Consider the following 68,303-nt stretch of genomic DNA (forward strand, 5'->3'; position numbering starts at 1 on the left):
TGGGGGATTTGGGGATGGTGCAGGGGATGGGGATGTGCGAGGGACTGGGGGGGTGGGGGGAGGCTGAGGAGATGGGACGTGGTTTGGGGATGCTTGTTCCTGCCCACTCGTTCCTCTGCTCTTCAACTTTTGCTGAGCTTCGCGTGACGATGCAAGAAATCCCTTTGGCGGAGCAGCGCCATGCGGCTATGAGAGGTTTCCAGGCTCGGTTTGCTGTGTTCTAAGCTGCAGATGGTCTCATCCTGCACCACCTGCCGCTGCCAGAGTTCTCTTGGTCCACAGGAACCCCCCGGGCTGTGCATTCCTTCCCATTGCACCCCCAAAGCGTCCGCTTCCTGCAACGTTGAGAGGCAGTGCAGCACCCAGCGCCGTGCCCATCCCAGTGAGGGCACAAGCTGTGATAGGAACCACATCTTTTTCTCACAAAACCCACTTCTCCCCGCTGTGTAACACATAGGGATTGCTCTGGGAGCTCCCACTGTGCACCCCATCGCCTCCACCCCCGGCCTTCTCCTCCTGCTCCTCTCCCCAGCACCTGAGTCCATTCTGCGTTCCGCTGTCTTTTTGGAGAAGGCTCCGAACCCTCCATCCCAGCACCAGAAAGCAGAGCAGCACCATTTTGCTTTCCCCTGTGTTTCTCTCCGTTTCTTTTTTTTTATTATTCCGGTTTTGGTTTTTATTTTTAGAGGTGAGAGGGGGAAAAAGGAACTGATATCCATGCTCACCTGAGCACCACGGGTGTGGATGCGCCAAGTGCCTCCCCGAGATAGGGCGCTCCTCTGTGCTGCGGACTCAGATAACTCTATCACCTCACCCTGCAGCTGCTGACGTTTCTTCTTTCTGATGGGGAAACTGAGGCAGGAAGCGAAATGACAGCTGAGAAACAAACAAAAAAAAATCAAAAAAAAATCCCCGAAGAATTTAAGGGAGCGGGAACCGAATCTGAGAGCTCAGGCCCCAGAAGCACCAGCTGCCTGCGGCACAGCCCACAGCCCAACCTGACCCTGCGTGGGGTGGGGGTCCCGCTGCCCCACACCCTATATCCCGGTGCGGGGGCTGCTCGTCCAGCCCCCCTCCGTGTCATTTCCTGCCTCCGAGCCGCGGCTCTGGGACGTCTTGAGGAACTGAGCAGTGCAGAGCAGCGTCTGAGGGCTACGCCGGGACCCATAGGATGATGAACTTTGTATGGGCGTCACTCTTCCTTCTTCACTTTGCATTGGGTAAAATGAGCTTCTTCTTTTTTTTTTTTTCCCCCTTCTATTTGCTGCCTTGCAGCTCGGGGCGGTGGTGCTGCTAAGGGGCTGTGTGGGGCTGAAGGGTTTTGGGGTTTTTGCTCGGCCATCGGGGAGCAAAAGCAACGTGAGCAAAGCCGGGAGCTCTGTGTCACAGCAAAGCGCGCGCTCAAAGTCTGACAATTCCTGATGCTTTCCGCTTTGCACTCAAATTAATTCTCCATGTACAGCTGCGAGCTGTTAGAAAGGTGCGAAAGGGTGAGGGAAGAACAAGGATTTCTCCAGTTTTGCTGTGGGAAGGCAGAATTGGAGCTGAATGGGGCAGGGACAGCGCCTGGAGCTGCTCCCGCTTCCCAGGGAGCAAAGGAAGGGAGCTGAGCCTGCAAAGGGTTAAATGGGATTTTTGGATGAAAGCTCCTCGCTGCGACTCCCATATTATTTCCCGTATTATTCTTAGCGTGGCTCCAGCGTAAATACAGGGAATAGCTCTCTCAGAAAGCGTGGGGAGAGCGCGCTGGGAGTTTATCCAACCGGAGCCAAAAAGAGCGGAGCTTTTCCCATGGCCATGTGAGAAGGATGGCGGCTGGGCGGGTACAAGCTGAGCCGTGGTGACACGGGGCTCCGGGTTTGGCTCCGAATTTCTCCAAAAACTGGAGAGCGGTGGGACATGAGCGGCTGCTAAAGGCAGAGAAACGGGCTCCAGCGACCTCACGCTCCTGAACTGTGGGGTGTGATGCTGAGAGGCATTGGGTCCAAGCTGGGGAAGCTCAGGGCACGCTGTGATCCGTGGGGCAGGGAAGGGCACCCATGGGTGCCACCAGCCCCGACGCGACCCGGTGCGTCCTTCAGGTGATAAGAGTCCAATTGGCCATTCCCAATTGGTTCTCTCTATACCAAAGTCCCGTTTGGAGAAGGGAAACGAGCAGGGCTCGCTGTGGCTTGGATCAAGCCGTGCGGTGAGTACATCTATTTATAGAGGCTTGGCACGGAGGAAATGCCAGCTGAGCGCTCACAGCTCCCCGAGGGGACCCAGGATGGATGCGGGCAGCGGGGACGCGCTCTGCAGCCCCATTGCTCCGCTCCTCTTCTGCAAATCCATTCCTAAAATACAGGAAAACGTGATGCGGCGGCGAGCTCTGGTCCAGCCTGTAACATGATACCTTTTGTTCTATGTCCTTGATTTAATTATGGGCCAGATTGGGAATCCGTTACTCCCACGGGGGAGCAACTTTGGCGCAAAGTGCCAATAAATCAGTGAAACTATTCCCACAAAACCACATCCCATAGAGCTCTGTGCGAAGCTCCACACAAGGGGAAGACAAACGGTTTCTTTTTTTGGTTTTTAGGAAACGCTGAGAGAGGAGAAGAGGAAATAACAAAGTTTTTATACGACTACGCATCTCACTTCGGTAAGAAATCTTTGTTTTGGGCTAATTTTGTGCAAATTGTGTGACAAAAGAGAGGTGGGGTGGGGGTCTCCAGTAGAAAAGAGGATTAAAAGCACAATTCAGAGATGTTCTGCTGGAGCTGCTCTGTCCCCAGCTGTTCTCATTAACATCTGCTAATAGGGCTATACTGAACGTGGACACAAAATGGGCTCATGGGACGCTGCTTTCATTCCAGGTGATTACTTATATGCAACTGAAGAATACTATACTGAAAACACCACGTTAATACCCACAATGTACACAGTGTATACATATTACGAAGGTGAGGTGAGTCGGACTTTCTCTTCCTACTTCTTCATGCAGCGATAAACGGATTTAAAACGTCAACTTGAAACTGTTGAACAACAGAAATGTGTTTGGGCAAAGGGCATCCATGCCCCAGCTGTGATATGCTGTCACAATGCAGAGCATTCTTTTTCCTGAACACCCATTTGGGCACCATCTTGCTTTGGGGAAGGGATTTGCAAAAGACTGCGTTGTTACTCCCCCAGATTCTAAGCAAACTGAAGGTCTTTGCTTTGCGAAGCTCCTGACAGGGATGCTCCCCATAGAGATGTTTCCAATAGGGATTGTCCCAACTGGGATGCTCCCAATGGAAATCATCCCAACCGGGATGTTCCCAATGGAAATTATCCAACCAAGATGCTCCCAATGGGGATGTTCCCAACTGGGATGCTCCAAATAGGGTCACTCCCAACAGGGATTATCCCAACTGGGATGTCCCCAATGGGGATTGTCCCAAACCAGGATGCTCCCAATGGAAATTATCCCAAATGGGATGTTCCCAACAGGGATTATCCCAACCAAGATGCTCCCAATAGGGATTATCCCATGTGGGATGCTCTCAATGGGGACACTCCCAACAAGGATGCTCCTGGGCACGTTTATTTCCCCCCAAGGCCTAAGCATGGGGACAGAATGAAGGCAGGGGAGATGGGCAGAACATGAATTCTGCGACTGCTTTTAGTGCTCCAGACCACTCTGTTTTTGACCCATTTCTTTTCACTGACTTCCCAGGACTATCCGTACTCGGTGGGATTGTCCCCCCAGTGCCACGTGCCTCTGCTCCTCCTCCTCAGCCTCCTGCACCTCCTGCTATGATGCTCCAAACCCTCTGCTGAAGGTACAAAGCCACGCAGCGTTCAAGCACTTACTCCAAGCATTCCTTTAAGCCAGCAAAATGCAATTCTTCCCAAAGCAGCAGCACTCTGAAGCACCTCCCCACAATAATTAGACCTCTGGGCATCCAGCTCTGTGCTAACGACAGCCAAAGAAGCACAAATCACCAGAAGAACTGTGAAAAGAAGGGGATTTTAAGGTGTTTTCGCAAGCACCCACCCATCCACATCCCTGCTTGCAGCCTCCAGCATGGGGAACTCCACGCTCCCGGAGCCCAAACCCCGCTGGCACCCAGGTGTGCTCCGAATTCCCACACGGCCTCAAGTCCATCCAACACACAATGGGAGGACATGGGAATCACTTCCTAACCTCTTCCCCTCTTTGCAGACACGATGGCTGAGATGAAGAAAAGAATACCGTCACCACATTGGAAGTTACATCCTCTGCACGAAGCAGTCATCTCTGTTTTTAGTACGGCTGTGATTTTATACACAGATTTTTCAACAGATGGATGATGCCAGCCCAAGCCATAAAAGCTGTGCAAACACTGAGGAGCTTTGTAATGACTAGGTTCTTTCCTACTTCCTATTATTCTATTGTAAATATGAACTCCTGCCAATAAAGTGACTAACAATTGACTTTCTGTCTCAGTGGTGTGTGACAGCGTGAAAGCACAGAGCCGACTGCAATGCCTGCATGGAAAGCACAGCATTGTCATCCCCATGGGGTGAAACTGCCCGGCCCCACTTCTCTCTCTGAGCAGCAAAGACTCAGCAGCTTTTGCTTTTTCCTACCTCTGTAGATCTTCATCTTAATGGAGATGCCTTGGTACAAAGGACAGTTGTCCTGGGATGCCAACAGTCAACGCTGTGAGGCTTCACAGAAATTACAGAAATCACAGAAATTACAGAAATCAAAGCTCAGCTTGGAGGGGACCTCAGAGGTCATCTGGTCCAACCTATTGCAATAAAATCACATCCTATAGCAGAGTATCCAACACCATATGTAACCAAACCTTAAATTCTCAAGTATTAGAGTTTCCACTGTGTCCCTGGGGACTTGTTGCTGCATTTAAGTGTTATCATAGTAGCAAAATTGTCCTCTTGGGTCCAACTGGAACCTCCTCCACTGCCACTGGTGCCCATTTTGGGAGAGTGGAGGGACAGGGTGAGGGGGAATGGCTTCAAATGAAAAGAGGGGAGATTTAGGACAGATGTGAGGAGGAAAATTCATTACCCAGAGGGCAGCGAGGCCCTGGCACTGCTGCCCAGAGGAGAGTGGGTGCCCCATCCCTGGAGATAACCCCAGGAATACTGGGGAGGTCCTGGAGGGCCTCCAGGGGTCCCCAGAGCACAGCTGCACACGTAGGGCGGCCTGGAGGACCATTGACCATAGAGAGCGGCAGCGCAGAGCGGCTCCAACAGGAAGAACCTGACTTCCGGGTTGTCGGGAGTGGGCGTGGTAAGGAGGCGGAGCTATGCAAATATAACGAGGCGCTGCACCAATCAGATGCAGCGGGAGCACGAAAAGGCCGCTGGGAGGTGGCAATGGGCACGTTCTCAACTCAGTGCAGAGGGCAACACGGGTCAAAAAAGTTCCGAAGTGATGGGAGAAAAGAGTGCGTTTCAGCAGCAATACAAGAGAACGGGGATCCTGATTAGACACCCTTGGAGGGGCAATGCCCTCAAGCTCAGCCTTTCTGAAGGGTTAATTTACACTATGGGTTGCACATGATGTCCTGTTTGTTCTTCTCTAGGTGGGACAGTTTCCCACTATGGGGTATGGAGGAGGGGTTTGCCCTCATGGTCTTTAGGGGTGCTGCGGGTGCAGTGGGGCCTGATAACCTCCATGCTCAGCAGCGCTTTATTGGACAACACATGTGGTAAACCCACAGCAACGTCTGTCTGTCCCAACATGGGCAGGGCAGGTTGGGGGAAGGATGTGGGGTCACATGTTCTGCTCACTTCCTGGGTGCCCTTGCAGAGGAAGCAGTGGGTTTAAGGTGCCTCCTAAACATCCTCTCCTGCAGTGCAGCTGATGCGTGTGCAGATGGTTCCACGGGCAGTGCCAGTCGCCGTTTCATTCCTTTTGGCTTTTTGCTCCCTGCGGTGAGGACATGGGCAGCAACCAGCCCCAGCAGCAGGGTCCCCAGTGCTGCCAGCAGCAGCGGTGCTCTGATATGGATGCAGAGGAGTGAAGAGACACCTGGGAAACAAGCACACGCTGAGGGGAAGCACGACGTGAAAGTGGGGGGACTTCAGAGCACCGCATGCTGCCCAGCTCCTGCACACAGCAGCTCAGATTCTGCCTTTTTCCCAGCGGCTGCCACCAGGACATTGCCAGGCTGATGCAGGCCTGGGCCACAGCACTGCAAGGATACAGGAAGAGGTCTAAGATCTGAGCAAAAAAATGTAGGGTATGGATGAACCACCATTCCCAAACCTGCATCCAGCTCCTGGCCATTGCACGGCCACGTGGAGGTGGTGCCAACCTACACGGAGCAGCTCGAGTTGAAGCTTTCTCCAGCTGTTAATGCCAGCTTAGCCAACAACAGGAGCTGGTGCACAGCCACGGGCCTTCACGTGTTCAACAAATAAATGCCCTTCTGGCAGCTCTGATGCCCACCCTACTACAGGAGGCCCTGCAAAACCCCTGTTTCTGTAGCCATCCCATTTTGCGGTGCCCTTTGGGGATCCTGTGGGTCTCCCCCTACCCCAGCAGCACCAGGACAGCCCCAATGTCCCCTCAATGCCAGCCCTGCAGTGCCAATGCCCATCTGAGCCCAGACCATGCCATACCACTCACCCACTACAGTGACCCGCACCCGCAAGCTCTGGGCCAGGCTGTCCCCGTTGGAGGCCATGCAGTAATACTGCCCGCTGTCACTCTGTTGGGTTGATGGGATCTCATAGCGGCTGTCCCATCCCAGGACTTCTTCAGAGCCCTCTCGGTGCCAGGAGAAGGAGATGGAGCCGGTGCCCGTGGCCACGGAGCAGTGCAATACCAGGCGCTGTCCCTCCACCACCCGTCCCTCTTGGGGCCAAACCTCCAGGGACACCCCCGAGATGGGGACTCCTGCGAGATGCGGGGGGAGGAAACAGCCTGGTTTCCAGAGCAGACATTCCCAGTGAAACATCCATTTTTCCCAAACAGTGAATGAATGGGGACACGATGGATGTCAGGAAGGAAGTGGTGGTAGAGAGGTGGGCATGGATGGAACCACCCTGTGCATCTCTGGGTCACACAGGTGGCAGACCCCCCCCAGCACCCCAAACACTCACGCCTGATGGTGATGGGGACCTGGGGACTCCACTTCTGGATGCTGGAGCTCTCTGTCCGCACCTCACAGGAGTAGGATCCCGAGTCTGCCAGCCCCACTATTGGCACCTGATACTCGGAGGAGGTCATGGGACCTTGAAGGACCGTGCTGTTTCCATAGAAGAGGTACCAGAGGACAGTGTGGGGTCTGTAGGGGCTGAGGTGTGTGATGCAGCTCAGGTTGAGGGGGCTTCCTTCAAGGGGCTCTGCTGAGCTGGCTATGCTCAGCACTGGGGAGGTGAAGAGCTCTGAAAAGAAGATTGGGTTTTTCTTCTTTATTTTGATTTGAAGGTGTACACACGTTCCCCAGAAGCTGTCAGGGCACATCTCCCTTGGAGGAGCCTTCCGCTCTGCCAGCAAGGAGCCGAGCGTGCACAAGAAGCAGAACCAGGACAGCTGACCCAACCGACCTCAACCCACAACTTTCACCTTCCTCCCCCCCCACCCCCCCCAGTTCTCTCCCCAGTCCCATTGTGGGGGAAATGAGCAATGGGCTGCAGGGTGCTGAGCTGAACCCTCACCCTTTGTCCTGCAGCTCCCACCTGGGGAAGACGGAAAGCCCAAAGACTCATGGGAATGTCTTACCTTTGACAGAAACATATAAACGCTGAGATTCCCTTTTCTTTAATGAAGAGTAGGAGTACATGTCTGCACTGCAGTGATATCTACCGCTGTGTTGGGTCTTGGCCTGGGGGATGGAGAGCTGCTTGGCTGAGGCATAGAGTCTGGTAATGTCAGCTCCATCCCTGTAATACCGCACCGCAGCCAAGCTCCCTGCCTTCCATCCCCGGCACTGCATGTGCAGCGGCTCCCCCTCAAACACCGCGTGCGATGGGACCTGGAGGATCAGCAGGTCTGCAAGAGAGCCCGAGGGCCAATGCTGAAGGTCCTGCACTTGGCTTGGGGGTCATCCCAAACCTCAGCACAGACCAGGGGATGAATGCTGCCCTGCAGGAAAAGGCTCCAGGGTAGCAGTGATGGATGAAAAATTTGGCATGAGCCAGCAGAGTGATGGCAGCCCTGAAAGCCAACCATATCCTGGGCTGCCCAGGAGAAGCTGTGGATGCTCCATCCTTAAGGGTGTTCAGGGCCAGGCTGGGTGGGCCTTTGGGCAACCCGACCTAGTTGAAAGCATCCCTGCCCACAGCAGTTGTTGGAACAAGGTGGCCTTTAAGGTCTATTCCAACCCAACCCACTCCAGCAAAGAGGGATGCATTTCGCAGAGATGTGGAAGAAGCCCCCCCCCAAAAGCTCAGCCCACAGCACCCCAAAGCCAGCACCACTGCTTTCTTTATGCACAGGCTGTGGCTGTCCCAGGGCAGGTCCAGAGCAGCACAGAGCAGTTCTCAGCACTCACCATAGGAGACGCTCAGGGTAACAGGGTTGCTGGATGTGGAGCCGGGGCACTGGCACTCGTATCTGCCGTTCTGTTTATTCTTGGCATTCTGGATCCTGTACGTGTTGGTGTCCGTGTGCTCCAGGAGCTTGCCGTTGTGGTACCAGGCTGTGGGCTGCTGCCCGTGCACACGGGGTCCCTGGCACCGCAGGGTGACACTTTCCCCTTGGAATATCATGCTCCAGGGGGGGTCCATGGTCAGCAAGGCCATCTCTGCAACTGGGCAGGAGGGGACATCGGGGCAGGGCAGGGATGAGCACGTGGCAGTGTGCAGCCCAAAGCATTGGGATGGGGGAAGAAGAAGGAAGATGCTGGAGGGGATGGCCCAGCACACTTCCTCACACATCATCAAGCTGCAAGCACAGAGACTCACCAGCAAGGCCAAAGGTTTGAGCTGCAAGGAGGAGGAAAAGATGGGATGAGCAGCCCTGGGCAGCACCCCCAGGTCTTCTGCAGTTCCCTGCCCTTGGATGTGAACCATCCTTGGGGCAGGGGGGAGCTTGGTGAGGTCTGCCAGGTCCCCAGACACCTCCTAGCACCCCAAACCACCCCACGGCACAGCATCCCCACCCTCACCGTGCTCATGCCCACCAGCCTGGCTGGACCCCAGTTTCCTTCCTGCCCAGCAATGCCTGGGACCACCCCACAGAGGAAGCCCTGTGTCCGTAGTGCGATGGGGTGACCACTGCTCCATCCCAATCCCCTCAACCACACAGGATAAATGAACATCTCTCCTTCCCCAAACAGAGCTAATTCCTCTCCAAACGTATCCCAAAGCAGTGCAAGGAGCAAGTGTCCACAGCCCCTATGCTGGAGATGGAATCTCCTTGGCCCTCCTTCCATCTCCCAGAAACTCAGTGGGGCTTTTTGGGGCCCCCTGCTCGCTCCTCGCACCCATGGCTGCACTCACCCAGGAGGAGCAGGGCTCCGCTCATCGCCATCCCGAACCACACGTGTAGCTCTAGATGTCCCTGCACTGAGGTGATGGCCCCTGCCTGGAGGTGCTCTTCTGAGAACAAAGGAAGGAAATGGGGTTTGGTTCAGTAATATTTCACGAAGACTAACCGGAAACCTTTGTGCTACCCTAATGACCATGCCCAAGGGCACCTTCCCCCCCCCCATTTCACTTTATAGCAGATGTCCCCCAAACCCACAGCCTCTGCCTCCTACAACCCCCCCTAAGATGTCTCCTCTGTTCTAGGGAGACTCAATCTCTCATGGGTTGCTCTTGGCACTTGTTGCCTTTTTTTTTTCCCCTCCATCCAGAGGAAAGGGATCGCGATGGAACCTCCTCACATAAGGCTTTTGCTGCCCTCCTTCCCCACTGTTTTGGGCTCCATCTACAAGTCAGCCCCTTATAGTGGTAGGACCTCGATTCTGAGGTCACGCATATGATTTCCTTGCGCTTTCTTTCAGTCTTCCCATAAAAAAAAATAATTCTGTGCTGACAGCAATGGAAAGAAACCCACTTCTTAAGTGGAGAAAAGTCTTCAAAGGTCACAGAGTGGGAAGCAGCTCTACTGTGGGGCAGGGCTCTTTTTCTTTCATCGATGTTTACTACTTACGAAGACGAACCTCCATGGGGATATGGAGATGGCTGCCAACAAACACGCATCTTCGACACGAAAACATGAAGAACAAGAACATTTGCTGAGGATTTCTATAAGGTAAGAATTCAGAGTAGAGATCTACTGTTGTCTTATCTTTGCCCGTGTATTTGAAAGACGAGCCGTACTTATCAAAGGAAATACCAACACAAGGCTCTAAACCACTGCCCCAAGGAAATATCAACACTAAACCACTGCTCGACCACTGGCTTTCTCCTGGAAACACGGCAGTTTTCTTAAAGCATCAGACAGGTCCCACAAGCAGTACTGGGGGAACAAATAGGGTTAAAACATCGAAGCATCCAGGAGCTACCAAAAGGAACGAGGGAAGGGGAATGCGATGCAAGAAACACACCTGGGATGGGGAGCACGCAACCATTACGAGCATCAGCAGTGGAGACAATGCCGGGAAAAGTCATCACCTCCCACGTCGAGCCTTCTGGGGTGTGATAAAGGCTTCGGATTGGGATTTATGGAGGAATACGCATAAAATAAAAGAGACACCTGCCTGGAGATCATCTCTGCCGGGACTCGAACCCGGAACCTCTGGATTAGAAGTCCAGCGCGCTCGTCCATTGCGCCACAGAGACCTCACCATGAGCACAGCATCGGCACCAGAACTGAAAAATCCCGCACCCCCGCATCACTGGGGGGGTCTCAACACCCCACTCCCACCGCACGGCACCGAGACGGCTCGAAAACCCGGCGCCCAGATCCATCTCCCTTGCAACCCGACATCTCTCTCGGCATCCCTTCCCTCCACTCGGATGGGCGATAATCCTGGGTATGATCCATATCTCGCTCAGCAGCGGGGATGCAGCAAAAACCTGGAGGTAGGATTGTGCCTGCATCCCTGGCAACCTCTCCGCAGCATCTCTGGCTCAACCGAGGGCAGAGCTAAATCCTGGAGCAGAGTGAATCGCTGCGTCTCTCAGAGCACCATGGCAGCATCCTCATCGTGGAAGATGAAAGAGGATTTAGCTTACGACGCTAAACAGTGGCAATAAGGAAGAAAGCTCTGTTTGTCGCGATGAAGAACAAAGAAACCTGTGGTTTAACCAGGGAAATAAAAGACAATGCAGCCATTGCGTTTTATTTTAAGCAAGCTGTCAACCAAGGGTTCAATTCTTCTCTAAGGGCATCTTCTGTCGGAAGAAATTTAGGTGTCAAAACGACAGGAAACCCTTTTGCATCCTCCGAGCTACTAAACAACAGATGAAGCTCAGCATCTGCTTCCTCCTCGCCATGACGACCCACATCCCGCGTTTCTAAACCCTGCAATTTCTGGAGCAACGTTTACTCCCAAACGGGCTCTTAGACAGGGAGAAATTGGGCTGTGAGGTGACGCGGTGCACGAGCAGAGACACAGCACCCATGGCCTCAACGCGTCCCAGGTCAAACCAAAGCGTTGGGTTCCACCCTCAGTGATTTTTAGGAGGGTTTTCAGTTGTCTTGACACATGTTTTTCAATGGGCAAATGGATTTTTAATGGGTGCTGAGGGTTTGTGCTCTGACGGGCAACGCTGCAGAGCATTGGTAGGACAGGTGGGAAATTGGAACCAGAGTTTTTCCTCCCTCTTTGCTCTGCTTGTCCTTGGAAGAAGGCTGCAAAGAGTGGGGAGAAAGGCAGGGCTTGAACTTCCATCAGAGAAAACCCTTTCTGCTGCAAGAGATGCCTGGTAAATCAACAGTCCTTGAGATAAATCACTCTGTGAACCAACTTTCTCAACCCACACCTTGAGAAAACATTAAGAAAACGCCTACCAGCAGGGTGGATAAGGGCTGAGCTTAAAGAATGCCATCTAATAAATCTTCCGCGAAGAAACAAAGCGCTGAGGTAGAACAGAAGAGAGGAAACAAATTTCACACAGCCCACGACTGCACTGCGTGCTTCCCATGGGAAGAAAGGGCACCAACCAACTTTGGGAGGTGATACCACCCCGGGTTGGAGGGTGGATGGGATTAGGGAGGAATCTTTGACCCTTCCAGCCTTCCCCAAGCTGCTGACTCTCCCCCTGTTACCCCCAAATGCAACAAACTTGAAAAGAAGAGACTGGAGCAGCCAGCACACATGCAGGTAAACCATTTTTGATGCCGCCAACGCCAACAGAGCCTTTTGTGGGAGAAGATGACAATGAGATTATTCAGTCAGCGGGGTGGTGTTGAGACCAAAGCAACATCTCCATTTAGACAAAGAGATTAGGTTGTCTAACACGAGTTATAATGTTGTCAAGTGTTCACAACATGTCCCCAGCACATAAAAACGTTATGGGGATGAAAGAGCTGCAGAAGCAGCCAAGCAAGGTGCAAGTCATCCCCCAGCTCAGCCCCAGTTGTCGCCCAGCACTGGTTTCCTGTAGATGTGAAGAACGCACGCTATGCACAACGATGCAGGGGAACCAAAATAACTGACCACCTTATAGACAGCTCTAAATGTCTCCAAATCCTTCCAACTTGCTTCTTATTTACTTTTTCTTAATGCTTTTTCTCCTCCCCTCTCTCACCAGTCGCTATGCTTAAACACCCCAACCACAGCCCCTTGCACTTGGTTCGACCACCACACACACATCCTCAAAACTGCAATGTCTTTGTGGCTTTGCATGCAGCACCGTCCAGACTCATCTAAAAGACGCTCATCAGCAACACCTGCATTTGGCTCCCCTTTGTAATTAACATCTCATTATGAGACAGAACCAAAAGTCAAGAAGGTGGTGATAGGAAAGACCCCCAGTAGACACCCCCAAATCCAATCCCCGTTGCCTGTGGAGCACTGATTTCAAAGCAGTGCTCTCCAACCCCCCCTCGAGCCTACTGTCCAAGGAGCAGAGCAGTGGCAGGATGCTGGAAGCGTTACTGGGGTGTCCCACGGCACGTCACCACCCCCAGCAGCACAACTTGGGAACCAGGGACAGCTCCTTGAGGACAACGCGGGTCCAGTTGGCACCATCCCTACCACCTTGGCATATCTGAGGGAAAAAAATAAAACAAACCTCATTTCAGCTCTCACCACGGCACTGGGTGGGACAGCACAGAGCTCAGCAGGTATTGGAGATGGGGACCAAGCTGGGCAAAAAATACGCTTTCCTCCACGGCTTGGTGGTACTGCAGACCATGAGCTGAGGAGCTGCGACCTTCCAGACCTCAGGGCTGGGAACACAAGCAGCAAGGATAAAACTCATCCCTTCTCTCCCACACAAGGGCTTTCCAAAGTTTAATGTTATGCCCTGAGTGACAACAACGTCAACAAGGCGCTGCTCGAGCGCGTGTTTGGGGCTCACAGCATCCTCCCCGCACGTGTTCCTCAGCCTGCACGACTGCCCACGCTAACAAAGTCCACCAGAGCACAGATTTAGATGTGTCCCACCATTGCCTATCTGTACAGTTGTACAGTTCCAGGCACATCCACGGATTTCCCATGCAATCCTCATGAGCAAGACTGTGTTCCTGGGCACCCCGTGCTTCACAACCCACTGCAACGCCACTTTGCTTTGAAGCACCCAGAGAGCACAAAGTCCCTCTGCCTTTGCTCCTTGCAGAAGAGCTACATCAGCAATCTCCGCATGCCACCGGCGCTGCGAGATTCAAAAAAGCCTCTACCAACGGTGGAGATTGATGCCTCCAGGAAGACGGAGCCATTTACGATTCATAAATTCAGGGCACATTTTTTTTAAGGCGGGTGAAGGGAGCTGGGATCTCTCTTCCAAGGAATACCGATCAGTCCGAGCACGTTTTATCATACTTTCCCCCCCCCTCCCCACCTCGTGCTCAGCCCCACGTGGAGCAGGGAGGGCTGTGCCTCAGTTTCCCAGCCCACTTGGTTGTGTGGGCTCAGCCTGCCCCCCCAAGTGTCCCCGCTGCCCCCAACCCATCCTGGTGGTGCCTCCCTCAGGGCTCCAGCTCTTCCCAGAGGGTCTCCCCATCACTTACTCGCTCTCAGCTCCGTCGTCTCCTTTTCCTTGCACCACTTCGGGACTTCCTCCCACGTTTCAGGAAAATAAAAGTTAAAAAATACACTTTTTTTTTTTCTCCACCTCGGGGCACGCATGAAGCCCCAGCGCTCCCCAAACCCTTTCCCCATCCTCTCCCCTTCCCCCTCCAACTTTCGCCCCATTTCTCCCCCCATCTCTTTCCTCCCTTTCTTTGGGATCCGGCCCCGCTCTCCCTCTCCTCCCTCGCTCCGTCCCATCTCCCTTTGTCCCCTCTTGTCCTGCCCTTTCCGCCCGGGGAGGGGGGGGTGGCCCCGGAGTTTCCATGGGGATGGAGGCGGCGGTTGCAGGAAAAGCACAAAGAGAAGCGGGGGGCGGGGAGGGGGCAGCGGGGTCGTGGCACAAAGAGCCGCGCGGACTCGGGGGGGAACCGTGCTCCCACCACCGCAACCCCACTTTTTGTTTTAATTCATGCTTCTGGCCTCGTGCTCGTATTCTTTCCGGAGGAATATTAATGGGCCGTATAGGAAAGGGAAAGAGAAAGTTGTTAAAAGTAACCAGAAATAGGCGGCTGTTCCGGCTCTGCTCCTCCACACTTATGCCAGAGGTTGGGGAGGGTGAGAGATGTGGTTTTGGGCACACAGAGCAAGCAAAGAGCATTGAAATAGTGCCTGACCTCATGGGCATCTCCATCAGCACATCCAGATCATCCCTTGGGAAATAAAGGGGGACACCCAATGGGATGTTACCCAACGGGGCATTGCCACCACCCAACAGGACACCATCGTCACCCAACGTGATGCCACTGTTGAATCACAGGATCTTTTGAGTTGCAAGGGACCCTCAAAGGGTCCAACCCCTCTGCAACCAACAGGGACACCCACAGCTCCACCAGGTGCTCAGAGCCCCGTCCAGCCCGACCTTGGGTGCCTCCAGGGATGGGGCACCACCACCAACTCCCTGGGGAACCTGCGCCAGTGCCTCACCGCCCTTATTGTAATCAACTTTTTCCATCTATCCAGTCTAAATCTCCCTCTTTTAGCTTGAAACCATTTCCCCTTGACCTATCGCACACGCACTGCTAAAGAGTCTGTCCCCTTCTTCATTATAGCCCCAACAAGTCAGTACCACCACCACCCAACGGGGACACTGGTGTGATTCAAGTGTCACCAACTCCTGAAGCAAAGAGGAAAGTTTGGTTGAAGCCAATGTTTCTGGAAGTGAGTATGATTCATAGCCACAGCCTATCCTCATCACACCTCCCTCATGCATATTAACTATTTTATCTCTTAATGGTCATCAGTTTTATCAAGCTGCGTGTTTGTAAAGGTGATTAGCTCTAGTTTCCCCTCACCTTTTTGCAGTCTGCTCATCCCATCTGTGTTCCATCCCTGCCTGTAGCAGCTTTGGTTCCTGCCCTGTTCCTTTGGCTCTCCACTCACACACCTGGCAGGGAGGCACTGCTGTGGGAGGTGGATCTGAGTTACAGTCTGCAAGGTTACAGGCTGTAACAGAAGGGCTTCTAATCAGGAAAGGCACAAGATTCATGTCAGGACACCAGGATGCATTAAAACCATTAAAAATGAAACAAGTTGTAATTATAAGAAGACAATCATTGATTTTACACTTAATTCTAACAGCATGTCACAGTTGTTAGCTTTAATCTGTTAGGATTTCACTTCTCTATTAATTAGCCAAACAAAACTAGGCTAACTGCTTATAAGGCTCATGGAGAGCACAGAGGCTGGATCCCTCTCCCTTCTCACCTTCTTTCCACCCCAAGGTCTTACCTCACTTCAGCTCACATTATCTGTTACACCAGCATTACACTATGCTGCTGTAGGAGAGCTCATGAGTAGAGCAGAACTCTACTGGTAGAACTCTACTGGTAGAACTTCACAGGAGCTTGAATGGAAGAAGCTCTTCTGAACTGGAGAATTTTGCTGTTTCAATGCACCTAGTTAAAAGCCACAAAAAGGGTACCTACTTCAGTGGGGTTGAACCAAATGATTCCACAGAGTAAGGCAGGCTACATGATGGTGCTACAGAAGGACAGACCCCCTCCCTCCCTTCCCAGGAAATAGCTCAAAGAAGAAGGGCCTGCAAACTTTATATGGGCTTCACCTGTGAAATGGGTCTCCACATGTGAAGCTCATTGCTACAGGGTGGGTTCTAAAGACCTTTAGGAAGTGGATCCCAGCTCTGGGTATTTATCTGGGGAATGGAAACAGATGTGGTCTTTGTCATGCTGTCTGGAAGCAAAAAAAGAGAGGGGAAAGCCCTGTAGCTGAGATTCCAGCACTGATGAGGGAAATAGCTCTGGAGGAATGCTGATTGTAGGAGAAAAATGATGCACTTAAATACTGAGGTCATAAAGACCTGAAGGAGAGCACTTCCAGGTCTCTAAAGGCTCCTTCCCAACAACCTGCAACGTGCAGGTTCAGCTGCTGTGTTCCTATGGATTCCCACTTGGTGCCAGTGTTGTTCTGTATTTGTTCCCAGTAGCAGAGCAGCAGATGGGAGAGCCGTGAGGGGCAGGAGGAAAGGGCCAGGGTAAGGCAAAGATAGTTCAGCAAAGTAAAACAGGGCTGGAGTCCATTACTGCAGAGATTTCCTGCAGCAAGGCCCTTTTTCTTGCAGTGGAGATTCAAGCAGGGACTCATTGCCATGGTTGAGCAGAAACGGGGGATCCTGAGCCCATGGGGAGGTGATGTGGGGTTAGGGCCCTGCTGAGGCTGTAAGGCTCTTAGTGCCTTTTTTTTTCCCCATCGACAAGTTTGAACATATTTCTAAATTTCCCATTCTTATTCAGAGGCTCCCCAGCTACCCGGTGCATGGTGCTACATACAGATGTGGTTTGATTTTGTCCCCAGAACATTCTGAAATTTTGCTCGTCCCCGCTGATTGGTTGGCTTAGCAGAGAAGGAGCCAAGGTTCAGGTGTGTGATGCATTAATCAGGAGGAACCAGTGAGCCCCTGCAGCCAGGAGAGCTTCGGTGGGCATGGTGGTGATGGGCTGATGGCTGGACGTGGTGGTCTGTAGTGGTCTTCTCCAACCTCAATGGTCTGTGATTGTCCCAGGGGTTGCTGGAAGCACAGCGCTGATGGCCCCATCCTGCTCTCCTCTCCATCTGCTCAGGATGAAAGCTCATAACTGGAAAATATGGGTGCGAATGTGGAGGCCCCTTCGGTGACTTATGGCGTCAATAAGTCCTGAAAGAAGTTTGCACGTAGAGCGTGTCATCAGAGCTGCCTTTATCAGGCAGACAAGCACCGTCTCATAACAGCACGTAGAGCTGAACTCGCAATTGTATCACTGTCATAACGAGGTGCTGGATATTAGCTGATGGCTTTTTGGCGTCCGGCCCAGTGAATGTTACAACAGAACAAATAGAGCCATCAGAACAGGGTGAGCGAACGCGAACGATGATCTCCCCCCGCAGCCCTCCTAAACCACAGCCCGGGCTTTGTATGCTTCCTGCTTTACAGGGAATGGAAGATTTCTTTACCCTGCTTCCTCCTAAAGGGATGGTTTCAACCCTCTAAGATTTTCTAGATCTTCACCGGCAGTTTAAGCATCTGCAGCCAATGAGATATGCAATGCCACTGTGAGGATTCCTTTTCTTTTTGATATATCTCTCTGTATAAAACCCATTCACACCGCTAGCGCTGCTCGGCTGTAGAGCTTCTCATTGATATTTGAGCTTCCCAAACAGCAGCCCATCCTTCACAGCTTATTAATAGCCACCGCAGCCAACTTCTCCCATGAATTTTGGTTCTCCTGCAAGCCAGTCCTATGGCTTGTGCGGCAGTTCTCCCGAACCGAGCTCATTAAACGTTGTGACAGTTTTCATTATCTACACACAGCTTATCAATCTGGCTTTTAATTGTTACGAGCTGTCTCCATCACTGTGAGTTACAGAGATTTGTGGAAGGTCAGGACGAGGCAGGCGTGGACCGCTCGGTGATGAAGGGTTGGATGAAGGTCTTTGAGGTCCCTTCCAACCTATGCCGTTCCATGATTCTATTGAAGACCCACCAGTTGGGTTAGGACAACGCTAGTGCCCGAATTAACGGAGGTTTCCAAAGGTGACCGCAAGCAGTCACACCTGTTGACCTCCATGTGCCAACCCAATATATGCTCCATGTCTGCAAACTCCCCGAGTTTGGGGAGCAATTGGGGGACGGCGTGCAGTGGATATGATAATCAAGCCGCAACGACAGCTCAATTTATCACCGGGCGAGCTCCCGCGTTCTGACTTCGGAGAACATTCCCCCTTGTCATGGCTTGCTTTTTACTCTCAATGAAAAATCTCCGACGAGATTCCCGGTGACGGCTCTCTTTGCATTCCTGGCGCACGCTCAGCTAGCCAAGCAAGTCTGTAAATAATTGAGCACCCGGCGTTCCCTTCGCGGTTCCCACCAGAACCGGCTCAGTTTGCTCTCGACAGCAAATATTTAGCGAGGTAATCAATCCCCCCGAAATCTTCATTTGGGTAAGAAAACAAAATGCTTCTCGCAGATCTGGTATCTGATTATTGTTGGCATCCGTCCTGCCTTTCTTAGAGAGCCGTTCTCGGGGTGCCGTACCAGGAGATAATTATGGAGGATCACAGAAGCAGTTCAATTAGCTGCAGCTAATGCTTCCTATTAGCATTTTGCTGGAGCTTTTGGAGTTTTTTCAGCTGAAACAGATAAACAAGCTCAAACATTCGCATGCAAAAGCTGAGGCAGAAACAGAAACAAAGAGTGGGGAAGGCAACAGGAAAACCGCAGAGCAGGAAGCATGCAGCGGGGGCTGCCTGCGGATGTGGGCAACGCTGTGGTTCAGCCCTTGAGGCACGGGTGCAACTCTTGGGACCTTCAGTGCCCCAACACTGAAAATGCAAACCCCTCTGGAGCAGCGGATGGGGACCTTGTGTTGCCCTCTGTGATCTATCTGCCCTCCAGGTGACTCCATGCTGCCTTGTACAAGGTTCGTGCCTCCTTGGGAGCCATGAGCTCGGGTGAGGATGCTCCACTGTGGATCCCCACCTCCCACCCATTGCGTTGAGTCGTTGTCTGCCGCAGGCTCCACATCAAATAATTCATTTCATGAACCTGTCAGCCTTTACCTTCACATCAGCCTTGTCCCCTGTGCTCACTGCCTGTGAGAAGCCACTTTGGAGCATCCTACTTCTCATACCAGGAAAGTAAATTCAATTTCCAGCATCAATGAGCCCTGACTGCTCTGTATGAGGTCCACATTTGTGAGCGTTGTCCTCTGGCTCAAGCACCTTCCTTTGATGCTTCCACCCCCATTTCTTTTGAGGAAGCGATCGGACACTGTTATGCCCTCCAGTATGTGAGATCAAATGCACCAAATGCTTTTACACCTTTTCTCCAGGACTGGCTGTCCCTGTGCATTCGGCCCTGCAGCTCCTTCTTTGCTAATTGCTGCGATCATTGCACACTTGGGCTTTCTTGGATCTCATACCCATCTCCCTCTCTCCCTTTCTTCATCTTCATCCTCATCTAAATTCCCTTCCAGTCCTTTCCCACTCTCCTTTCTTTCTTTCTCGGAGGCCCTTTTCTTCCATCCTTCAAAAACCAATGTTTGAATGGACCTTATGAAATAAACCAGCTGCGTTATCGCTCAGAGTGGAAAGCCAACAGCTATCAACCATCTGCAAACATCTGAGGTGAAATCATGAGCTGCAGGGGGGCTGCAATGTTGATTAAAGACAGCGTTTTCCAAAATCAAATAATTAGAAAAGCAGACAACACATCTGGGAGCTCTCAGCGCGCCGTAGGGACAAGAGTGGCCTTTCCTATCACCTCCGCTGTTGAGATGGAGATGTTCTTCTGGGGTTTGGCTCTCCAGCATTGACACTGCTGCTGGTGGCTGATCACAAGGTTCCCCCCATTTTGCAGTGCTTGGTCCCAGTTCCAAGAACCCGCTGTTTTTCATGACATCTCGAGGCTGGATGTTGAAGCGGTGCAGAAGTTGAAGCTGCCTGTTGGGGTGGGATGCGCACGGCTCTCCCAGCATCTTCATCATTCCCTTTGGTGCATTCTGGTTTTATTGACCCTTGATGTTTGTCCTCATTTCCGTTGCATGCAGAGCTGGGCTTTGCATCCTGAAGCAGCAGGGCTTGGCTGTTCAAGGCAGAGGTCAGCACCTCCTTCTCCACCATCATGGAGGTAGATGAACCTCACAATCCCTGCAGTGGGCTCCTCTTCTTCAGTAGGAATATCAGAGCATCCTCCAGCAAGGCTCCCAGCCTCCTCCCTCCAACATCCCATTTTTCTTCGGCAGTGCATGACTGAGAACCTTTGCCAAGCCCTTAATGATGGCATTAAGACAAAATAATGTCCTGCTGCCGTGTAGAAGGACTTTGCTCAGGAAATGAGGGAGCAGCTGTGAGGGGAAGCACTAAGGCGGAATGAGATACCAAGTGCCATCTGTGAGCTGCACGGCGAAAGCCTGTCCTGCCCTGGGAGATGGGAGCGAGAGGAGAAAAAAGGGCTCACATCAGGCTCTGCCGTGCCCAGAGCGCACGCATCCAACAGGTTCCTGCCTTGTTAAAAATAATAAGCCACATAAATTAACTCTTCTAGTGCCCACAATCCTCAGATGAGGCATAGAGCAGCTTGATGCCGGGCTGTCAACGCATCACTGAGCACAACCCTGACAGAAATAGCGCTTTCTGCCGCATCCCTTCCACTCTAATCCCTGCGTGCTTAATCCACAGTGGTACAGAGGTGCTGGCACCGTTGCGGGCTACTCAGTGTTGTAAATCAGTGCAGAATCAGTGAATTCCTATGAAATCACCCAAAGGAACCAAACACCGAGACCTGCCCACGTGCCATAGGCGCAGGTCCTGCGATGGTTGATTGCTGCTCTGGCTCCTGAGGAATCAATCTCTTAGCCAGGCAAAGGGCTGCTGTCAGCGGGTGATGCAGAGCTGTGCAGCCTGGCAGGGGACTGCAGAACTTTATTATAAATGATGGGCATGGAGTATCCTGATGGGAATTTGCTCTTAGAGGCGAGGAAAAAAAAAAATCCAAACAAATCCAGTACTGCTCCAGAGAGGAGCAGTAACCTCATTAAAGAAGGCATTTTGTAGTAATAAAGACCCAGGGATGGCATCAGTCAGGTGCAAAACAGACCAAGGGAGGGCACAGGCCAAAAATCCTCATTGTGCTTTGCACAGATTCCATCATGTAATGGCAAAATGCCAGTGAGCAGAGGGCGAGAACAGCCCGAGCTGAGCACAGCATGTCAAATCAGCACCGGGGGGATTGATCAACCCCATAATAACGGGCAAATTAGGGAGCACTTTGAATAATTACGATATACCATGGGAGAGGCAAGTGGCTTCGGAGGAGAATGCCATAGCTCAGAGCTGAGGCAACGTTATCAGCAGGGGGGTATTGTGGGCAGCAAGGCTTGTTTGGGCTGTGGAACTAAAGCACGGGGATGATCTGGTCTCCTGGGATCCTCCTTGACTTCGTATGTTGACAAAAACCCATCTCAGACCGATCTATAGCGTGAGCAACTCTGGGCTCACCGCCTGCTCTGGGGTCCTGCAAGCTGCGCTGAACACATGCAGTGCACCCAGAGCATTAACAGCACCGCACTTGATGGGGTCTCTCAGGGTAGGTTGATGTTCTCCATGTCTTCGAGGTGACATCAGCCTCAGGAATGTCAGTGCTGAGCTCCACCGCTGCTTACACCCCTCTTTCCCATTACTTTTGGGGCATTAGGGAACCAGGACCTCAGATACACTTGGGAAAGAACACTGCAGTGAGCCTGAGCTGGAGCTGTGTGGTCCATGGGAGATGTGAGCAACCACAGATCCCATGGGCTCCTCACTGAGCCCATCGCTGCAGGATGTCTTATCACGTGGAGAATGCCAATGGGTTACTACTGATGCAGAGCATACATGGGCTCCCATGATGTGGGAGCTCTGAAAGAGCCAGCTGGTGCAACTGGACTTCAGGTGGCATGGGTTGGGCATCCTCTTAAGGTGGCAAGAAATCTGAGGAGGGGAAAGACCAACAGGTCGATGAGATCAGTCATTACAATCACAGCTGTGATTCTTGCATTTCTGCGCTATCCGAACCCCAGTTTTTGCTGAGCACTGGCTGTTCCGGGCTGGAATTTGAAGGATGCCAGGTGCTCCCAGCAATGAATATTTACGCTGCCTGCAGAGATGGCTTCTGACACCAAACCAGCTCCATAGCCAGACACAAGTGCTACTCAACGCATTGGGAATTCGGATCCGAACCACCTGGTGCAGGGGGATTAATTTCTCTCGAAGAGGGCTGCCCAAGCCAGGAGCCTTTTCCTCTTCAACTACATGCAGGGTGACTGGCTGAGACATTCAGCCTTGCAGTAGAGTGAGACATTATTAATTCTACCCTGGGATCATTTGGCAATGCGCGGTAATGATGGGAATGATTTGCGTCTCTGATGAGTTTGACCTTGACATGGATTTAACTTGGACTGCCACCACCGAGCTTTAAACCCTTTAAAAACACATTTGCCTTCGGATGGGAAAGGGATTTGTAATCCCAATTATTGACACACCCAGAGAGAATTCGTCTTCCACAGGATGTTTGTCAATGGGGATTGGATGTAGGTCAGCCGCGTGCTTTGTAAATTGGAGCACAGCCTACACCGGCGGTGCAGAGCACCCTGTGCTACTTTGGTGTTTCGGAAGAGTTCGTCTTCGTGCCCTTTAATGGAGAAGCAATGTTCAAAAGGGTGAGCCCCACAGCAGTTTGCAGCACGCAATCAGATTTGGCTGAGCCATAAACTACGTGAACACTCCCCGAGCTCCGGGCCGTGCTGGAAACTGGCACCTCGTTTTTCTTAACCAAAGTTCTCAAACAACACCAGAGCCAGAGGGAAGTGCATGGCAGCTTTTTGCCAAAGATACAAAGCCTGACACCAACGCTTGTTCTGTCATTTGCAGGAATCCTCCAGTGGCTTCTCCCACCCACCCCATTAGCCCTTGACTCAGTCCTGGTGCGAGCACGCTTTGCAGTGTTTTTTGGGGTTGTATTGTGGAGATGATGGCATTTAAGATGCTACGTCCGTTTCTTGCAGCTGCTGCCTTCAAGGAGGTGGTGCCAAGTGGCGTAGCCAAAGGTGTAGCATCCGAGCAGCTTCCCTAAAAACACAGGAGAAAAATGACACCCTGTGTTTATGCACGGTGGGTGTCTGTTCCTGATCTGTTTCCCTATGGCTCTTTCCTATCTATTGATGTACACGAGCATCCTATGTATGTATTTTAGAGGCTGCTTGGAGAGGGATCAGCTGCTCCTGGTGATTGCAGACTGCTGCTGCAGACATCTGTCCTCGCGCAAATGAACCCTACCAAGGCTGTCTGATGACCCAGAGAGAAATTAGTCAATTAATACTCAGCATCATCACAAGGTATGGGCACGAGCACCTTCTGCAGCACAAGCTGTAGCCATGGAAAAGCAGCTGCTGGGTTTTACAAGCTGAAATGTGAGCTGGTCCGCAACAAAGGAACTGTGTGTGTGGGTCCAGCGTGCTGGGACAGGCGAGCAGCACCGTGCTGGGGTAGATCCACCATCGTGCTTTGCATTTCTGCTGTGCCAAATGGAGGTCTCTTTGGATATCAAGCAACAAATCTGTAAAGAAGTGCCCAGCACACAAAAGTATGGGAACAGCCCAACCATGGCATCGGGACAACTTTGCAGATACAGCCGTAAAACAACACCCACTTTCCTGTCCTAGGGCTCCTGGAAAATAATGGCTCCAAACTGCAGAATGGCACCTGGAACTCAGGCAGGATTTTTTAGGTTATACATTTGCAAGGAAAATGTCGCCGTGGTGGCTCAGGTGTAGCTAAAGCCATAACGTCTGAACCTGCAGGAATCCTGAATCAGCATCTCCCTGGGGGAAATGTGATTTTCTCTTGCAGCTTGGCTACTGATTTGGAGTCGGATGATGGCATTTCAATTCCAGTAGTACCCAAGGAGAGTAAAGCCATGAGTCTGGGAAATAAGATGTTACTGGAAGGGAGGAAATGCAGAAAGAAAAAGAGGACATAAGATTCTATGACAGGTTTTGTGGACAGAGAGAGAAACAGCTTTAGAAAAGAGAGAGAAATCAGAGAACGTATTTCCACAGAGAGACCCAATGTTTAATCACACATTATTCTGCAGAAGACTTCCTTGCTTTTGTCTTGCTCCCAGGGCTGCTGATGGTGCTGATGGGCATTTCCTGCTCAGGGATTGGCAGGTGGGACCCACATGCCAATGTCTGCATCCACTGGGAAGGCACAGTGAGCGGCGAGGAAGGGGAAATTGAGACGATCCTGTTAAATCCCAGAGCAGCTTCAACCTTTCCATCTTCTGGAGAGAGATGTCTTTGGTCAGAGCGGATTAAAAGGATAAATGCTGACAGCAGCATGGGCTGCAGGACCTCCTCTGGAGCCTCTGATGATGCACTCCGTCATCTGAAATGAAATCAGAGCACTTTGTGAACGATGGCCAACTCTCAGCTCCGGGTGATGGAGAACTCACTCGACCCATGCGGTCAGAGGAGCTCCCCAGCTGAGTTCCCCAATGCAGCCGTGCACCTTTGGGGAAGCCCTGCTTCCAGATATTGGCTGAGGAGGTGTCCCCATTGGCCAACACCCAACACACGTGGGGCTGATTTGGGCTTCACAAGGCACGAGGCAACTCGAAGCTCTGAAAAATGGATGGATTGCAGAGCACCGAAGAGAAATGTCTTATCAGGGACTGTGCACAAACGCAGCCATTTTTCAGAGATCTGAGATAAAACTGAAAAAAAAAAAGAAAGGTTTTTTTTTAGGTTGGTTTTAAAATTATTATTATTATTTTGTTTTTAAATGGAAGCACCTCTTTCTCCATTGTCTCTCTCAGAAACGACTCAGGTGGTTTTTTTCTTTTCCTTCTTTTTTTTTCTTTATTTTCCAAAGGGTTTCTTGTGTGGGAAAAAGAAAAAAAATCTCTTTCTGACCCAAAGTGCTCCCAGTATTGCAACACAATGAAGCGATGGCAATTTGCAGGCATTTGCTAAGAAGTTCGATCCTGTTTCTTCAAGCTTGAGCCTTTTTCCTGGAAATCAGACAAGCTGACTGTGCTGCTGCAAGCAGAAAATATTAATGTGCTAAAGTTAAGTTAAGTGTTCCTCTGCACAGCCCAAAAGAAAAAAAAAAAAGCAGCGTTATTCCACGGTTAAGGTCCCGCTCCGCTTCAGTGTCAGCCAGCAGAAATGTAAATCACTGCAGCAAAATAAAGGGTAAAAAGAGGAACAAATTCAAAATGTAATAAAGTTAGGAAAGGCTGAAAGGCGGTAGCGGGTCTTATAGGAATGGGAAAGAAGTGTTGTGAAGATATATGGGCAATTATCCTGAAAAATATGTACATCTGGAGGGAGGAAATCTGTTTGCTGCCGGACTCTCAGCTGTAAAATGACGCTGAAATGGAAGGGAGGGCACATCCAGGTGAGGGGAGGGATGGGCATTGCTTGGGCTGTGCATCTGCGGGGTCACATCTGATGGCTGTGGGACATCTTGCATGGAGATAAGGAAAACTCAGCTCTGAATGGCCATGGGTGAGACCCGGATCGGGGCCAGCCCCGCGCTCCGCAGGGCTTTATCAGCATCCTGCAAAATTCAGCCCAAATTCCTCCGCGAGTCTAAATAACGCTGTAAAATAGATAGCAGCATTCAATAATTTATTTCTATTTGGGAGTTGGAATGAAATGTAATTCTGCCCTGATAGCAGATGCCAACAAGCTACATCCCGGCCCATTAGCGATGTGATGGAGTTTCCTGGCATCTTGACATTTGAAAAATCATCTTTTCTGGTGCTGCTGAGAGATATCAGAAGTTGAATGTCGGAACGACTCTGGAGGAAGAGGGGTGCAACCTTCTCACCCACCACCCCGGCATCTTCCATGGGTACAAACCTGCAGCCATCCTCCGTTGGCGTGGATGTAACACACACCCTGGGGCTAATGGAGGGATTTTCTTTTCTTGATTCTAATATTCAGCAGCACCTGCTGAGGATGAGCTCGTTGGATGGGATGAAACCATAGAAACATCCAGATATTCACAGCGCCGTGCTCCGTAGAAGGACAGGACCTGGAGAACGTTCAAGCGCTGAACCTGACAGTGGTTTAAGGGCAAATCAGCTTTAAGATAAAGCTGACTTCAAATCTGAACACAGAATTGGGATAGAAGTGCACATTGTGGTGGGACTGAAGGACACACTGTGAGGAGCAGCTCTCCTTTCCCCTCCTTCCCCTTCTGCGAGGCCCTAATGGCAGCTGTAGGGCACAGCTAGGTGGGTTGGGGGTCACAGCTGTGGGTCACAAATCACAGGGACTGTATTTGCTGATGGAGACAGAAAGATGGGAAGGTGCAGGATGGAGCCGGGGTGTTTCTGAGGGCTGGGAAAATGCCGGACGTGGAGAGGTAAAGCTTGAGGATTGTGCAGTAACTTTGATTACAGTGTGTAAATACCTTAACGGGAAGAAAATAAGAGGTACCGAGAGGCTCTTTATTCTAATATGTAAAAACATAGCGGGAAGCAATGGCTGGAAGATGGAGAGAGAGGAGCTGGAAATGTGGCTCAGACAACCTACGGCGAAGATGATTATCTATTAGGATAAATTACCTGGGAAGCAAGGCAGCCTTTATCTTCTGATAGAGGCACACGATGCCCTTCTGGAGAGGGCACGAACAAAAGCAAGTTATTGGCTTATTAAAAACTCTGTAAAAATCTCTGGCTTGTTTTATGCACGGCGTCGTGTTTAATACCTGATGTCACCCCAGTGCTGGAGAGAAATGGAACGGCTCTTCCAATGGCACAAGTAGGATGGCTCTTCCAATGGGTCATTTCTCTGCATTTATCCACCTCTCGCTGCACTTTCTCATTCTGTTGGGCATGTTTTTCCTAAAGACCTTTTGGAGCAATCTTCCAACATCTGCCATGCCGCACTCAACACAGGGCTGGATATCCTCGGGATGAAGCATTGCAGCATCCCATCCTGGGAGCTGGAAGCACCAAAGCAATGGAATTTCCCCGCAGCAGAGGTGTGATGTGACAGGTCTGAGCTGATAAGCGACTACTTTCTTGTTCTGCAGCGGCTGGAGGAGATTGTCACCCACGGAACGTGATAGCAAGGCAGTGCCGATAACGGCGTGCGCTGCCGGAAGATGCAGCCAGGCAGCCCCCAAGGACCGGAGTGGGATGTCCAGACAGAAACATGCTTCAATTTCTCTTCTCAGACTGAGACGTCCCAGATAAAGCCTTTATCTGGCCTTTCCTCCAATCAATATGATGCTTCAGCCTCCTCCTCGAAGCACAGCGGGGGCAGGCATTGCGGGAATGGCTTTATCACAGTGCTTGCTCAGATGCAGGAAAATTGGATTTTCCTCCCCAGTGCAACTTTAGGGGTTGCTCCATTTTCCATCTGCGACGTTTGATCCCGGGTAGGCTGAGGATGGCAGCCCAGCCAGTGCGGGGATGCTTGCAAGAGATGCATTGAAGTGAAGGCAAAATAATGAGATTTTCCCCTCTCCACCTGAAGGCCTATTTCCAAGCAGTCCAGAGCCTTTCCAGCCCGCCTCGTGGACAGGAGAGGGCAGCAGAACGCTCCTTTTGCAGGAAAGGGGAGCAGGTAGGAAGAAGAGAGTGAGGCCTCCATTTGGGGATGTTTTGTTGTGATAAACTGAAGCCAGAACCAATTCATGTTGCTCAACGTGAGTTTGGAGCAGAACCCCAGAGCCACGTTCTGCTTCCACCAGATGCCTGGAAGATGATGGGGCAGATGGTGCTCAGGGGGTGGGTGCCGTGTGCTGGTGTCTCAAGAAGCATCCAGCCACTCCCAACTCTTGGCCATGGCCAAGCCTTGGTGGCGAAGCATCCATCGAGGTCACAGTGCTGCTCTGTTTTGGTGGGATTGGTGCCATTGAGGGTGTTCAGCACTGCTGGGTCCTTGGTTCCGACACACATCCTCGTGTTCTGACCTTGGACCTTGTGGCTGCAGAGCGTGTAGACCACACTGAACTGTCTCTCCACTGGCTTTTCCCAAGGAGAGGTGACGTGAGCTGCGTGGTTTGCCGATAGGGGGAAGGTGTTGCCATCCCATCATCTCCTCATACATGTAAGAAAGACTGGCCTTAAATTGATTAACCCTAGAAAGCAATCCTGGCTTCGCAGCCCCTCCTTCTCACAATGACAGGGCCCAGGAATCCCAAATCTCGCAATGACGCACCCTGTTGCCTCCTGCTTCACACCACCAGCTCTCCTGGCTTCAGATGACCGCAGATCGCATCAGCTTCATTTCCAAAAGTCTTATCTCTTGCAACTGTGCATCCACCCCCACCCCTCCCCGCCACCCCCAGTACATCTTTTATCATGGTTTTGGCCATGGCATGATCAAATGATTTCCAGGTATGGGTGCAGGACTGTTCCCAAGAAGCTCTGCTTGTGGGTGTTTTACTCTGAAAAGGGTTTAATGGCGTAGATATGAACTCCATAATTACAGTTTAGCCTCCGTAGCCCAGTCTGGTCCCAGGCACGTTTAGTTTTCTGATGTGGGTGTGCTATATCACCACATCCTTGTGTCCACCCTCGGGACTGCTGTGATTCCCAGTCTGAGCCTCAAAGCCTCTTGCCACCACTCCTGTAGGGATGCGGGAGCTCTGCTGGGCTGCCAAGCCTACTGGTGAGAGTCACCCACTCACATTTAGCCGACCACAAGGTGGGTGCCTCCAATGAGCTCATTGCTTTGTGATTCCTTTATAGCCAGTGGCAAGAAGCAGGAGTGAGTCACACCGCCCCGGACAGCTGTCCTGGTGCTGCTGAGTCACCTCCAGGAGGTGGCCCTGGCTCTCCACCAGCCAGCCCTGCTCAAGCACTGCCCTGCTGCCGGATTCAAGATGCATCTCATTCCCCAGAGCAGGATGTTAGGTTGGATATTAGGAAAAAATTCTTCTCCGAAAGAGTGGTGGTGCACTGGCACAGGCTGCCCAGGGAGGTGGTGGAGTCACCGTCCCTGGAGGTGTTCAAGAAAGGTGGAGATGTGGCACTTGGACACATGGTTAGTGGCCATGGTAGTGGGGGGTTGGGGTTGGGGTTGGGCCTGGGGGTCTTGGAGGTCTTTTCTAACCTTAAATGGTTCCATGAGTGAGAGTAGGTGGGTGGGTTGATGGTTGGACTTGATGGATCTTCTCCAGCCTTAATGACTCCATGATTCTGTTTCCCAGGGCTGCAGGCTGCTCGCATCCTGAGGAGTGTTGGGAGCATCCCCAGAGATATCCCATCCATCCCATACCTGGGCCTTACTACCCCTTGCAATGAGCTTCCCCACTCACAAACCCCATATACGTGCAAAAACTTGATTTTCTCCGGACAGGCTATAAACTGAGGCAAAAAGATGACAACAACAAAGTTCAACTAAAAGTGTGACAGAACCATCCTGAATTGGTGCACCTGAAGGTAGAGCTGTGTGCACACATAGGCTGCTCTGCTTAAAAAGTGATCTCGAGTGCCTTGAATATATCTGTATTTATAGCTGAGAAAACGGTGCTTCCCTCACTGATAACCTGTGTAAATGCAATAGTTTGTGCACTGAGTTGGATGGAGAAGCATGAACTCGGCCAGTGGCTGCAGTGCTGCAGAGCTCACCCGTCCCTATGGGATCCTGCTGGGATTTCTGCACATGGGTGATCCGAGCAGCAGCAAGGGCGGCTTGGAACCAACCCTACTGGGATCAGTGCTCCAAACAGAGAACAGCCCAAAGCACAGCTTTCAAAACCAAGGCAAAGCAGCCCGAGGTGGCTGGAAACCCATCGGTGAGGCCGCATCTCCTCTGGTTCGGGCTGAAGTTCCGCTGGTTCCTGCAGCTGAGCTCTGGATGCAGATCTGCGTCGCTCCGCCAGCAGAAAGCGGTCAGGTTTTTCAGATCTGCAAACGGGAATGATGATTAGAGCTGAGCCTGTGCTCAGTGGAGTGCTCTGCTGCTCTGCTCGTAGGTAAGTGCTGCCTCTTCCACTGCTGTTGCTGTTGTCACTTTATCAGCTCGCTGCAATCTGCTTTTTCCTATATTTGACTGCTTATAATTAGCCCGCTGGGTCTGCTATTCTCTCCGTTTCTTTATCTGTTTCCTGACAGATTTGGAGATGGCTCCATTTTAAATATATACTGTGCTTTAAGAAAAGAAACTCTTCTCCAGAGCTCTTTGAAGCTCAGCACTCCGGGGACAGTGCCAGCAGACAGGCTTTCGGCTCAAAGAATACGTGTAATAAGGGACAATTAGGTGGCAGCAAACATTTAATTATCAAATGGATTGGTGCTTCTTACACTGCCTGAAGTTAAGCAGGTGCCTCATACACAGCTCTCAGATGGGAGAAATGTTTCAAAGCCAAATGAGCTGATGAATGCGTGTAGGGTATAAATCAGGCAGAGGGTTTTAGCAAAGTCCTGGAACAGCTCTCACGTTGCACGAGCATCCTGTAGGGGAAGGGTTTTGGGTTAACTCAGGAGGCTGCATGATGGTGGAGGCAGGGGACTGTCCCTGCAGTGACTGGGGAAGGTCTCAGCCAAAGGTCCCAGGAGATGATCCTTATGAGTCCCTTCCCACTGGGGATGTTCTATGATTTTATGATTAAATCCCATCGACCTTGAGATGCCAGAATCACCCCCAAACCAGCGGGTTGCCCCAAACTGTGTCGCATCAGTGGGCTGGAGCCAGCAGATCTGCCCTACCTCATCCCACACGTCAGTGGCACTCAGTCTCTCAATGGGTGGTGGAACTCCAGCAGAGCTTTTGCACCTGGGGCATGGATCCACCATGCCCTTGCCCCCCAGTTCCTGCTCACAGAGCAGTGTCTGAGTCTGCAGCGCTCGGGACAAGCAAGATTCCCCATTCCTGACAGCTTCACCCAGCTCTGGATGGGAAAACTCCGCCCCAAAAGGGACCCTGCTCTTCTCCACGCTCCCAGCTCTTCATCCAGCCCCAACCCCAAATGAGCACCTGCCCTTGGGCCACCCCAGCTTTGTGAGGGAAAAAAAGGCTTGATCTGAACAGACCGAGAGCTGCTCTCTATTTTCAACAGCTTTTGCTCACTCGAATGCTTCCAGGAGTGTTGCACGACTCCATCAACGCTATTAACCTCTGCAAACATTGTGCTCAGCTGACATCTGACCTGCCACCGGGAGCCCACGTTGATGTGTTGGCAGCACAGACAACAGGCTTGGTGTGTCGGGTTACTTCCTAAAGCAATTTCCCTTGTGTTTTCCAGTTCATTTGGGGACTTCTTGCATCTGGCATATCCATGGATGGAGATCCTGCCATGGTGGGCAACTCTTCCTTATCTCTCTTCCACTGCTCCCAGTGCTGGATCTCCCCCTCAGCTTTCCAGAACTCCCCAGGCAGATGATCTTCACCCAAATGGAAAACACCACGCTCAAGCCAATTCCTCACTGCTGGGTCAAGCCTTGCATTGCAGACTCGTCTCCAAATGATCTGAGACATGAAGACCCAACAGGAGGAGCTCCTACTCCCTCGGGGCTGTGAGCACATTGAGGTCTCTCCTCTTCCCCATTTTCTGCTGATTCAGATGGACAAAGCTCCTGGGAGCAAAGCCCCTTGGAGCGGTGCACGGGGGCACTTGCTTGTGGCTGGAGAGTGCAGCGAAAGCAAGCGTTAATTCCACTTACAGGATGAAATTGGCAGGAGAGCCACTGAATTTTCCGTCCAGCTCTAAAGTGCTCTCAAAGTGATCTAATTTATCACTGCGGCAGAGGCAGCAGCCATTCAGATGCTCTCCCAGCTCTCTGGCTTTGCAATCAGGCGATAAGATGACTTCATGGGAGTGGACGGGTCCAAATTCTTCATCTTTCTGCCTTTCTTGGGTCCTCACCAGATCCTGCGGTCGCGTTGGTGCCTCTCAGCCCTTTGCTGTGCTGCTGCACCGTGGGCGGCCCTGGCAGCTCTGGAGCTCTGGGTGTGGGGGTTTTAATTGCTGTGGCTGCATAGAGGAGGTGTCCATCCAATGAATGGAGAGCAGCTTTGGACACAGGCAGATAGTTGTAGGATGTGGGGGATGGTGTTAACTAAAAGAGGGGAGATTTGGGTCAGATGTGAGGAATTCCTTACCCAGAAGCACTGAGGCCTTGGTGCTGCTGCCCAGAGTGGTATGGGTGCTCCATCCCTGGAGGTCCCCAAGGCCACAGATGGGGCCCTGGGCAGCCTGAGCTGGTGGGGGGTAGCCAGCCCAGGGTGGGGGGGGAACTGGGGGATGGGAGGTCCCTTTTGACCCAACCTTGCTGTGATTCCATGGTTCTATGATTTTTAAGGTTCCTTCCAACCCAACCGTTCTTTGATTCAATGAATCTGTGATTCCATCTGCCCAGGATGTGCTGCCCATGGTAGGGTGGATGGGGACAGGGCAGGAGGATTTGGCTGCTGAAAGTCAGGGAGTTTTGTGAGTGGTGAGAGCTCAGTCTTTGTCCCCGGGCTCTGCTCTCACTGCTCGCACACCCTTCAGTGGGAGCAGATGCTCTGTATCTCCGCGAGGTCAAGCTTGGAGAACTTCTAGGGTGCACATATTCCATTTATGTGGATTGAATTCAGATCACTGGATGGAAAACCACATGGTGGGATGGCTCAGAATCACCCATCAGATGGCCACCCATCAACCCCGGGTGTACGGAGTCTGGAGAATGAATTCAGATGTGGGCAGTGCGGAGTCTGCTTACAGAGAAATGCAGAAGTCCTTCTAAGGGAATGGCAGTTTTGTGGGAAATCATTTGGGGAAGGAAAAGAAAAAACGAAGTGAAACATTCGCTTTGCAAACTGTGCAAGCTCTGAATTGTGACCTCGGTGATTTTCAAACAACTGGAGCTACTCTGAAATGACAAAGGATGTAAGGAGAGGAAAAAGAAATAGAAAAAGATTCTGGAATAAGCAACTTCAGACATTACCCTATTAATTTTATTCAGTGCCAAAAGGGGAAAAAAAAAGTAGAAAAAAAAGAAAGAGGTGAAAAGGGAAAAGCAAAATTCTGATATATTAGCAAAACTATTTGTGGAAGCAAATAGAACTGCTGCGTGTCCACCGTGCCTCTGCCCCGGGCTGCCAGGAGCAGCTCTGCTTCCCAGATGCCTCTGCCCTCTGGTTTTAGTGGAATGCAGCCACTGGGGGAAAAGAGAAAAGAAAACAACGACTGCTCCCACGGTGACGGTGGGGAAACAGCAAAGCCTGCAGCCCCCGGGCAGCCGCGCTAATCAAACAGTTCTTGCCAGGAGCATCCAGTGGAAGAATGAGCTCAAATCCAAAAAAAACCCACCCCGAACCCGAAAGAAAAGGATGCAGGGGGGCATAGCTGCAGTTGCTCTTGGAAACTGCAGTGAGAAGTTTGAAAAGCTGTGTTAAAGCGGTGTGAAAATGAAGTAGTTTCACAGAGTGTCTCCATGGGATCCCACAGTATGTCACCACGGGGTCCCACACCATGTCACCATGGAGTCCTACTATATGTCACCGTGGGTTCCACACCATGTCAGCATGGATCCCCCATCATGTCACCATGGGGTACCACTATATGTCACCAGGGGGTCCCACTTCATGTCACTATGGGGTCCCATACCATGTCACCGTCTTTATGGTGGGGATGGGTTGACGGTTGGGCTTGATGATCTTAGTGGTCTCTTCCAACTGTAGGGATTCTATGACTGATTCCTAACCAGCGGGTAGGACACGTGCCGAGCAGCCATCAGCAGAGCAGCTGTGCTCATCTGGCCCCTGTGGGCCCCTCCTTGTACTGCACTTGGGATGGCAGGGCTCAGAGCTCCCCACTTCTCTAAGCTGCCACAGGTTGTGCAGGGCACTTGCACAGATGGAGACGTCTCTTCCATGGACAACTGTGAGAGAGAAGCCCGCTCCTGCTGCACGCTCCGTCACCCAGAGCTGTGTGCGTAGCACCTGCGAGTTGTCTGTGCAGAGATGAGCTGGGCTCAATCATCAGGCAGAGCTTCAGCGTAATTAGGAGCTGTTACAGACTCAGGTTGAAGCTTTTGGGGATAACAACAGTATGTAGGAACACGATTAATGATGCATTGCACTTCACATCTTCAAAGGACCTCATTTTGAGCACCCATCCACAGTCTCTCTTGGCTCTGAGCACCTATGGGAGTGGGTACCCTCTGCCAGGAGGACAGCACGTCTCCTATTTGTGCAGCCAATTCCACCTGCCAAGAGGAGCCCCAGGGCAAGGAGAGGATCTTGCTGCCTCCAGGACAACAGAAAATACCCTTGTGCACTGGGATGAGACAAAGCTTAATGTGTGGACAGCTCTGGGCTATAGGCACACCGATAAAACACCAGAGAACAAGCGCAGTGCGTGGAGAGAAATGTCTTTTAGAGCAGCTCCTGACTTGTGCATAACTCCCTCAAAAAGCTGCTGGTGCCCTCTGGACACAAAGGCCAAAACTCATGGTCTAATTTCTCCCCTGACAAGAAATAGATAGAGAGGGAGAGGCCGTCGTGATAAATCACCGCCGTAGTGAGGTCTCTGTCACTGCCACACATGACGTCCTCATAAGCAAACGAAAGGAACAAGATCCTGCCAAAGGCAACACCATTGTGACGAGGTCTCGTGGATGCGTACAACGAGGTTACGCTGTCAGGGGAAGCACGGTGCCATAATCTCTGCTCTTCTGCTCAGAGCAGCGACACGAACTGCAGCTGCTCCATAAGGTTAACAGGAAGAGATATGAGGTCTCCCTCAGGAATGCAAGAAAGAGCTCAGGCTCAAGAAACCAGCAAAATGTTCCAAGGCAATGACCAGAGGCTTCTCATTATCCTATTTTATAATAATTAATTGGAATAATATGAGGGAGTACATAAGCAATATGTAAACCAAGAGGGGAATTTTCTGGGGCATCTTCCTGAGCTGTGGGCAATGGGGGGAAGCCTTCCCCCAGCTGATCCATGCCTCGAAAGGGGGCAGGGAAGAGGGGGACAGGATAGAAGGAAACAAAACAAACAAAAATCCTCCAGTGTGAGTCAAGTAAAAATGGGCATCTGGGGGTGTTTTGTCTGGGGAACAGTGGAGACCATCACCAGGGGATCAAACCCCACATGGGTAAGATGAAGACTGATGGACTTCAAAGTGCTCCTCCTCCCTCTGCGACCTCCCCCCAGACTCCCAGTGCTGTGTACATGCACCAATTTTTCCCTGTTCAGGGAAAGCTGAGGAAAGGGGGTCCCTTACCTTTCCTATAGCACTTCTAATCCTCCTTCAGCTTTAGGAGGTGGCCATCACAGAGACCCTCGATGACTGGAAGATGTGGGTGTTAGAGCAGAAGGACAATGTGGGACATGGGAGAAAGACACAAAGCTTTTCTTTTTCTTTTTTTTTTTGCTGCAACCACGTGTAGGAGAGAGGGGACGGAGAGTGAGATCTCAGAACCAGAGATATCCCCGAGACGCACCAGTAGAATCACGTTCATCTCCCGATAATTTCTCACTTATAATTACACTGAGACCCGACAATTCACTGGGCTCACAGCAGCATTGCTGGTGCCCCACTTCTGCAGTCATGTGATGCCTTCCAGAAATTCATCAAACCATACAAAGCTTTCAGCATGCAAGACTGCAGTTTCAAACAAGAAAAGAGAATACATGGAAATGTCAAAAGATGGCAATGCTACGGCAGCCATTGCCATTGGGGAGCACCGGTGTGGAGCTGTCCATGGTGGTGCAGTTGGGGATGGATTTTCTTGGGACCTCTCCTGCTCCTGTGCAATGGCTTCATTCATCCATCCATCCATCCAGACTGCTTCAGATCTGGTGGGAGAAGAGTGAGTCCATCCTCCAAAATAACGAGATAAGACCACCACAGTTCCTGGAACAGAGGCACCGTGTCACAATTTGTACACAAGATATGGCGTGAGCTAATGTAGAACTTGCCTTGGTTGGACTTGACGATCTTAGTGGTCTTTTCCAGCCTTAGTGATTCTGTGATTTGATGATTCTAAGGGTGCTGGGAAAGTTGGTAGCGCTGGTTCCACGTCCAGGAAAAACCATTGCTGAGGCTGAGCTAGGGACCAGTGCTTCTCCAGCATTGCTCAAGCAGGGACACTGTGCCCAGAAATGGGTCCTGGCTTGGGGGATTTTTTGGAGAAGAGATCACTTGCTCCAAATCACTGCTCCAAGGAGGGCAGCAATGAATGTGCATGTCCCTTTTACACAAGGCTAACATTTTTTGGTGCTGTTACCCATTTTTTCCCAGTATATTGCAAAAGAAGACCTCGTCAAACACTCACGTCGCTGGTTTTCAGCAGCGCTGTCTGGCATTCTCTGTGATAGGAAAGGCAAGATGGATCTCCTTAAGCCTATTGAGACATTTCATCACAGATAGGCTCAGCTGGGGAACAGAGTGCGAACCGGAGACAACGCTCTGATATTTATGTCTGTGCATCTGACGAGGCTGGAGCTGAGGCTGGGCGTGCACACTTCATTTTGCCCATAAATTTGTCACTTTAGAGCCAGACAATTTTCAACCCCGTTGTGGGGTCGCTTCTGTAATCCCGATGTAGAGGAGCTTCCCAAGTCGCTCCTAAATCAGGCGTTTATCACAGCTCATCTGAAGCAGCTATTTTAGAGAGGGACCCCAGGGAGGGACTCCATTCACTGTTTATAGATGCTTAAGCACAACCACCTGCACTTCACCCAGGCACCCACAGCTCCTTTACAGCCATGGGTGCGGGTCACGTCATCCCAAAGCGCGCGTCTAAAATAGCTTAATCGAGTCTTAAACGAGCTCTGTTCCCAAATGCAATTTGAAGATGTAAAAAGATAGCAAAATCTATCGCTTCCTTTAGGATATGTGATAGATTCCCCTCCTCGTTAAATGTTTGAAGCGTATTTTGAGCCTGAAATTGCTTAAAATCCTTCACCCTTGAGTCTCAGTACATCTCTGCCTGTTATATTGAATATTCCTCCATTCATATTCTCCGCCAGGTACATAAATAGAGTGCACAGCCAAGTAACTTCCCAACCTTTCCCTTTCATTACCTCCTTTCATATTTATGCTGAATCCTACAGAGGAGAAGGTGCCTGGAACCCTTCTTCTATTACGATGTTTTTTAGCTTTTTTTTTTTTTTCACTTTGGAAGAGCCAAAATGGAAATGGAGAAGGAGCTCTGGTCTCAGCTCCTGGAAACTTTTAGCCACTGGGATTCGGATAGAGCGGTCACCAGAAGGAAAATTTGCCCTAAACCTTATGCTGTAGAGGTAGAAAACCCAACATCTTTGTTTTTTTGCAAGAGTTTACTGGTGAATACGAAGCAAAGGAGGCCTAAGGGGGCTTCTTGCAGAGCCACACTCTAATGAAGTCTAAGGCCTTCTGTCCCATCCTGTGTCAGCATCTCCAGGCACTTTGTGTGCCCATCATTCTGGTGTCACTTGCACATTTTACGGCACCTGCCCTTACTTTGGGCTGGGTGAGCGCTTCAGATTTCCACTCCAAGGTGAGCGCATCCAGAGATAAATCAGACTGGAGACAGCGGGACTATTTCTGCTCAATGCCTTAAGTGAGATTTGTGTTTATTTCTGCGAAGATTACCAACAAGGTGATGCTTCCTGTAAGTCCTGACCCACCCCAGAGATGATCTGAATGGAAAACACACCGCAACGGCGACAGAGCCTGCAGTCACCCCACAGCAGTGGGACAGACAGCACAGTCACATCCCTATGTTGTGCCTTAAGCTACATGCAAAGAAGGACCAAACTGAGGAATATTGAAGGGCTTGGAGGAAACACAGAGAGATGTCACACCTCGGAAGCCGGTTGCCATGGAGACAGGCTCATTTAACCCTATCAGGGTCAAGCAGTCCTTCTCATTCGAGCTAATTGAATTAAAGAGATGGGAAGGAAACACGAAATCAGTCGGCACGGATTCATGTCAGGATGACGCTGCTCAGGATGGATGGGATTCTTGAGGACGGGCTTTGGTTGGGTATCCACGCACTATTTGTAGCCAAAAGAATCCACTGATGGGATGGATTGGAGAAGGAAGACTGAAGGCAGAGGACGTTGTGGGCGAGGTGGCACTTCAGTGCCGCATCTCCCCTGGGATGTGAAGCTCCCAGCTGTGCTCGGTGCTCCTCCTGCGCCGTGGGTACCGCACCTTTATCTCCCTTCTGGATTTGAAATGTGGATAAAGCAAAGCTGGCAAGGTAATTATTCCTCACTGTCAAACATTGCTCTTGGTTTGCTGTCGGCAGACAGCTGGAGAGTGATGAATCCCTTTGTGTTTGCATCAGCCTTGGATTTGCTCCAGGAAAAGGTGCAAACAGGGAAGTTTCACATTAACGTGACCCATCAGCACAGATCTCACTGCTGCTGTGTCTGAGCAGGAGAAGGGGGCTCGTGTGAAGTGAGAGGGCCCAACTGCAAAAAAAAAGCAGCTGGAAACACAAATCTCCAGCACGGAGCAACGGTGTTGCTCACAGAGCCCAAAAAACCGCTGTGTCCTATTGAAAGCCTGCTTCATAATGGTGTGACTTTGGGAGTTTTCTCCTCTGCAGCGGGGTCACCGGGGGCTGTACTCCAAACACGTGGTGCCACCGACCCCCTGCTCCTGCCTCTCCTCACCTCCCGTCCCCGTTCACTCCCTATATATGGGTCAAAGCTGCCATCTGCTCATTCTCTCCCTCTTCTCTTTTGATAGCTCTGACCTGTGATCCCTTTTTTTTTCTATCCTAGTCCCTGCAGGAACACAGAAACCCAGAATGGCTGAGGCTGGAGGTCACCCATTCTGCTCCAAGCAGGGAACCCAGTGCCGTGTTGGTCAGGCTTTGTGGATGTCACAAAGATCACAGACCCCACAGCATCACTGTATTCAACCAACCACATGTTATCATTTTATTCTTATATCTGAATGAAATGGCCATATTTTGGCTTTTTTTTTGCCCATTGTCCAGGTCATCAGTGAAGACTGATGGAAATTCCCATTCATCAGCCCCAAGATCAGGTGTAGTGCTGAGCACTGGCAGCTCAGGACCCGTTTCTGGGGCAGGTATCTCTCTGTTTCTCGTCTTTTCCTGCTTAAAATAAACAAAACCAACAATCTTTCCCTTCCCTGAATCCTGTCCAAATCCATTCCCTGGCCCTCTGCCTCGTTTCTGAATGACTCCATGGGAGTCCTTGAGTCTCAGCATTATTATATTTTATTTATACAGCACAATAAACGCGCGTGGCACTTTCCAGCATACATCAAACAGCAAGGTCCGTTTTCTGATGAGTGTACAATTTGATTCAGAGAAAACACTGTATATAAAACAAACAGCCTCTCAGCCTGGCGAGGAGACTGAGGGCACTTTGCTTTATTTCCTCAACCCCTAAAACTGAAACAAGCAGAAAAAAAATCACGGTCCGTAGGCACACATTTCATCTTACACAGCCCCTGGGTGGAAATGGCTGAAACCGAGCGCTCTGGGATGGCTCCAGCCAAACTCCAAAGCAACTTCTTTGTGTTTTGTTGGCTTGAGAGTCCCATGAAAAGTGGTGGTGAAAGAGGAGGCCAAAATGGATTTCGTAGAGTCATAGAACCGTGATTTCTCCCTGCTATAAGCCCAGCAAAATGCCAGATATTAGTTAGCGAGCTGGTTAATTTTGGAATCCGCCTAAGAATGCCGGCTGATAAAGGACAAATTTGTTTTCCAAAGGCTTTCCAAAGAGCGCTTCTTTCGGGCACAGCTACACTCACCCGAACAGCAGTGGGTAAATGCTCAGCTCAGAGGAACAAACGAGCAACGCGGTGCCCGGAGGCATTGTGTTTCCCCACCGATGAGCTTAATCCAAAGCCTTTTCCTCCCTGAAGCAGCTGAAAATCTCTCCTGGGATTCCAGAGAGCTTCACCCCTCATCTGACCTCAGCACGAGGCAGCCAACCCCAGAGATTTCGGCAGATATTTTCCCCTTGGCTATAGCAGAAGCCGCGTCGCCAGCACCGGTTGCACCGCCGTGAGTTGTTAATGTCGCGCAGCATCACAGAGGTGACAACGCGACAGCAGCACTGGGATTTCTGTGCAAGGAATCGCGGTGATTGTTCATTTCTGTGCTGCACTGAACATGTCCTCAGAGGTGGAGATGATAAGTCTAAACCCGTTTATATTGTCTAAACTACATTTTTGAGAAGGGGAATTGGGTATTTTTTCCCAATCACAGCGTTGCAATGTTCTCAAATCACTAAACGGTCTTTTTTTTTTTTTTTTTTTAAATTTAAATTTTATTTAATGAAGTGCCCAGGCATGGAGAGTTCAAAGATCATCTGTAACACAAAGGATTCACACTGTGTAGGCAAAAAAGGCTCATGGTGGCCCACAGCCCCGTCATAGTGGCCCATGGCCAACTCATGGTGGCCTATGGCCAACTCATGGCCTACTGCCAACCCATGGCACTGCATCAGGGGAGGGTCAGATGCGTATTAGGAAAAGGTTCTGCAGCAGAGGGTGGTGGGCATGGAGCAGCTCCCCAGGGCAGTGGGCACAGCCCTGAGCTGTCAGAGCTCAGGGAGCGCTGGGACGCCGCTCTCAGACATTGGGTTTGGATTTTGGGTGCTGCGCGGGGACAGGGGTTGGAATCGATCCCATCCAACTTGGGATGTTCCATGGTTCTATGAATCTCGCCTACGTGCACCAGAGCATTTCATGGTGCTCCTCGTGGCAGCAGACTCTGCCCAAGTGGGGACAACAGAGCCCAGTGTGCTCACCGAGCTCAGAGAGCCGCTCTCCCCAGGATAATCATCTCCTGGAGGAGAACCAGGAACACGAGCTCTTCAGGAACCGCATCGGTTGCTAAGGGACATTCATGTAGGAAAACCTGCTGCAGGAGGGAAGAGCTGGGCTCTCCGCTCCCATCTCCCCCACGCAGCCCACCCTTGTGTCACCCATGGGGGAGGAATTACCCTACATTTCTGCCCCAAAGGCTGCCCCAAGCAATAGCGCAGCACCCAAGGGCACAGTTCAGCTTGCCCCATGCATGGTGCAGCCTACAGAGCTCCTCGCGACTCATTTTCAATTAAATATCTTTCGTGCCTGCTGGACTGGGCAACACATCAACCCCGCAGTGCCTGCGAGGTGACCCCCATTTTGAGACCAATAGCAACTTGGAGTGTTGGAGTGGTGACTCCCAGAGGGACTTCTCTGTTGGTCATCCCACATTTGAGGACCAAAGGGCACCCATGGGCACCCAACTCTACCATGTCAATGGGGAATAGATCAAGTGAAGAGAGCCCAGATGGAGTCACAGGGATCCCTCCACCTCTCCACGTGTCCCATGGGGGTTTCCCAGCAAACGCGTCCACCTGCCGCATCCACGGATGGGAATACGCAGCGGTGCGAAATGGGGCGAGGGCTGATGGCAGCGCAGATCTGAACCTCGCACCTTCTGTCCATCTGACGCCTGGCCCCGTGCCACCATCCAGAAGGAAAACTGCTGGAACTGCTCAGGGCTGAGAGCAGAGCAGGGTCCCCGTGTCACCGCGACGGCCGCGAATCGGTGCCATCTGCCGCTCCGCGACCGCGGGGCCACGCGCTCCGTCAGCTGAGATTTTGAGCACAGACTGCCAAATTAGTTACAGAAATGTAATCACATCCATCCACCAGAGAGACCACGAGCAGCTGACAGCGCAAAGCAGAGGTGTGCAGGAATGCAGATGGACTGGGACACGGCCCTGACGCCGCTCAGCGTTAATTGTTGGGAGAAGTCCCCATTGGAGGCTCTCATTGGGTTGGAGAAGTTCATCTTTAGCCATTGCCACTCGAGGAGGAGAGAGCATTCCATTATCCCAGTTATCAGGAAGCATCTTCCTGCTGCTTTTTAAATGCAGAGCAGGAGTACCTCTCACAATGCCTGGCTTGCTCTGCTGGGATTGCTGAATTAACTGTTTCCATGTGGGAGTGAGGCTGTGCCATGGCTCGTACGCCTATTATTCCTAGTAGAAATAAATAATAATAAAAAGTGATCTCTCTCCGTTCCTCCAGACAGATGCTGCTCCACAGAGCTGTCAGCTTGTCACTCAGCAGTGGTTTCCAAAGGCAACGAAGTCAGAGTGGTCCCAGGCAGCACCTGATGGGTTTTTCATACTGACTTGAGCTCTCGGGCCAGAGGCAGAGATTCTCCTCATGGAAATTTTCTTTTCTCATAGGATCAAAGAACCATTAAGGTGGGAAAAGACCTCTGAGATCACCAAGTCCAACCCCAACCCTCCCCACTATGACCATTCATAGAATCATAGAATTGTTAAGGTTGGAGAAGACACACCAAGACCAACCATCAACCCATCCCCCCATTCCCACTCATAGAACCATTAAGATCAGACAAGAATTCCAAGATTCCCAACCCCAACCCATCCCCACCATGGCCACTAACCATGTCCCTCAAAAAAACCTGTATTCTTTGGCTTAATTTTTGAGATACCCGCAACAAGTCATGATAGAAAGAATTCTGTACATGGACCATCCACTGTCCTTGTTCCCGCGAAACCACCATGAAGGCTTCCATCCTCTTCCTCCCACTGCACCACGAGAACAGGAGCGTGGGGAGGGGTACACAGGGCCCTGTGCTTGTGGATGTGCTGGTGTGATGCACTACAGCTTCTAAGGAGCAGCTGATCTCAGCAAAAGAAAGAGTCCAAATGCTCCCTTGGTGTCTGTTTCCAGTGCTCTTATGGGTCCCATAGGAAAGCAGGGAGGGAGCAGAGGGGCAGTGTCTGCATCCTGTGGCCAGGAGCTATTAGGGGATGAGACAACACTTATCACATCATAGAACAAAGGCACAGAGCATGGGGCACGCTGCGCTCCCGGGCACACGCACACGCACCAGGATGCTTTATAGGGCAGCGGTATCAGCATTCCCTTTACCACTGACCTGGATTGTTCGCGCCATGGAACTCCATTGCTGCTCTGAGCTCATGGCAACCGGCGCGCGCCCGGGGCAATGCCACTCACGTCACCCCGCTGAGCGGTGTGAATGGGGTCGGACGTCGGGTGGCGGAGTTCCTACGCTCGGCCAAAGTCCTTTAGAAAGCAGAATCGGAACTGAGCAAGGAGGCAGCGTCCAGAGAGTGAGTCATGGGACGGTGAATTAGCGGCTCAATTAGCGCCGGGCTTTCAGGGCTGAGTTTGCTGGTGCTGTCGGGGAGGGCAACACGCGGCTCGCACTAATTTGGCCTCTGTCAGGAAGAAGAATCACCAGCCAGGGATTAAAAACCCTTTTGGGATGAGGAAGCGGTGTGGTGGCAGCGGTCACTGAGCAGCAGGAATCAGCCCATATCGTTCACAGCATCTCCGGGCTGGGTGTCCAAGGGCACGGCGTGCTCAGACAGTTCCCAGGGTGTGAATTTGGAAATGTTATTTCTTTTTCTTCCCCACATTGTGGATGTACTGTTGCAGCACTGCAAGTCTGTGTTCTCCATATTCAGTTTCTTACAGACTCCAAGCATGAGGCCCAAGTCAATGGTTGTGGTTGCTGCCTTCCTCTTATTGATCCATGCAACCAGCCAAGGGCCTGGGGGCTCCTCCCAGCACCTTGCCCACGGGCTCCATACTGATCTCTGGGATCAGCACACTCAGATTATTCCAAATGGCTCTAAATGCCTCTGCTAATAGAACTCCCAGCCCTGAACACCGACCCGTGGATGGAAACCAGGTCAGGCTGAAGCCACCGATGGGCTCAATCCCTGTCCAGCATTGAGTGCATCCCCATTGAGTGCCTTGGGGCGCTCAGACCCCCAGTGCTCAGCCCCAGCCTCATTGCAGACTGATAATCACATTCTTTACCCGCAAACTGAATGTCTCTGCAGATCTCAGTGGATTCCAAAGGGAATTTAAGACATCTACACTTAAGTTGTCTGCGCTTAGCGCGATGAACCTCTCCTCCAGTGCAAAACACGAGAGCCTTCACCTCTCTGCACGTATCTGCTGTGTTTTTCATGAACAGCCAGAGGAACAAAATGGGAATGAGTCATGGAGAAACTTCTCCCCGCAACACAGGAGTGCAGAAACGCGCTGCACTCGGCTTCGTTACCAGCATGGCAATGCCAAATCAAAGCATCAACTACACAAACTGGTGTCAGAGGCACTCCTGACCTTCGCCCAGCAAAGGTCCACGGGGGGCTCAGCAGAGGATGCTCTGTGCCACAAAGCTCTCCTGCTCCGTCCTCCTGCCCCAGCGCTGGTCATTATCTCTTCCTGCAGAGATGCTCTCTACAGCTGCTGGAATAGCTCTCTGCTGTTTGGGGTTTGCTTGCCGATGCCTTTATCAGGCTTTCAGCACACCCAGCCCTTCCCTGGTCTGAGTGTCTCACCCGCGTTCCCGATCCTCAGTCATAGCTATGCACAAATTACAGACATTGCTTGGGATGCAACGAATAATGGCTGCCCACAGGAATTCACCTTTTGCTACGGAGTGCCCACATATGAAATTGCACCGGATTGCATTAAAAGAGCGTAAGAACAGTGCGCCCTCACACTCAATCCCATCTAACCACGGATGTGACCATCTGCTCCGGCACCGCGCGCCGCGGTGACTCAGTGCTGCCGTCCCAGCGCAGGCAGAGAGCGCAGACAGCTCAGTGCCATTGCACCGAGGGACTGCTCCTTCCAGCCCCATTTATCTGCATTTCGGTACATCAGAGATTTCCCATCTCTTTGTCTAGGGCTGCATCCCGCAGAGGAAGGGTGGAGGAGTCCAAACCTCTGAGCTTTATGCGGTGCTGAGCCCAACGAGGCGATGGGAAAGCGATGCTCCTGGAGTCAGACATCATACCCAAACAGACGGAGCAGAGCTCTGCCTCTGAGCACTTTTAGCACCGCTTTTGCTGGGGTTTTTCTCTATCCAGTGCTTTCTTTACAGCATACAAACCTGCAGAGCTTTCCCTTGTAATGTGTTTATAGCCAGCCCAAAGCTCCCTGATGTCTGCGTAATGAGCCCCATGTATGTATAATTTAGGATATGTTTAATCTCTCTGCTTTAGCAATAAAAAATTTACTCTTTTGGTTGGTTTGGGGCTCTTTCTAAACTATCACCACTTTTTGTTTCTTCCAGGCTGACCCAGGGATCCCATGTGGTGGAGTCAGGTTGTTCCAGCTGGGATGGGGATTAATTGATGGACTGGAGATGATGACCTTTGTTGGGCTGAGACTGCATCTCTCTGTTATTCCTTTTTTTTTGCTTCAAGTCCTCTCTGCGCGCGGTTTGCTTCCCTCCGACCCGAGATGGATGGAGCGCGGATTTAATGAGGTCGTGTTTTCCCACCAGTTCCATTTGCAGCCATTTAATGTTCAGCTCGGAGCAGGAGATTGAGTTAAAGGCTATTTAAAAGTCTATGATGCAGACAAGCATTCTGCCCAGTCCTTGTTCCTTTACATATTTGTTAATGAGCCTCTCCAGGGTAAAGGTGAGGTTTATGGTTTGCTTCTTGGAGGAGAAGCCAATTTCATAGTCCTGGGTTATGCTGCTCCGATACTGAGACGCTGCTCCTGACACACAGAGCGAGCACATATTCTGCACAGGGGTAAAAATAAACAAAAATTCCAGCAAACGTGGTGTTCTGAGGAGAGAGTTGTGCTTTATGGAGATACTGAGGGTGGGATGAGCATCGCTGAAGGAGGGCAGTTCTTCCCCATCCTGGTAACTGCGGACAGGGGCAACTGGATCCAGAGTGGAGGTGTCTGCTTGGTGTCTTGCACCATTCCCAGTGAAATGGGGACGTCAGGAGCTGTCCTGGTAACTGCACATTGGTAATCTCCCACCCAGGAGGCAGAGCCTGGAGGAGTTCACCTCCTGCACTGGCATCGATGGACACACGCACCCGAACCCCTCTATGCTCCCCAGACACTGAGATCAGTGCTGGACGACTCCAGCCCTCTGATGTTGGCAGCATCCCTCATTTACATGCACCTGTAGGCCCACAGCAGCTTCATGGAAGCTTACAGCTACAGAATGGTTGGGTTGGAAGGGACCTCAAAGATCAGCTAAAGATCAGCTGATTCCAATCCCCCTGCCCTGGGCAGCATTGCCAACCACTAAATCAGGCACGAGATCAGAGTGCCCAGAGTCCCATCCAACTCAGCCTCCAGGAATGGGGCAACCACCCTCCTACCATCTACCAATTCATCGTGGCAAAAACGTACCAGAAAGCAACAACCTCCACCTCAAAGCTAAGCCCTAAGGCTGAGGTCTGCAGCAACACCCCCAGCTCTGCACCAGTTCAGCAGCGCTTCTCCATCCTCTGCTGCTCCTGTTTCTCCATGGAGAGATTGGACTGCTGCTGTGGTAGTACCCATTAAACCCTTCCTGGGATGCCTACAGCTGTGCACACTGAAGGGGAAGATCTGGTGTAGCAGAAATGTTAAGTCACAGCTTGAAGCAGTGATGGAGCACCTGGTGGGAAGGCAGGGCCAGCCCAGGGGAGCTCAGGTGCATGCAATGTACCTGAGTGACTGGAAGGGCTGCAGCCAGGATCCACCCCTTCCCAGACCTCATTTAAGTGTTGACAGGGAAAGCAAGGGTATCTTGCTGGAATTCCCTGGATACCTGAGGCTTTCTGAAGGTAAGCAGCTGCTGTGCTTTACTTCTGTGCCCGCAGTTGTTGTATTTGAGCAAATCCTTGCTTGCTGCAGCCTGGGGCCTTGTTCCTCTGCTCTCATTGCTGTGCTTTCCATCACATTACACTGGGGGATGGTGCTGGTAGTGCTGAAGGCCCTAACCAGCAGCAATATGGCACTGCAGTGCCTAGGGATGGGTCAAGGAGAACCCATGAGCAGTGGAATGGTTGGGGTTATGCAGTCCTGAAGTCACACCTGTGTCCCATCCTGCTGTCTCCACCCTCTCCTCAGCTCTCAATCCACCCTGTGCACTCCCAAAGCACTCAGCACCTTCACACATGACAGTGCTCTGAAATCCTGAGCCATGCAGTGCTGGGACCCACGTGTGGCATCCTGCAAGACCCCACAGTGTCCCACCCCCAGGACACAGTGCAGGCCTCCATGCACTCTATGGGAAGAGGATGATTCCTGGGGCTCTGTAGTTTAAAGGCAATGCAAAGGGAGAGCTCTCTGCTGCGTCCCTTTGGACCCTTTGAAGCGCTTTTACTCCACGTTCTCTCTCTCTGTCTCTGTCAGGTTATTCGCTTTCTCTGTCAAAACCTTTTTATTCACTGGGAGTCTCAGCAGGGTTCTCTGCTGGTTAATATTGCTGATTAAATTCCGTCGTCTCCAATGTAAATATTCAGAGACTTTCCCATCTTCCCACCATTTAAGTAGTGCGGAGCGTGCACTCGCACACGGATGGTGTAGGAATTAATTGCAAGGGACTAAATCAGAGCAGGGCCCATGCAGATGGGATGGGTGGGACATCCACAATGCGTTCCCAGGAATGCCACCAGCACCCCAGGCAGCTCCCAGGCATTCCCCATGATGCTGATGGGGAGCACGGTGCCTGAAATCCAGCTCAGGGAAGAAGCAAAGCGAGATGATGGTGAGAAAACCCCTCTGTGCAGGCTGCCTTCCATTGCAGTAGCAGAGCTTGGTGCTGCAGGGCAGGTGAGGGCAATGAGTCAGCCCTGGCGCTCCTCCAGGATAAGAGCTGGGGGGAGAGCTGCCCCTCCTGGCACCGTTCCTCCCCATCTGGGGGAATTCTTCTGGGGCTGAGCTGCTGATTTCAGACCTCGCCACCCGCTGGGATTTATGAAGCACCATTGAATATTTCATTCGGCGCAAGGATCTGCCCTGAGGACCCGATGCTGGCGGAGGCAGAAGCTGGAGGTGGTCTCAGGCGAGAGCCAGATTTCTCCCTGAAACCCATTTCTCTGCGGTTCACAGCAATAATTCCTCCCCTGCTTACGGGAGAAAGCAGACGCTCCTTGAAGGGCTTTACCTCTCGTGTCAATGGGAGAGCACTCCTAAAGAGGGTCATAAATCTTGGATGAACGCTGAGCAACGAGAGCGAAACGTGCCGGGGGCTGCGGGGAGGGGGTGTCACCGCTCCAAAGGGCAGTGGGTGTGGGTCACAGCAAACCTCACCCTGCAAAGGGGTTTGGTGCAATTTAGCACAGCTGGTTCCCCTTGGGGCAGCATCCTCTTGATGTAAACGCCCAATGTTGGGTGTTTTGCTGAAGCCCGGCAGCTCATTTTCTCCCCATCCTCCACCATTAGGTCGTTCTGTCTGCCTCCGGGCAGAGGAATGGCATTCTTTTCTCCGACAGACCATAAATCCTGGTGAGTATCGATCCCAGTGGCCAAACGCTGACATTGCTTCGCCAAAGGGGAGCGCGGCATGGCGTGTTGCTCCGGTACGGCGCGACGGAGAGGAGCTCTTATTGATTCCGCTCCGCGTCGCGAAGCCCTTCCCCTTTCCTGCATTAAGGGCTAATTTTAGGCTGAGATGATGTGATAATGGGGCTGTGCTCATCGTGCTGCAATGCCAGTCCAAGGCGGCCACCTCTGGGTGCCACCCCTGTGTCCTCCACTGTCCCCACTTCTGTTCTGTCCGCAGAGGCTCTGCATCTCCTCTCCTCCATAGAAAGCACCAGGAATCCAGGGGAATGTGCTCTGTTCTGCTCCAGGAGGTGCAGAGGGGAGAAGCTGCCTACTGCTGTGGCTTCTTACAGCTCTGTCAACCAGCAGAGCAGCAATCAGATCCAGCTGTGACCCACAGATGTTGCATGGTTTGGTGTCACCCTGACCCCATGTGCGCCCCAGGCCGCAACCATGGGGGATGCCTGAAGTCTGCAGATCAAAGGGGGGGGAGAAGCATCACCTCATCTTTGCAGAGCTTTTTAAAACTTGGCGTGGGAATGGAACACGAGCCACTTGTCATTGCTTGGACAGCAGCCGGACCTCAGCCAGACCTGGCAGCACTTTGAGCCCGAGCTGACGATGTAGGAACCAGCACCAAATGCTCCAACTGCAGCCACTACTGAATCTTCTGCCGTTGCTGAGCCAGAGCCACGAACTTCTGCTCTGTTCTGTGATTCCTCCTCCTGCAAAGAGCTCCGTGGAACAGCTCTGTTTGCAATTTGATCTGGGAACAGTTAATTATCATTACTGATAGGACGTCATATGCTCCTAATCTGTGGAAACAACTTCAGAAATGAGACTCTTCATCAGGGATGGAGTGCATCTGCTGTCCCAGACCTTCAAGTATGGCAAAGAGGAACACACCAGAATGTCTTAAAGTACATCGCTAGAGTCATTCTTCCATTAATATCTTTTCCTTTTACCGGCAGGGCCATAATTTGGGTTGCCTACATGTAGCAAAGCTCTGCCTTTTCATCTGTAGGCGATGAGGAGTTTTGCAATGGTGGAATGAGGAGGTTAGCAGTGACCCAAGCACAACCACACAAAGCAGAGATACTGGCTTGTGGTGATTAATTGAAGAACTTAAAACCAGCCATCCCTGGTCCATCCATCACCATTTCAACAGCAGGCAGCAGAGGAAGGGCATAAGAGCAGGGGAAGCATCCTTCCCAGCCCCCACTGGGCTGTGGCTCAGGGATTCCCCAAGCCCAAGATGGTATCTCCTGGTTTAATGGCCCTTGATGCATTTCTCATCCATTAATTCATCCAGCTGCTATTGGCTCCATGCAGGCTGGTAACATCCACTGTCCTCACCTAACCCTGTCTTAGGTATTTCCTTTGGGTTGTTCACTGAACTGGGACAACTTTGGAAACCCAAAGTGCCCCTTTTTTCCTTGGAATTCTTTCTTGGTTCCAGCTGGGGAGTGTATGGGATGCAGAAGGGATGGGATTCAGCCTCTGGCCAAGCAGAGGCAATGCAAGGAAATGCAAAGCAGCTGCAGGAATGCTCACCCTCGTCCCATCCTCTGCCATGATCTATGCTGCTCTAGAATTCCACCCGGGTCCTCTGTTCTCCTCGTTATGTGCATCCCTGGAGCTCTTTGGTTTGCTTTTGGGCCAGGCTTGTGGCCATGGTAGGATAAGAAGCAGATCATTTCTGCAGGGATTTCATCCCATAATGAGGCACGGTCAGAGCTGGGAGCACCACTCCTCATGAAATCCTAGAACATTGGAATCGCAAATCCTAGAATCTTGGAATCCTAGAACCTTAGAACTTCCCAAGTTGGAAGGGACCCACAAGGATCAAGTCCAGCCCCCACTGGTCCTCCCCTCTACAGCAGGCTTGGGTGAGGCTGCAACAAAGCAGCAGGACAGAGGGGCTCATGGCTGGGATAGGGGGAATGGATTCACTCCCTTTTCCCGTATTTCCTATTGCACACTGTGTCTTCCAGCCTTACAAACTCCCTGGCTCTCTATTTATATCGAAGCAGCATGCAGGCAGGGAGCAGTGAGCAGACCTATTAGGGAGGGCCAGGCTGCTATAAATAGTGCCATCAGTAATTAGCTGCAGTAATTAGCTTTCCTATTCGTTAACTAGGAAAGCACATAAACAAGGACTGGCAACATGAAGGCAGAGGTACCCAAGCCCACCAGCCAAGGGGTCTGGGTGATGTTAGAGTGTTGCCAAGCTGCTTCCCAGCCAACTGTCCCCTCCCAGTCCTGAGGCCACCGGGACACAAATGACAGGGGACAGCCATGTTTCACTTCTTCCTCACTCTGGTCATTTTATTAGCTCAATTACCATCTTCTAGAACACCCAGGTTGTGTGCAACGTGGCTCAGGCACGCTTTGCTCCCTGCGGATGCATGGAGCGGATGCAAAGCCCCGGCACAGAGGCTCCCTGAGCCCTGGGTTCCCGCCAGCCCACCCACCACCCAGCTTCCATCCTCCTGTTCCAACCTCCCCCTGCTTCTGGTCCTGGTTCTCCAGCTTGCTGGGCTCCCTCCCCTGCTGTTCCCTGGCTGTTGCTCCCTGGGAACGATGCATGTAGGCATCAGCCCGGCCACAGCCATCTGAGCAACGTGGTGCTGGATCTGAGCAGACCCACAGGGCTCATCCATGAGATCCTGGTAAAATTCTCTGGGGAGAAGGACCTGGAGGTCCTAGATGACCAATAGTTGACCAACAGTTGACCGCAGGCCAGCAGTGTGCCTTTGTGGCCAAGAAGGCCAATAGTGTCCTGGTTGACCATGAGCCAGCGGTGTGTCCTGGTGGTCCAGAAGACCAGTGGTTCTGTAGGATGCATTGCCTGGAGCGTGGCTAGCAGGGTGAAGGAGATGCTCCTCCCCTCTGCTCTGCCCTAGGAAGGCCACAGCTGGAGCACTGGGCCCAGTGCTGTGCTCCCCAGTTCCAGGCAGACAAGGAACTACTGCAGAGAGCCCTGGATGGAGGCTCTTGCGGTGCCACCAGCTGGTTCCAGGGCCTCCAACCTGTGGAAAGAAGCAAGAGAGGACACAAACCTTGGGGAATTTGGCTTCCTTTTAAGGCAGTGCTCGGTTGAGAAGGGTGTGCTGGAACTGCTGACCCACCAACAGCGTTAGAGAAGATGTTTGGCTCCCAGGACACCTCTGTATAATGGCACGCTGTTGCCAGGAGTTTCCCAGATCTGCAGCTGTGACAGAGATAATTTGTTCCAAATTTGCTCCTTTTAGTGCCTCTGAAAACCCCCGGTTCTTAAGGCACTTTGTTTCTCCGTCGCATCAGGAGCTCACTTTGTTGCTGTGTCTTAATGCCTCTCCTATATTCCCTTTCCCCCCAGCAATCCCAGCTTCCTGGTCTCTCTTCCCAGTGAAATTCTGGGGATTTCCACACGTTTTTTGTTCCCACTCTCCCTAAGGCTCCCATTCCCAGCTCTGCCCCCTCGCTCTGCATTATCCCCACAAGCAGCTCCCGAATGAGCTCTGCTCTGTTTGTCTGAAAGGTTTTCAGGCTCTGAGAGGGGCTCATCCATCAGCCGGAGATTTGGCAGCTTTCCTGGGACTGTCAGTTCCCGAGAACAAACAGCTGCAAAGGCACCGTCCTCTTCCCGGAATCGGGGAGGAGCACACATGGCTTCAGCCCATTGCAGAGAAACAGCCAAGCAGCAGAACTGCTGCCCTCGAGCCAGCAACGCTCAGCTCCGGGGCTGCTGCTGAGCCGAATCGGTCCCCTGCTTGTGCCCTGCTCATCTCAGGATGTCAGCACTCCCCAAGAAGCACCTCCATCCCCATGGTGTGCTCAGAGCTGTGAGCGTGGCAGCTCCCAGCAAGGACACCGGACCCGTGTCCTTAGGGGACACAGACGCCTGGAGCCACATGCGTGACCAGAGCCTTCCCTCAGTGCATCCCAGGCACGAGTCCTCTCCATGGCTCCTTGCTGCCTGTGATTCCTGGCTCCAAGCACACCTTGCTCCATGCAGCAGGCTCCCTTCCCACTGCTGGCACCCGACCCTCTGCCAACTCTGCAGCTCACCCAGCCAGGACATCTCTTTGTCCCAGGAAATTGAACGTGGCCGGGGCTGTTCTGCAGCGCTGATGTCAGCTGGCGTCACCCATCCCATCACCATCAAACTCTTCTGCAGCCTTTGCAGGCAAGCCCAGAGCACAGCTGTGCTCCTGAGCACCAAACCTCCCTGTGCTCATCCAGGAACAGCTCAGGGAGCTCCACTCAGCTGTAACCAAACCCACTTGGAGACGATGCTATGGTCCATCCAGCAGCAGTCCCTCAGCCAGCTCGCTCCAGCAGGCATTTGGCTTCTGTATCTGCAAGGAGGCATCAGAATATCCCACCCTGCCCTGGAGTGCTGAGCCCCAGCATTGCCTCCTGCTTGCAGGGAGGAAGGTGCAGACCCCCAGGGGCATGGGATGCTCCCAGCAGGTTGGGGCATGGCAGCTCGGTGAGCTGGAAGCAGGAAGGTTGTGTTCTCTGCGCCGCTGGGCAATGTGCGTTCCCATGGAGGTCTTTGCATGCTCTCCTCAGGGAGGAGCTGTGCTTTTAGATATTCTGCATTTGAGGGAAAACCGCTCATATTTTTCTCCCTCCAGAGGAAGGTAAGTCCCCTTGGCAGCAGTTGCTTCTTCTCCATCCTCACAATGGCTGCTTTGCAGAGCACTGTTTGCCTCCTGCCCCTCTGCAGGACAGCGGGGTGAGGCCAGCCCTGAGCTCCCTGTGCCAAAGCATGTGGGTGGCAGAGCACCCAGGGGCTGACCCCAGCTCTGGCCTTTGGAGAACATCACAGCTCACCAATTCCCAGCAAAGCTCTGCTCCCATCGCTGATGGGAATCTCTGGTCGCCACGATCCTCCCTTCACAGCACTTTGCTTCCATCCCAGCTCCTGCTGTGCCTGCCAGGATGATCATTTTGCTTTGGGTTTCTCCGTGCCAGCACGAGGGGACCTGCCCTGCACGGGCAGCTTGGCACCGTGCAGAGCACTCACAGCATCCCTTGGTCACCGTGAATCACCGTGGTCCTTCTGTGTGCTCCTTCAGGGCTCTTCCTCTGTGTCTTCCCTCCTTCTAGCTGTCCTCTTCCCGTTGTCTAGGTAATGCTGCGGTGCTGAGACAACCAGGAGTGCTGCTGGGTTCTGCAGAAGGCCCCACCAAACCTCGAGTGCACCCAGTGTGAGGTGTCCTGGGGAGTGTGAGTTGGTCTGGATGTCCTCGAGACAGTGGGGCGATGTGTCAGTGGCTAAGAGAGGGTAAAGAGTACAGAAGGGAGACAGGGAACTCCCTGCCTGGAGCAGCTGGGCATGGTGTGGGGGTGAGTCCTCCAGGAAGGATCCCTGTCTCTGAGAACAGCCATGGTGCTCCCTGGGGGCTGGGGAGTCCCTGCTGGTACAGCCCCAAGGATGCTCTGTGTTGTTGAAGTTCCTGCCAACATCCATCCCGACAGCACCCACTGCTCTCCCTTCTTTCCCACAAAGTGGGGGCAGTGGGGTTGGGCATGCTGGGCAGATTCCTGCTGGCTCTTCCCGGGTAGTTCCCCGCATCCTCTTCATCCTTCTTGAATGATGGATCTGCCGGAGTGGCACCTGTGGGACGCGGGCACCCTGCAGGCACAACGAGCTGGGGAAGAGCCGCCGAACCTCCCCCAAAAGCTTGAGAAATCCCTTTGCCTTCCTCTCCATGCGCTGGTAACTGGAAGATGTCTAGATTTCCCCCTTAGAACCCCCCTCCAGCCTCCCCATTTGGGAACCAGCGATGTTGTGCAGCAGTGCCACCGCTCACCATGACACTGCAGGGATGATGCATCCTTCCCCATCCATCCAGACCCAGATCTGGGACCCCAGCACTGGGACAGCACTGAGCAGAGCGGGGAGTGGAGCTGAGGAAGAGGAAAATGTAACCACGCACCCAAAGAGAGCACACAGTGTCTGTGCACTTTTGGATGGCTGAAGGCAAAGCTGGAGGTGATGCCCTTTTTGGCAGGCAGGAGGGAGGGAGTTAAAGAAACCCTTCTTATTTCTCTTCCATCTGAGCTGTCTCTTTAAGATATCTCGGCTCAGCATTTTAGTTCGTGTCACAATACAGCTCGGCCCGTGTTGGGTTTAAAAGCCTCTTGGTTTCTTTGGAAGGAGGGCTGCGAGAGCAGATCAAGACAGATCGCCGCAAAGCTCTGGCCAGCTCTGCCTTCCCATTTATTTGAACCAGAGCAATTCACCTGTCAAATGAGAGGTGCCCAGAGCAAGCAGAAACACTTTTCAGCCTCCAGTGAGTGTAAAAGAAGTCAAGACATTGCGCTGAGCGCCCACGGAGCTGTCTATCCGCGCACACCTACGCACAGCAGCTCAGCCTGGAGCCGAGTCACCTTGCCAGCCCTGTGCCACACCTGGGGCACTGAGCCCGCTGCCCCTCGAGGGGCTTTGGGATACGGATCCCCCCTCGAGGAGACTCTTCCATTGCCTCGCTGATCCATTTTGCCCCATTTCTGACCCATTCTCAGCTCACTGATCCCTAAAGCCCTCGGTTGGTTGGTAGAGGAGGCCACAGATGTTCGGACAAAGCTCATCCTCAGCACCGTGTTTCCATTGGGAGCCAATGGGCCACGTAGCCAGCAGCTCTCCAGGAGCTGCCCGAGCCCTTTCTGCAGGAACCACCACCAAATCTGCAGCCAGCCTGGAGTCAAAGCAACGCCAATACAAAGGGGAGCAGGGTCAGTGCACCAGGGGGGCTGGTGGTGCCAAGTGCCATGGCTCCAACGTCACCGAATGGAGAAAACCAACGTGCTCCAGTGCTGATCCCAAGGATTTCAGCTCCAAAGAAGGAGTCCGACAGCTGGAAGTGACACAACTCGCTTTGTTCAGCGCCACAAAGCGCCGAGCGTCGCGGGCTGAGGCGGAAGCGCTCGCTATAAATACGGCGGGGAAGCAAACACCATGGAGGGAGAAGACCTATTTAATCCAAAGCGCAAATTGGCACAAGAATAAATAAATATAAATTTGCCATGAACGTAGGCTGAAAATTAATAGGATTCTAACCACCAGAGAAGCAGCGTGCTGAAACAACCTTCTGACGAGCAAGAAGCCGTACTGATTTCGGGACGGCTTTCGAACCAGTCATAGTTCACCAGAGGACAAGGGCAGTAGTGGACAACGTGTTTAATGCCTTAGAAATCTGTATATACAAACAGTGGAAGCAGAACAAACAGGAGGAGCTCGAATTCTTCCTACAAAGCAAAATTCTGATTTAATTGGCATAACAGGGGCTTGTTGGGATAAGTCCTGTCTGGAATATTAATATCCAGAGGCAGAGCTTGTTCAGAAAGGGCAAACAAGGAGAAAAAGGAGGTGATGGGGAGCATGGGGACGGTCTCAGGGTATGAACTGCAGGAGGAAATAGTCTGAATAGGAATTGGAGAAGGAAAAGTGGGTGCTGCTGGAGCAGAGGCACGCAGTGAAGGAAAGGAATCAGAGCAGCCATTCTAACGGGCGGTCTGCAGCATCATCTGGAAGATGGAACGTGGTGGCAAAGAGGGATTTCAGCTGCTCGGGATTGCTGGACAGGGATCCCATAAATCGTGGATGGCTCGGTGAATTTTCTGGTGGCGTTGGTAGAACAAGAGGTGAAACAGGCAAACAGGAGCCCTAAAGCTGCCTGCATTTGCTTCTGGATATAAGGGAAGGACGACAGGGGGAAAGCAGCCTTGAAAACGGGTGAAATCGGTGAGGCTGAGCCCGTGGAAGGCAAGCTTTCCAAGGCGCATGCCATGGGTGCCAATGGAGGCCCCGGTTTTTCAACTTTGCATGGGCTTGAAACATGGGGCGGAAGGGGAAAACGCTGCAGGGGACGTGGGCTGGATGGTGAAGGGAAGCTCAAGAAAGGAGGGACGAAGCCTGGGGGGACCTTCCCCATGAGCCACAACCTCAGGGGCACCAACAACCGCTGACAACAGGCGGAGGGCGACAGTCACGAGCACGCGACTCCCTTCGCCTGTTGCCTTTGCTAAAAAGGGAACTACTCCCGCGAGCTCCGGGGATGGAAGTGTGAAATCTTCAAGGAGATGACGGGAGGGAGCAGCAAGTTGGAAGTCCCTGGATGGGTCGGGTTTCGGGTCGGAGAGCTCCTGGCCTTGCAGATCCAGAGCATGGAGCAGTCGCCTCCAAGAACCATCCCAGCGTTGCGGGGAAGATGCGGCTTGCAGGGATTTCCACGAAGCTTTTGACACCATCTCGTGCGACATTCCTATAAATGAGGTGGGGGAAGGCATCTAAGTTAAGCTCCTCTAAATCAAGTGCAAAACCAGCTGGAAAATCTACTCGGGAGATCGCTGAGCTCAAAATAGGAAAATATATCAAGTGGAAATCTGGCCTGGGCTTAGCGTTGTTCAGTGTTTTCATACCTGACTTTCACGACAGCATAAAGGCATTTCTTATTAAAGCTGCGGGCGGATCAACCAACTTAAAAAAAAATAAAATAAAATAAGCCAGCATTAAGAACTCAGCCTTGACAAATGGGGAGAAACAGCTTGTAAAAAAAATAATATATGTATATATATATGAATTAAATAAATAGGCTGCAATTTAGGAGGGATGCGTGCAGGTGCCTGTGCCTGGGTAAGATCAGCCCCCATCAGAAATACAGATGGGGAAATGCATTGAGTGGTAGCAGCTCAGTGATAACACAGCCAGGGGGGGTAGCACCCCACATGGGGGGCAGCCACGCTCTGCTCTTGCAGATTGCATCGTGCAGGGGTGCATAAACCAGGCAAATATCTGCAAGGAGTGGTCACCATCCCAGCACCCTGCCCTTTGGAGGAGTGCTGCTTTTTCGGCTCATCTCTAGGGCGAAGCTCCTTTAAAGCACGTTGCACTCATGGCTTCTCCCTTTCCTGGGTGTCTTTCTTCAGGGCTCCTTGTTCTCCGCTCCTAGCAATTTTCCTCTGCGTAATCCTTGGAACGCACTGACTTATTTTTAATGGCGTTGTGATGGTCTGAGCAAAGACGCGTTGCATTAACATGTAAATAACACCATATTAATCTCAGCTACAAGGTGGATGCGAGGCACTTCATGAGGACGCTTTCTCCCACAGGGATGACAAAGTGTGTTTGTTTCTCTATAATTACAAGCGGGAGTACACCTCCACACTTCACACTTCAGCTCTGCTCGTCTATTTATTGCAGTTTTTGGCAAATTCATGTGTCACTGCGCAGGACCCTCTGGTTTGGTTCCTTGACTTTTTGGCTCGGATTTGTCTCTTTTGCTGCTCTGAAGATTTAGTGCCTGGGGTGGTGGTTTCTTTTTTTTTTTTTAGCTCTCTCAAACTCTTGGTCATTTGTGTCCCCTCTCGCTGCAGCCCTTCATCATTTATCCGATGAAGGGTAGCTCAGGGAGCCCAAATTAAGCATTCCTCCTCAGCATTAAATCTGCAGCATATTTCAAAGACTTTCTTGTGCCTCTTGCAGTACCGCAGGGAAGAGGAATCCTTCAGCTTTAAGAGCAATTTCCCCCAGAGCACAGAGGGAAAAGGTGGAAGATGGGTTGCTGGGATCAGCCCAAGCCCATACGCCATTTTCGGTCACATCATCAAGGTTCTGTCATTCACGTGAGCCTTTAAGGCGTATTAAATACAAAATGCTGCAGGAACACGTAGGGCAAGACAGAAAGGAGCATCTGCAAGGCGTCAGGTGCCACCAACCAGCTCTGAGATCGTGGTGCAGCGCAGGACCCCCAAGTCTGGGGCTGCTCACCAACGGCCTCGGGGGCTGAATCCCCCCCCTCAGCACAGCCTCCAAGATTTTTGTCTCTTTAGTTTGGCATCTGAAGCCTATCAGTGTATTTAAAGCTGCCCTGAGCCAACTCAGCAGTCATCGCTGGAGGCTGGGACTGGCAAAGTTTCTCCAGGACAAGCATGAGCCCAAGCAAAATCTCAGGACATGGGATGAGGACTTGTCTTCCTTCAGATCCTGGTCTCCTTGAGGATCTCTTTGCACGTCTCCTTGCAGGTCTACTTGCAGATCTCAGTGCAGGTCTCCTTGCAGATCTCCCTGCAGGTCTCCTTGCACATCTCCTTGCAGGTATCTTGCAGTGTCTTCTTATCCCACGATGCCAATTTTGGGGCACAGGACATCACACCAAGGACAAAGAGCCAGAAGACCTGCTGGATCTCTTCAGGGCTCCGGATGCAGCCCCAGGAAGCTGGAGCTGCTGCAGGGCTTCACAGACAGGGTTAGGTTTGACCAGCCCAAGTAACACTGCACCACTGGGAAGCGCTCTCCCTCCCAGCTTACCTCCTTCTCCCGTGGATGCACTGAGCGCTGTCAGCTCCAGCACAGATCTTCACACCACTCTGCACCTAATTCCTCCCTGTGAAAACCACTCCCGTCTTCGCTCCCCCAGCCTTTAGCATGTCATTACACCCTGCAAACACTTTTTCCCCTTAAACTGCGACTGCTAAATTTCCTCCAGAGCTGCTGCCAAAGAGCTTTTCCCACGCTTCTGCAAACCCAAATGCCCGCTGTCACCTGGACCCCACTGGTCAAGCAGCTGCTGATGCCTTCGGGATGCTGCAGGAGCAGGGGGGGTGAAATCCCTGCCAACACCACAGCCACCCATGCCTGAAGGCTGGTGATGTTTTCTGGCCACCTCTTTCTTTTTTCCTTCAATATGATTTCAGGCAGCTGGAGCCGCTCCGATGAGTCTTTCTGCAAGCTTTCAAACCCATCTGTTCCTGATACTCCGTGCCTCCCATCTCATCGGAGCCTCCAGAGTTGGTATTTAACACTCGTTAGCTTCCCCCGATTCCATTTTTTTATGTAAATACCCATTTATCACGTTTGCCTGAGGAGAAACTGTCGGTGGTTTGCAGTCCCCCAGCACTGAAACGCTGTGACCCCTCTGCAGGGAAGGCAGCAGAGAGCTGGAGAGGGTCTAAAGCCAACGTATAATTCCTTGTGTGCCAAAGAGCAATGAGTGGGTTAAGCCACTGCTGCTTAATCCCATGGCACAGAGACCTGTTGGGGTCCCTCTGGCAGCAGTGCCACCACCTCCAGGAGGTGACACCTAAGCCCATGGGGACCTCTGGCAGCAGAGAGCAGCTCTCAGGCCAACAGGCATCACCAAAAGCAGGAAGGATTCCCTCTAGGATGCACCTTGCCTTCACCCCTCTTCGCTGGACGCCTGCTTCCAGCTTTCTTGCTTCCCAGGAAGGCAAGAATGGAGGAGGAGCTGCCCAAGCAGAGCCTTAGGAGTGCCCGTGCACAGCACCCCAGGGAAACCGAGTCCTGATGTCACACTGTCAACGCCAATGGACTTCAGTGGTGTCTGTGCAGAAGGGCTGGAACACATCTCAGCTGCCACAGGAGCACGGTGAGAGCAGGGGCTGTTTTCTCCCCCCACGAAAGATGTCACCAAACTCTCGGCTGCTCCTCTTGGCGTGATCCCGTGACCCAGATTTCCTTTCTGATGCTGCTCCCTGTAACGAGGTCACCCTCTGCTTCGCGGAAAAGGAAGAAGAAATCCAGGGAAGGCTTCCAAGCCTTATGGGATGGGAAGAACCACGAGTCCCTTCCAGTGAGAAATGCTGGAGATAAGTGGGAATCCCTGTCCTGATCGAAGATAGAAAGCTGAGCAGACTGCCTGGGGCTGCTGGTAACGGAGTCCGCCAAGGCAGATCTACAGGGGGAAGCGAGGAAGTGAGAACAGAGCCAGGAGGTCCAGCAGATGGGAAGGAAAATATTTCGGTGCCAATATTTAGAAAGGTAAATGAGAAGAGTTGGGTAATTACGGGGCTGTCAGTCGGGCTGGAGTCGTTGGCCGTTCCACCGGAGTTGGTGGGAGACAAACTTCATCGTCACGGCCCGTGCTCCTGATGGAATGACGGATCCGGGTGATAAGCCGACGGTTTAAACGATAATGAAAAGTGAAGAGCGTTTCACTCCGTGGGTCTCAGCCTGCCCTGCACGTGCCACCGCCGGGAGGTCCGCTGGGCATCGCCAGCACACGCGGCTCTGCGCTGAGCAAGTGGCACGGACGCAACCCTCCATCGCATCTCCGGGATTCGTCTCACCCAACCGTGACCGCATCCAGCGCCAGCGCCGGCGTCTCGGCTGTCACCTCGGACTCTGTTTTGGGAGCAGATTGCATCCAGGCGTGACACGGAGGGGAGCGTGGAGGGGGTGCAGCTTGAATCCAGGAGCCCAGAAGGGAGCGGGGCGCTCAGTGTTCTGCCAGCGCTGAGGTTCAGCCGCCCAAATGTTGGCTCGTGGAGAGGCTCCGGATGCTTGGGGGTCTCCTGGACATCCCTACGGTGCCGACGGATCAAAGAGGGGCTCTGTGGGAGGCTCGTAGGCGGCAGCTGCAACCTGGTGGGTTCAGATGTTGGTACAAAGGGAACCAAGCGGAGCCCTGGAACTCGAGGCAGCGAGGTGTGGTGAGCGACTGGAGCGAAGCCACGTCTGCCCCCCAACCAGCAGATGGCTTCAGCCCCCCACACCGACATCTGGTGCCACCTGAGATGCCCCACAGACCCGCTTTGCCTCCAGCACAGGACTCCTGCGGGCCTGCGTCACAGCCTCCGTCCTTGGGGTGACCTCTTACGTACCCCAGGACCTCTCACATCCCTGGATTCCTCTTTCTGGGCAAGCAAAATGCCAGCTCAGCCCACAGAGATGCTGCAGAACCCCCACACCAGGCTTTGCACCTTTCCAGTGTCCTCTTGTGTCAGCCTCAGCTGCAGGAGCTGGTGGCAACATGAAATGCAGCCGCTGCGCAGAGCGATGAAAGCAAGTACCACTTTCCTCGCTGAATTTCGAAGGGAAAAAAGCAATTGCTAACAGGGCCACCGAGCAGAGCCACCCATCTCCATCGCAACCCAAGTGTGCAGAACTGGGACGCGTGCACGTCGTCCATCAGCGTGGGGGGATCCGTGCTGGGGCCAGGAGCAGAGCGGGGATGGAGCGGGCTGCCCAGCGCCCTGCAGGGATGCACACATGGCACGGTGCCGTGCCAGGCGGCTGCTCCTATCTGCTGTAGGCAGCCCGGCCTGCAGGTATCCCGCTTCCTGGGCACGTATTCAAAGCTCTGGGATATCGCACACATATTTTCTCAGCTCCACGTGACCGTGCATTTGGAGAGCTCCGAGGGAAGCTGGCTTTGCAGGGCACAGGGACGGCGAGAAGCTTCTTATTTTTCTGCTTCCAAGATGGCCTCAGGGAAGAATTGGTCAGAAAGCAGCTCCTCCAGGCGTGCCGTCATAGGCAGCCATGGAAATTTGCTCTTCAGAAAGCCGAGGTGGGCACGGAGCTTTGCTGGACGGTGCTCCAGGATGCTGTGACTGCAGGCGGCGCGTGGCTCATGAGGAGACATCAATGCAAAGGAGATCACAGTGGCAGATGGAAACGTGGCCTGGGCCCTCAGCAAGCCCAAGCACAGCAAAGAAAACACAAGGGCACCGCTGATGGCAAGGGTGCGTGCCAGAGTACCCCACCCCCAGGTTCCGGCTCCAGCCTTCCAAAGCCTCTTGTTGCTGGCAGATAAGTGACAAATCCAACGGCTGCAAGCAAAGCTCTCCCACGCCAGAGCAACCTGAAAGCTGGGGCTGCACCCAGCGCCGTCCTATGGGACGTGCCCCATTTCTGCAGGAGCTCCTGCAATAGGAGGGCAGCCCGCAGGGAAAGCGGTGGCACCAGCGACCAGGGTGCACACCTGGTCTGCAGCTCGGCTGGCAGCTCAGACCTCCATCAGGAGTATATTAGCGACTGGAAACAATCTCAGAGAGGAAGCAATTAAACCGTTCTCCCTTTTAATTTTGCCACTGATGTGTTTTCTAACACGGAGCTCTCACCCAGCGCAGAGGAGATGCAGAGAGCCGTAGGTTGAGTGAGGGGATAATGGGTTTGAGAGGTGTTTGTCAGTGCTGGTTTCTCAGGTCACTTCAAGTGCCTGCGCCTGAGAGCTCATTTGTGGACAGGAGGTTTATAAATGGGATGAAATTCATCAACACACACACACCCCTCACGCCAGGAGCTCCCCAAGGACTGCACAGGTGCAATCTGGATCCCTAATACGCTTTAGGCACGGGGTCTATTGCCTCTTACTGGAGGGAAGGGAGGAATAAAATCTCAATTTCCAGTTAGTCACAGAGATTTGATCAACACATTTGTGTTAATGATCTGTACAGTGCAAATGGCATGAAGTCCAAAGAGACGCAAAGAGGAGGATGCTACGGACTGCGGGTGCCCAGAGCCCCAGCCCCATCCTCGGCCCCCGAGCTGCTTTAGGACCGAGGAGCACTTTTGTTGCTTCTCACAGCACTAACACCATAAAATCCCAGCATATAAATGGGGTTCACCAACGCTGCTGCTGTTCAGGCTCTAAATAGTTACGAGCGAGCGGGAGAGAACTGCGGCGTATCCCAACCCGGCAGGGTCAGACTTTGCATACTGCGCTTGCAGGGATACACACTGCACGCTGCGATTAGTGTAGCTTCGGCAGGGTAATTTTTCACACACGTCTGCAGCAAAACAACAGTGCAGTTAATACACAAGATCCTGTGCAAGCGCCGGCATCAGCAGTTTCAGCGCGGCACCTTGACTCCATCAGCACAGGGCACACGGCGAGTGGGGAAGACAGACAGACAGGGTGCCTCCCCCAAAGTCCTCCTGCCCCCCACCCCGAGCCCTGTCCTCTCCCATGGGGCAGCTGGTGCAGGATGGAGCTGTCAGCCCCTCCCCACGCAGGTTTGGGCCATAGGCACCAGACCCCGCTCACCCACAGCCCCACATCCCACCACCACCGCTGCTGCTGCTGCAGCTGCCAGCCCCCTCCCTGCAGGGAGCCCCGATTCATGCAGTCTGGTCGCTGCCAGCCCCACGGATGCTGGCTGCCTCGTGCAATCTGTTCGTGCTTTATCCTGAATGCTCTCATGCACCTCCAGCGCCGGGCTCCTCTCTGAGTGCGTCTCTGCAGTTACAGAAATCCTAACCCAAAACCCAAACCCAAACCCTGACTCTAACCCCAACCCAAGCCCAAAACCTAACCCAAGCCCAACACTAATCCTAACACAAAACCTAACCCTAACTCAAACACAAACCCTAAGACAAACCTAAAGTGTGATCCAAACCCAAATTGAAACCCAAACCCAAACTCAAATCCAAACCCAAACCCAAACCCTAACTCAAACCCCAAACCCAACCCAACTCAAACTCAAACTCAAGCCCAAACCCTAACCCTAACCCAATCCCCAACTCAAACTCAAACTCAAACCCTAACCCAAACCCAAACTAAACCCAAATCCTAACCCAAATGCTAACCCAAACCCTCACCCCTTCTCTGCTCCTCTCTCCCCCACTGCTCCCCATGCTCCGTTAGGAGAAGGGCGAAGCTGCCCCTGGCTGCGCAGGTCGCTGGGATGAGCCCTGCACGGCTGAGCCCACTGAGCTCTCCTCCTCACTCCAAGCGAACTGCTCACTTTGAAGGGATAAGCAGCCTGATTAAACTAACAGCTCTTCCTCCCGAGCAGTGATTCTCTTTGAAGGATATAGGCAAAGCCAGAGCGAAAGCAATTTCTAGCAGCAAATCCACTGCTGACTCCTCCTGGGAGAGAGGCCCCTGTGCAGAACGGGAGGAGGAGAGCCGGAGCGGAAAAGCTCGTGGAGCTTTGCTTTATATCAAGTAATCTTGTTATTGCAATTTCAGAGCTAAATGGTAAATTGGCAGCGCTGCTGGGCAGGAAGCAGGCCGGGTCATGGTGCAGTTCTGCTGATACAGACATGGAGCTGCGCCTGGGTGCTCTGCTGAGACAAACCTTGGTGTCTCTTGGGACATTGGCGGGGTCGTGCCACGCAGTGCCTTCAACCGAGGCCAATCCCAGCCATCCTGGGACAGCTGGGAAAGACAGACAGCTAACTGATGCCAATCAGTACAGGGGTACCAACAAACTGATAGGGAAACTCAGTCGGTTTCTTGGTCTTCCCAGCGTTCGTCCCTGATACAGTGGTGGGGAAGGCAGAGGTACAGAGAGCACTTTGCATGCTGCATGAACTCGAAGCATCTTTGCACAACCTGCCAGGGAGAGGGAACGCCGAGGGGGATCTGCAGTTTCCAGAGAGAATTGGCCTTCTCCAAACAGCTCCAGGGCACAGTGGGGCCTCATGTTGTCCTGCAGAGAGAGAAGGGCCCTGGGTGGGCATGGCCCTGGGTGGGCATAGCCCTGACCCAGCAACCAGCCCATGTGTTGCAGGGACCCTGGGTGGGCATAGCCCTGTCCCAGCAGCCAGCCCGTGTGCCGCCTTTCCCGTTTGTTCCCCTGTTTTCCTAGGCTGGAATGCAGCTCTGAGCAGAGCCTGCCCATCCTGCTCCCCCCCAGGAGCTCAGCACCTGCAGCACTCCCTGATTTCACGCTGACACGGTGCGCTCCACATCTCCGTTTCCAAACAGATGGAGCACCCTTATCCGGACAGACACACATTCCCTCATTTTGTGCTGCATTTCTGCACCATCCACTGACCTTTATGTCTTCATCACCCAGCGTACAGCCCCAGGGCTTGTTTACTACGCATCCAACCCTCTTCTGAATCGGGATTTTTTTCCTTCCCCTTTGCATTTTATCTATGGAGCTCCTCACCCGGAGCAGCGGCGCTAAGAAACATCGGGGAGGTGACGGATGCTCGCGGTGCCCTCTGACCTTCTCCCCCTGCCATCTGCTCCAAAGGAGCCCTCTGCAGAAGGCCATCCCCCGGCATCAGACAGAGCGCAGCCGTGGTGATGCTCAGCCCCCCTGCTCCCTGCAGAACGCGGCAGGTGCTCCCAGGAGTTGTCCAGGAAATTAGAGCACGAATAATACAGCTTGTTTGCCTACGGGCGAAGACGAGTTCTCTCATTTCTGGTACCTCCGAAGATCTCCGCTCTTGTCTTAAAGCCCTCTCAGGGTGCTCGTAGCGGGGAAAGGTTCTTATCAAACATCCCAGCTATCAAAAGGGGAGGGATGCGTCGCATCCTACCGCGCTCTCCCATTGAAGTGCACCGATCCAAAAACCCCAGGCATGTTCTGGTCGATGCGGAGCCGGGAGCTCTCTCATCCGACCACGGATCAGAGCAGAGCTGAGCGACAGCGCTCCAAGCTTTGTGCACTCAGGGTGGAACAGCTCTGCAGGAGGAGGTTCCATCCCTGTGCCCTCGTGGGGAGCGCTTCTCCCTTACGGCAACACAGGAGGACTCATGTTCCCAGCGGTGTCCAGCTGTGAGAAGGCTCTGCCTTCCTCTCCGTGCCTCTCCATCAGCAGCAGAAGGGAGCAACTAGACCTCCCTTCACTTCTCTGTGTGCTTTCCCCTCTCACCACCTTTGTGGCCGCCCGGACCCATCCAACCCATCTCCCACAAACCGAGAGTCCCCATCGCAGCAGCGAGTCCTTCCTCCCCAGCCATTTGCTGGCGCTGCCTTCCTGCTGGTTCCCAGCCGAGCTCTGGAAGCCGCCCAGTCCCTCCTCCAGCCCCGCTCAGCACAAAGGGCGGTTGTTGGCTGCTGTCAGCCCTCCAGCACGGGCTCGGGGAGCTGCAATGAGGGCAGCTCACGCGATGACCGCTGATCGGAGGGCAACGCAAAGCAGCAGAGCCCTGAGGAACACGAAGGCTCCGTGCTGTCTGCTCAATGCAAACCCCCGGGGCTTCTGCAATAAAGACCAGAGGAATATTAAGTGATGCGGTGGGGGATGCCCCATCCCTGGAGACTTTCAAGGCCAGGCTGGATCAGGCTGTGGATAACCTGATGGAGCTGTGAGTGCCCCTGTTCATTGCAGGAGAGTTAGACTCGATGACCACTAAAGCTCCCTTCCAACTCGAAGGATTCTATGATTCCATGAGGCTGCTCCCCAGGGCTGAAAGCCAGCCCCGTGCACAGCAGGAGTTTGCACCAAACTTTCAGCAGGGTCCAGCGTGGACTGCTCTCTTCTTCCAGGTTTCTCTAGCCTGAAATGAAGAGAAAAGGAATGGTTTGGCAACTGGTAATAGCAGCTGTGAAGAGTTAAAGCGTCCCAGGAGTGGAAGGAGCTTTGATTCATTTCTTCACATAAAAAGTTTCTAATTATACTGAGTCTTATCTCAGTGCTAGGGCGGATTCGTAACTCTGCCTTTGTCCTTGATGTGCTCGGAGGCGATGGCCAGCTCCCGGACAGCGCAGGGATGGCAGTTTTGGAAAGCAAAGCAGTTCCTGGGAGTCCTGCAGGGAGGAGGAGCCCTCGGTTGGAGATTTGGGAGCGCTGGAGATGGGGCTGGAGCAGTGGCACGACCCGAGGAGGGGGCATCCCGGCAAGCACGGCTGCAGCCATGGACCCAACGGCCTCCTGAGGCCCCTCCCCACCTGAGTTATCCCATGGGTCTGATCTTGAGCAGAAGGGTCCACCTCCAGGAGCTCGGGGTGCGAGGCTGGGATGCTTGCCCAGCAGTGATTGATGCACCAATGGAACCCCTCCTTCTCGCCGCTATCGGGCCCTGCTGCTCAGCGCTGCATCCCGAACCCTGGGGCGTCCCCTGAGAGCTCACACCATGGCAGAAAGCAGAGGCACTTCTGTTAGGACAAACCAGTCAGCCAAGCACCATAGCAGCACTCCAAATCCCCCTCCGTCGCTTCCCAAGCGAAGGCTGCCCGTGCAGCTCAGGCAATCAGAGCGCTGCCTCCCACACAGAGGGCACGTTATCACCACCGCCTTCTGCACCACATTTCCACCTGGGGTTGTTGCAGAGGGCACAGACGCACTCAAGGGGCACGCACACGCTCTCTCCCTTGCTTTGATGCAATGCCTGATCTGCAGTTCAGCGCAGCGTGCAGCAGAGAGATGCGATGTGCAATGCGAGTTACGCAGAGTTCAAGCAGCGATCGGAGCAGTCCTGCTTTCAGGAACGCATCAAAAAGCACTAAAATCCGCCAAGCAAACACCTTTCCTGATGTACTCCCTCCCCTCCGAGCCCTTCTCTTTGCTCTCAGCCTCTCTCCATCACGATGCCCAACACCTGAGTGATGGGTTCTTCCAAGAAAACCCCACACTGAGCCATTACCCAGCAGCACAGCAATGCACCCCCATGGGGAGCCTCCCCTAAGGGGCTCTCTGATGGAGCTGGCAGCTGCCACGTGCGTGGGGCAATGCTCTGCCAGCCAGGGATGTGCTCGGTGAACCCACCCAGGGACATTTTGCAGCACGTGTTTATCCATGGAGAGAAGCAGGGGAGGCTTTCCCTCCGAAGCGCAGCACTGAAAGGCGCTGGAGCTCTCCCAGACGATTTTATTTTCCCAGTTTGCCACCTAAAAAAAAAGGAAGCTTTACAATCAATCCCCTTCCGAAAAGCAAGGATCCAAAGTTTTAGTCACCGATCAATATTTTGGTGCTCGCTTTCCAACTGTGACTACTCCAGTGAGAAAGCAGCTCACTTGTCCTCATCCAGGGGTCGGCGTGCTCTGCTCAGAGCGCAGCACTCCCAGCACATCTTGCTTTTCCCCTTGGCGAGCTGCAGAGCGGTGCCAGGATGGAGGCAGCTGCAAGTTCTTTGGAATGAAGTTGATGAAGATGAGTCCTTTGGTCTCTGCTCACCGACCTGTTGCCTCCAAAGCGTTCTGACCCCGCTTCCTTTCCCTCCTCCAGCACCGAGTTCCTCCCTTTCCCTCCCCATGGGGTGAAGATGAGCTCCTTGTCTCTGCTTTAAGCTGCTCCCCTCCCATATTCACCAAAGTGCACCTTGCTTGGGCGCTGCGGGATTTGTGCTCTCCACCTCTGCGGTGGGGAAACCTCAGCCACGTTCCCCCCCTGTACCCCCCATCTCTGCAAAGGGGGGGTCCAGGTCCTCTCAGTCCCCTGGAGCAGCTGTTCCATCCCCTCCATCACTTCTGCTGCTTCTCAGCACCTCTCTCTGACTGGAAATTAGA

General features: G+C 52.5%; 1 protein-coding gene and 1 non-coding gene across 32 annotated transcripts; both read right to left on the minus strand.

Annotated features, from left to right (window-relative positions):
• LOC110387842 (Fc receptor-like protein 4) lies at positions 5,479 to 16,137 on the minus strand. 31 transcript variants are annotated; one of them, XM_021376481.1, is made up of 13 exons: positions 16,034 to 16,126; positions 15,837 to 15,951; positions 15,401 to 15,492; positions 14,048 to 14,095; positions 12,933 to 13,086; positions 10,089 to 10,128; positions 9,424 to 9,522; positions 8,887 to 8,907; positions 8,475 to 8,732; positions 7,703 to 7,972; positions 7,081 to 7,365; positions 6,605 to 6,874; positions 5,479 to 6,004 (listed from the first exon to the last, which is right to left on the minus strand). In XM_021376481.1, exons 3-13 carry the CDS (start codon positions 15,433 to 15,435, stop codon positions 5,760 to 5,762), a joined length of 1,725 nt encoding a protein of 574 aa, XP_021232156.1. In that variant the 5' UTR covers positions 15,436 to 15,492; positions 15,837 to 15,951; positions 16,034 to 16,126; the 3' UTR covers positions 5,479 to 5,759. The 31 variants fall into 31 exon arrangements, with proteins under 31 accessions (XP_021232156.1, XP_021232154.1, XP_021232152.1 ...); XM_021376479.1 differs by having other exon boundaries at positions 15,401 to 15,506; XM_021376477.1 differs by having other exon boundaries at positions 15,401 to 15,509.
• On the minus strand, positions 10,637 to 10,710 carry TRNAR-UCU. The gene has a single exon. It is a non-coding gene; the product is annotated as a tRNA-Arg (tRNA).

This window comes from Numida meleagris, chromosome 24 (genome assembly GCF_002078875.1).
Source record: "Numida meleagris isolate 19003 breed g44 Domestic line chromosome 24, NumMel1.0, whole genome shotgun sequence".
NCBI lineage: Eukaryota > Metazoa > Chordata > Aves > Galliformes > Numididae > Numida > Numida meleagris.

Excerpts from the sequence above, each read along its gene's own strand:
- LOC110387842 (XM_021376466.1), bottom strand. The coding sequence starts at position 14,306 with ATGGGACGGAGCGAGGGAGGAGAGGGAGAGCGGGGCCGGATCCCAAAG. Across the intron at positions 8,733-8,886 it reads TCAAACCTTTGGCCTTGCTG|TTGCAGAGATGGCCTTGCTG; the intron begins GTGAGTCTCTGT and ends CCTCCTGCCCAG. Across the intron at positions 7,366-7,702 it reads TTTATATGTTTCTGTCAAAG|AGCTCTTCACCTCCCCAGTG; the intron begins GTAAGACATTCC and ends TCTTCTTTTCAG.